We start from the raw sequence: 60,948 nt of genomic DNA, 5'->3' as shown, positions 1-60,948 counted from the left end.
TAACATATGATACTCGTAGGTCAAGAAATTTGTTTATTCCACATAAAATGAGCCTCACCAAGAGGTAGCTGATGGCCATCTTGTTGCAGGGGGTACCCCACAAAGAAAAACACTTGAAAAAAGCCTGATACAAACAATTAGAAGAAAAAAATGTGTGATCTGGTCTCAAGGAGTCTCCTTAGCGCACTGGTGTCAAACAGGCGGCCCGCGGGCCAGATCAGGCCCGCTAAGGGATTGAATCCGGCCCGCGAGACAACACTCAGAGAAGCACAAGAGAAAAACAAGCTGCATGTTAAAGTATGTCAACTTGATGTTGCCAAAGCCAGGTTCCTCTCACAAAGACACTGTACTTGTATTCATCTCTCTCTCTCTCTCTCTCTCTCTCTCTTTCCACCCCTTTTCTCCCACTCTCTGTCTCTTTCACTCTCTGTGTCTCTCTTTTTCTTTGTTGCTCTTTGTCTCTTTCTCTCTCTGTGTCTTTTAACCTCTTTTGCTCTTACTTCCTTTTTTCCTTTTCTCTCTTTTCTCTCTCTCTTCCCCCACTTTGTGCTTTCTTTTCTCCTTTCTCTCCTTCTGTCTTTCTATTTATCTTTGGATTTATTTTTTCCTCTCCCCTTCTTTCCCCCTCTCTCACAACTTGTCTTTTTATCTCTTTTGTTTTTCACGCTCTCTCCCTCTCTCTCTTTCTTTGTCCCACCCTCTCTCCTTTTCTCTCCCTCTTTCTCTTATTTCTTTATCTCTCTTTTTCTTTCTCTTTAATCTACTGGTCCGGCCCCCGACAGAATTTTTGTTCTATCGTGTGGCCCCCGAGTTCAAATGAGTTTGACACCCCTGCCTTAGCATGTATTCTTCCTTCGTTGTTGGTTTCAATATCGCACTTATGAGCAGATTTTTTCAAATATCGACATTATGGATACAAAGGAAGTACTTGGATTGGAACGATACTATTTCCCTGAAATCAATACTTCCCTACTCTGCCAATTTTCCACAACACTTGCTATTTTTTAAGATTGAAATCAAGTACAATAATCCTTATTTGTATAACCCTCAAACAAAAATTTCCCAAAGGACTGCACAGACCATAGAAGAACACCCTGGTCTAAAATAAGAGCAAGGAAAAAACTCAAAAACCTCAGAATGAAGAAAATGAAGAAAACTTGAGAACGGGGCTCACATGAGGCAATCCCCCCTTGTGGACGACCAGGATTCAATGGATATTGCAAGGTCATTAACAGACAGAATGTCCAGTTGACAGCTTCCTGATCTCGATGCTGGTTGTAGATCATGGGTCAGCAACCTTCTTGGTATGGAGTGCCACTCTAAAATTTTTGTGTAAATCAGTGTGCCACACCTAGATTAATGACTCGCACAACTTTTTATTATAACTAACAGAGCTGTAATTTTACACCAGTCCAAATATACTGTACAACATGAAAATACATTAAGGAAAGCACGGCGGATAAGTGGTCAGCGCATCCGCGACACAGTTCTGAGGTCATGAGATCGAAGCTTCCTGTGTGGAGTTTGCATGTTCTCCCCGTGCTTGCGTGGGTTTCCTCCTGGCTCTCCGGTTTCGTCCCACATTCTAAAAACATGCATGTCAGGTTAATTGGCCGGTCTAAATTGTACCTAGGTGTGAATGAGCGAGTGAGTTGTCTGTCTCTGTGTACCTTGCGACTGGCCGGCCACCAGTTCAGGGTGACCTCTGCCCACTGCCCGAAGATAGCTGGGATAGACTCCAGCGCCCCCGTGACCCTACTGACGATAAGCGGTGTAGATAACGAATGGATGGATGGATGAATATACATTGAAATCGTATAACTGAACAATTTATCTTTCACTATTCCTGTTCATCAATTAACTAAAAAAAATAATGTGAGCAACATGTGGAAAGGCCTGTAGATATCCATGGCTTCAACTTTTTACCACAAAAATGAACCAGAATCAACCATTCTTCATCAACAATGAATTATAGTCAGAAAAACATGTTATATGGATAGCTACCATACCATTCATCAATGAAATCTTATTGCGGAAAATATCAAAAATTGTAAATAACAGCAACAAGGCAGAAGGCTACTTGAAAATAAGTGCAACAGAAATAACCACTGAACAGCAGCATGCACGCACTCCCACACACACGTGCGCTTCTTTAATATATTCGCCATCAGTAAATGGTTTTCCGTGCTTTTCTATGTAGTGAGCAATGTGATAACTTGTGTTTTTAGCAATGAAAAAGGTTTTCAGGGTCCGTGTTTGTTTGCCGTACCTGGACACAGTGCGTTTTAACGTCTCCGCCTTGTCAGACTCATGCTTGAATTCATGTTTATGTTTCGTCCCGTAATGACGTTTAGCACTTGACGTGCAAGGTACAACGCTCTCGAGGCATAATGCACAAATATGGTCATTTATAGCAAAAAGCCCCAGTCATCCGTCCACGCTGGCTGGAAAGGCAGATTTTTTTTTTGCTGGAGGAGCTGTCATTCATTTATCGCACGCCGGTGTTTCTATGGCTGGGTTAAAACACAGATCTCTCCTCTGCGAGGCGCCGCGCAGACACACACGGAGCAGAAGAGGAAGGGCGCTAGAGTAAAGCCCCTAAACAACACGGAGCGCAACTAAAAATATCTAAAATTAAGGTAAAAATGTGCATTTTTTAAAAATAATATATTATTTTTAATTTTGCTGTGCGCTCGTGTGCCACTGGGTGACCCCTCGCATGCCAGCAGTGGCACGCGTGTCATAAGTTGCCGACCCCTGTTCTAGATGATGCCATACATCAGGTCCAAGTGCCAGTACAATGGCTCGAAATGCATGCACCATGCAGCAATCGGAATCAACCTTCCCCTCAAGGAAAAGAAGAAAAGCGTAAGAGGTCAACATGCATAGTAAGCTATCAAATATGGGGCTAGGTTCACACTGCAGAGGTTAATTCCGATTTTGGGAGGAAATCTGATGTTTTATTGAGATCCTTAACATTTCCAACTAAATGCGACTTGTGTGCGACTTGATCTTCCTGAGTGTATGCCACTTGTATCCCGCATGCACAGCAGAGGACATGTGACGTCCGATGTAATGCAGTCGTGTTTAAGGAAGTACTCATGGATGTAAACAGTGGAGCGTTGTCCCCCAAAATGTTAATCAAATCTAAAACCTTGCTTTACCGCATTAAATGCTGTCCCTGTGGTAGCGTTTGAATGTGAATATTGTTAACTAACACTTGAGTATACTATCGCTTTAAGAATGAACTCGATCGACATGTTGTGAATACAGTTGTATGTGATGCAATGTTGGCTGTTCCATGAGTTACAAAATAAACAAGTGTTCATCTTCAATGAATGTGTAAATTTATGACACTGTGTTTTCGTCCACCATGGTTGTTGATTGTTTGTACCTCCCCGCCTGGTTGAAGGCCAAATAGTGACTCCTGCCGCCCATTGATGACTTCCATGTCACATGAATGCGTTTCAACCGTACAAACCAAAAGATCAGATATGTTTTAGATTTAGGGGGCTAAGTCCTGTGTGAAAAAAACGGATATGTTCCATTTAGACGGACTTTAACAGATCGGATCCAGGTCGTGTCCATGCAAAAAAAGTCAGATTTTCCTTAAGTGTGAACCTAGCCTGTATGTTTTAAGTCTAGATTCTGCTAATTTCATCTTGGCTCTTGGAATCATCAGTGGGCCAGTCATGGTACAGGCTTCCTTTCTTAACACTACAAGAACAGGTGTACTTTTAGGTAATAGTACTAACACTCCTATGCAGGCTGACATGAAAAACTTCATTTGATTGATGTCTGTTGTAGGTTTCTTTAACGGGGCAGTATGTCGTATTTAGTGCCCCCTAGTGGCACAAAAATAAATTTGATTTAAAAAAAAAAATTGATATAAATAATAGAAAAAAATACATTAACCATCATACCAATGTAAATTTTTATAAATATTCGTAGGGCAAGAAACGTATTTCTTTTACATAGCAGAATCCATATCTATATACCATCTTTGGCAGGCATCTTGCTGCTACGCTTGTGTTCATTTTGCTCTGTTTTTCGTTCGTATTATACAATATAGTGCTATCTAGTGGTCAAATATTAGACAAAATGCCTTACATGTCCAAATTCTTGTTTCATTCAGACTACTTATATTTAAATATTGAGATTATTTACTTTGTTTTATTGAAAAAGAATCACCTTACAGTATCTAAAATGTAACATCTATTGATATAACGGTAGAACTGCTAATGAAGTTCCAGGTTAGTGTAACTACTACTTTATTGCGAGTGGTAAATTTGATTTAAAGGCGCTAAAATGGCGTCACTCAGTGGTAACAAAAAGTAGTGAACGTGTGCCTTTGGGCATTTTTTTCCCCGATATCTCGTACACTTACCCCTTGAATTTGTACCACTGTATAACAGAATCCATTATATTATAGTCGTAGGGACACAAATAAACATGAAAAAACAAATAAAGTAAAGAAAAATATAAGTAGATACAAGTTAGGCGCGCACAGGGTGCGGCAACGTAAGATGGCCGCCGATTGCCTCAAGGCTCACTCGGGATAGGGGAAACATAGTGAAGATTCATGTCGTAGATATGTAGAATACTTGATTTCCAAGAATATCAGATAAATTAATTCTTGCAGTAAAACTGGAATTTAAGAGATACAAATAAGAAGAATTTGATCTCTCGGGGTGTTCAACCAGCCCAGGAGCGAAAAAATCAAAGAGGCGGAACAAATGACTACCCCGGAAGTACTTTTTCCAGCCGGTTCTATTTTGGATCAAAACACTGCACGTTCTATTTCACACTTAGAAAAACAACAACTCGAATGCGATGGCGGTTCCTGGTGCGTAAAAGTGTATTATCTTTTTGTTTATGTGATTTAATTTTCTTTTTTTAAACACTTGGAGATGATCAGCCGTCATGGAAGTTGCTACGTTTTGCTAACATCAGTGACTAGTGCTGTAACAATGGTCTAGAAATATGCCTTCTTTTGGAGGACTAGTTTAACAATAATAACAATATATGATGTTTTTTGTGGCCACTGTTATCAAAAGTACAACTTTGTTCTCTAAAATGTGTTTTAATCCAACAGGCCCGAACAAGGATAATATAAGAGCTGGATGCAAGAAATGCGGATATCGTAAGTATACAATTTTCCAAAAGATCAGACCGACATAAGTGTAGCCTGTTTTTTTTCGAACCAAATCAACAAAAAGTAACCTAACGGCAAACTTTGCAAATAAGGTGTTATTTTTCTTTGTTGTTGTTTTTAGCAAGCATAAGTGATGGCAAAAGATCACTCTGCAAGTACTTAAAGGGTTTAGTCTGTTTTATATTTATAGGCACACAAAAAAATCTATTTGCAACCTTTCCTCAATGTTTATGTCATTAAACAATCACACTAAATTGTTGTGCTATTTAAATGTCCCTCTTGTAGTGGGTTGTACATAATTCACCCACGGAACTATTGTTTAGTTGGCGAGTTCCTAGGGGGACTCTTAATTCGACCGGTTCTAGCCACTCTCGTGTGTTTGTTTTGGTTATCGCAAGTTTACATGTTATTAAAGCAGCGTCCGTTGGCACCTTTGTTTGACACTCCGCCTACGACTCCCGTCTCTGCTCGCTACATTGGTGACCCCGACATTAGTCTCGTGGAAGTTTCCGAGGCTGTGCATACTACTGAGCATACCGTCATGGCATACGCGCCCGTTCTCAAGCTCCCCGAGTTCTGGGAGTCATCAGCGCTAACGTGGTTCGCACAAGCAGAGGCTCAATTCGCCCTGCACGGAATCACTAATGATGACTCTCGCTATTACCACGTGGTGTCTGCTCTGGGGAGCTCAACTGCAGCCAGAGCGGTGAGTTTCATCACATCCCCTCCTGAACTGGATAAATATAAGGGACTGAAGGCATATCTCCTCAGAATCTTTGAACTGTCGCGTTCTGAGCGTGCTCGACGCCTCCTTGCTATTCAGGGCTTAGGAGACAGTAAGCCATCGGATCACATGGAAATGATGTTAAACTTGCTTGGCACCGAAGAGCCAAATTTTCTTTTCATTGAACTTTTTCTGCGTCACATGCCGCCGCATGTCCAGACGGCGCTTGCGAATACAACCATTACAGATCCGCGTGCACTGGCAGAGGAAGCGGACCGGTTTTTCCTGGCCACACATAGATACACACATGAGGTGCTGGCCCCTACACGCACTTACAAACCATCAAGTGCGACGCCCCCAGCCAGCAAGGCACGCGCGGCCACCGACGATCAGAATGTGTCAGGTCTGTGTTACTACCATGCACGTTTTGGGCCCAGGGCCAAGAAGTGCCGTCCCCCTTGCACCTCCAACGCGACGGGAAACTTCAAGGCCTGCACTCTGTAGCGGCCGTGAGTGCAGGCGCAAGAAACCGGCTACTGTTCATCCGGGACGCCATCTCCGGCCAAAAGTTCTTGTGTGACACCGGCGCCCAGAGGATCGTCCTCCCTGCCACTGTGGACGATGTGGGGGGGGGAACACATGGACCTCCATTAACTTCTGCCAATGACACCCCCATCCGCACATATGGGACACGGACAGTGGACGTGTGTTTTGGGGGTCAGCAGTTTACATGGGACTTTGTCACTGCGGATATTGCTTTTCCTCTTCTTGGTGCAGATTTTCTGTGTGCCAATGGATTACTCGTCGATGTGAAAAATGGCCGCCTCGTTGACGCATTGAATTTCTCCTCTCTCGCGTGTGTCCGCGACAAAGGGATTTTTGAGGGTCTGTCCAGCTCTCTCTTGGACGGTGATATTTACCACCGGCTCCTCGCCGAGTTCCCCAGTCTGGCGAAGCCCACCTTCTCAGCCTCCACGACCAGACATGGGGTTGAGCACCACATTGAAACCAAGGGGCCCCCGGTTCATGCCAGGGCCCGACGACTCAATCCAGACAGACTGGCAGTTGCTAAATCCGAATTTGCTAACATGGAACGTCTCGGCATCATTCGCCGATCAGACAGCCCCTGGGCCTCTCCACTACACATGGTCCCGAAACCAGGCGGTGGCTGGCGCCCATGTGGGGACTATCGCCGCCTTAACGAGGCTACCACGCCCGACCGTTACCCAGTCCCGCACATTCAAGACTTCTCTGCACACCTGGCGGGCAAACTTCTCTTTTCCAAGGTGGACCTCGTGCGCGGATACCACCAACTGCCAGTGCATCCCTCAGATATACCTAAGACGGCCGTGATAACTCCATTTGGGTTGTTCGAATTTCTCAGGATGCCGTTCGGACTGAAAAATGCCGCTCAGTCCTTCCAAAGGCTGATGGATTCAGTGCTCAGGGACATGCCTTTTGTGTTCGTCTACCTGGACGACGTCCTGGTTGCCAGCTCCTCAGAAGAGGAACACTTGGAGCACCTCAGAGACCTCTTCACCAAGCTCAGTCAGCATGGCCTGATTATAAATCCCGCGAAATGTGTTTTTGGCGTACGCTCCATCCACTTCCTTGGGCATCTCATCACCAAGGATGGGGCTTCCCCCCTACCGTCTAAGGTAGAGGCCGTCTCCACCTTTCCTCAGCCGCCAACAGCACGGGGCCTCAGGGAGTTTCTCGGCATGGTGACATTCTACCATAGGTTTATTCGCCGAGCCGCTGATGTCATGCGCCCACTCTACGAAGCCCTCAAGGGCAGGTCACCCAATCAAGCTGTTGAATGGACCACTGAGAGGATCAAGGCATTCGAGGACACAAAAACCGCGCTGTGCCAGGCAGCCATGCTGGCTCACCCAGCCCCCGGAGCCCCAGTCGCACTGACTACAGACGCATCAGACCTTGCAGTGGGTGCCGTGTTCGAGCAGTGGGTTGACAATGCTTGGCAGCCACTCGCCTTTTTTAGTCGCCAGCTGGTCCCCAGAGAACGTAAATACAGTGCATTCGACAGAGAACTACTTGCCATCTGGTTGGCGATTCGCCACTTCCGTTTCATCTTGGAGGGCCGTGAGTTCATCGTCTTTGTTGATCATAAGCCTCTTACGTTCTCCATGTCCAAGACGTCCGAACCATGGTCTGCCCGCCAGCAGCGCCAGCTGTCATTCATATCGGAATACACGACTGACATCAGGCACATTGCTGGGAAGTCCAACGTGGTTGCGGATTGCCTGTCCAGAGCAACCATCAGCGCTGTGCAATTGGGGCTTGATTATTCCAGTATGAGTGTGGACCAGGCTTCTGATAACGGCATCCAAACGCTCAAGAGCTCAGACACTGGTTTGCGGCTGGAGGAGGTTGCGGTCGGAAACTCAGGGGCCAAGCTTTGTTGTGACGTCTCCATGGGTTGGCCTAGGCCGCTTGTCCCTGCTGGCTGGCGTCGGGCTGTTTTTGAGGCAATACATGGCCTGTCTCATCCTGGCAGGAAAGCATCCATTAAGCTAGTGGCCCAGAAGTTTGTGTGGAAAGGGATGAGAAAGGACGTCCGGGACTGGGTCGACTCATGCGTGGCATGTCAACGCGCCAAAGTGCACCGTCACATCAAGGCCCCATTGGTACCATTTGCCATCCCCGAACGGAAGTTTGACCACGTTAACATTGACCTGGTGGGCCCACTGCCCCCTTCACACGGTTTCACTTACCTCCTGACGATGGTGGACAGGACGACCCGTTGGCCTGAAGCAGTTCCGCTGACTTCCACCTCAGCTGTCGATGTTGCCCGGGCGTTCATCGGAACCTGGGTCGCCCGTTTTGGACCCCCTGCAGATCTCTCATCTGACAGGGGCGCACAGTTCACCTCCGAGATGTGGAACACGGTTGCCGAGAGCCTTGGAGTCAAACTTCACCGCACCACTGCCTACCACCCCCAGGCTAACGGGTTGTGCGAGCGGTTCCACCGCTCGATGAAAGCGGCCTTGCGCGCCAGCCTGACCGATGGGGACTGGGTCGATAAGCTACCCTGGGTCATGCTGGGACTGAGGACCGCTCCCAAAGAAGACCTTCAGTGCTCTTCAGCTGAGTTGGTTTACGGTCAAGTGCTGCGGGTGCCAGGTGATTTCATCCCAGACCCAACGACACCCTGGGCTGCATCCAGGGAGAAGTCCATCTTGCAGGGCACTGCGGGAGCGTTTGTGCCTATCCCCACATCGCGACACGGCAGGCCAGTTTCACGGGTTCCCTCCAACCTGCGCTCGGCTGGTTTTGTTTTCATTCGCCACGATGCCCACCGCGGACCATTGCGCCCTCCTTATGATGGACCGTTTAAGGTCCTGCAGCATGGCGACAAGACCATGGTCGTGGACATTGGTGGTAGGCCAGAGACTGTCTCCGTGGACAGGGTTAAGCCTGCCCACATGGATATGTCCAAGCCATTGGAACTGGCCCAAGCCCCACGGCGCGGCCGTCCTCCTGCGGCACGACCCTCCGGTCCCGTGGGTACCCACTCTGACCCTCCGCCCCCAGCAACTGTGGGCTTTCCAACTGAGTCCACAAGCTCTCACCCCCCCGCTGTTCCAACTCCTTGTACCCGCAGTGGCCGGGTCAGCGTCCCAACCAGGCACAGAGACTTTGACTATGGGTGAATTCTGGGGGGGCTTGTGTAGTGGGTTGTACATAATTCACCCACGGAACTATTGTTTAGTTGGCGAGTTCCTAGGGGGACTCTTAATTCGACCGGTTCTAGCCACTCTCGTGTGTTTGTTTTGGTTATCGCAAGTTTACATGTTATTAAAGCAGCGTCCGTTGGCACCTTTGTTTGACACTCCGCCTACGACTCCCGTCTCTGCTCGCTACACTCTAACAACTTTTTGCTGTCATTTTAGCTGGCCATTTGACATTCGAGTGCCGAAACTTTGTGAGAGTTGACCCCCAAAAAGACATTGTTCTGGATGTAAGCAGCACCAGCACGGAGGAAAGTGAAGAGGAAGTCCTGGATAGTAGTAGGCCAAGTCGGCGAGGTATGATACCATATTCGAAGCATGTCCTAACACCAAACACAAAATTGACCGCCTGATCTTGAATGTCTCAGGCCCTTCTGAAGAGGACCGAAAAAAAGACAAACACAAGCAGAAGAAGAACAAAGAAAGAAAATCAAGAAAGAGGTAAGTTATTTCTATCACGAGCAGGGTTCGTATTGAAAATGCTTGAATTTTAATGTTATATTTTCAAGAATTAAATAGTTCTGGTATTTTAAATTAAATGCTTGTAAATGTTTGAAATGGTTGTCATGTTTCTCATAAAACCTGCCTAAAAATAATGCTTTGCCATTGCGTTTCTTCTTCCCTCGTGATTATCGACTGCTGGCATTAGATGGCTTTGTCCTATGGAATGTCATTGCCCCCTATACGTTACGCCCAAGAGGACAGGTGCATGTTACACCTAAATAGAGCACTAGGAAATGTGTATTAGTGCAAGGATTATGTATCAATTACGAACATTTATTATGTATCTTGCAAAAGTAGCGTTTCCCAGTTATAACTTTCCCAGTTAACTTCCTGCAACTGAAAATGCAACCTACATATCACCATCAGTTTACAACATCCATATTAGGATAGATTTGTCTCAAGAATATCTACACAGGTATTGTTCATAGCAGCAAATATATTTGCAATTTACTTAATTTTTAAAAATCATATGTCTTCGGAAATGCACATACCAAATAAAAATTGCATATGTAAATCACAAATATGTTTGAGGCTCTGCAAATTTCACCGGATTTCTTTTAATGGTACCGGATAAATCAAAAAGCTGGCTGTAAAATGTGCGTGAATTTAGCCATGAAAAAGGTGTAAAAACCTTGTATAAGGCAAAAAATTGCCTAAAACTTTCATGCAACAATTTTTAGTTTGGGTTTGAAAAAACTCTGTTGGGGACTTAAAACGACTTGTGCTTAACTGCCCACCACTAAATTGGTGCGCTACGTTGGCGCACTGCTGACCGCTACCCTTTTATCAATTGTCGATTGTCTGAGTGTGCTTCTGGGTCACGCCGAAGATTTGAGCAGAGGATTTGTGCCATATATGACAATGAAATGACATGAAGACGCAGCACCGACCTATAATGGAAAAGGTACCCGGGGAGAGGCCGGCCGAGGCGAGGAAGGCCCGAACTGTGTAGTGGAAAGGGGGCTTAAGATATGCATGCATGTTTAACATAAGTATACCATGTTCTTCATCAGATTTTCATTTTAAATTGCCTTTCAAGATGACATGTATGTTTTTGGTCTTTGATTTAGTCTATTCATTTCCCCACAAAATGTGACTCATACATGTTTTTTTCCCTCTTAATTATGCATTTTTTGGCTGGTGCGACCTATACTCCAGAGAGACTTATAGTCCTGACAATACTGCAATTGTTTTAGTATAGTGTCAAAGCATTTTCGAAATTACTTTTCCAGCTTACTTGAACTTAAACCATTTATTATTTTTGGATTTCTTTGCTCTTTTATTGTAGAACAGTGTTGGTCTCATCATTTTCACTTGCTCCCTCCCTTAGACATTCTTCACCATCAAGTGACGAAGACGCTCCCAGGAAGAAAAAGAAACGGAGCAGGTCCATATCCGCGTCTGACGCTGAAGAGCGAAAAAAGAAAAAGAAAGTGAAGAGCCACAAGAAGAAGAGTAAAAAGAACAAACGGGAACACGGGAAGCATAAAAAGACGCACAGGAAGAAGAAACGGGAAAGCTCCTCTTCCTCCTCCAGCTCGAGTAACAGCGACTAAACAGAGTCCAGGGGTCCACTTTATTTTTTTTTATCTTTTCAATTCCGTGTATATTTCTTGAAATTTTTCAAAAAGTGACTTTTTAAAATGGACTGGTTAAAACGAGTGGGAGAGCAGTAGTGGGAAGTTTTTTTGGAGGGGGGGTCTTCTGAAAAGAGGAATGCTATGAAGCTCAATATTTTTTTAATCCCCAGAAAATTCCATTTGAGATAATTCCTTAAGTCAGGAATGCTTTGCTGTACATTATCTCAATAAACAAGGAATATTTTTACTAATTATTATCAACGCAAACAAATCCAAACTATTAACTGCAAAACTGTGCAAATATTTTCCAGTAGATGGCAGCAAAATGCAGGAAAGGCGACCTACCTTGAACACATCGCCAACTCATCAGAACTTCATGGAATATTTAATATTGTTTGCTTACAAAGGTAAATTATCTCACCGAAAAGTGGGTTTCCATTATCAGTTTTGGTACATAACAATGCTTTTTTTTCACTTTCATTTTTTTCACGTCCTTGACAAGAAATTAGAAATCAAGAAAATTGGGTTTCATATATTAACTTTTAGTCAAAAAAATGAAACATTTGAATGAGTAAGGTGTGGGGGCCCGATGACAAGTTGAGTACATCACTGCAAAAAAAGCATGTTAAAATGATTCAATGGCTGCCATTTTTGCTCATTTGGTGCAGGGTGATTCTCTTAGAATGAGGAGCCATCATCCACCCTTGCAAGCGGTCACAAATCAAGAAAAATAATCCACTTCTCAAATTAATTAAATGATCATATTGTGCCAATTAAACCAGAGATAGTAGACTGTGTTCACGTAAGATCATTTTTTTAAAAAGACCAGCAATTAAGCCAAAACAATGCCAAGTAATAATATCCGGGTTCTGACGAGTGTTTGAAATGGTCTTTAATTTTAATGTTATTTTGTAGGCCATGCTTGAATTTAGAGTGAGGTTTTTGAAAATGCTTGAAATTCTTGCCATGTTTCTGACTCGACAGACCACGCCTTAAAGTGAGAAAAATAAAGTAAAATCAAGTTGGCTTACAATGACGCCGACACGGAAGCTGCGACTGCAGTGCATTGTAAGGCGTGTAAAGTGTCATCGCCTCCTACAGGTGCATTGGGAAAGGTGCATCAAATAGGTCAATTACACCAAGATGCCAGGAGGTTGCAGTTTTGATAAAAGATGGTTCGAAAAAGAAAACTACAAACCACGTTTGAAAAGTGGGATAAATCCATGTTGCAAAATGTGCACAATGGGAGAGTCAGCGCTTTCCAGTCATATGAAAGGTAACTCACAAAGATGATTAGCATTACTATGATTTTTGTTGTTGTTAACTGTTCACTACACGCTTCACTACACACTATACCAGGTTGTTTTGTTTTTTTTGAGCTGTGACATTGTAGGCGTCAACTAAAATTTGCAGGACATTATCGTTATATACTGTTAAGAGTATAATTCGCCTTCAGTTTTTATTTTTCTTAGCATCAGAAAATAAGATATTTTGCCAATAGAATTAGTAATATGGGTGTTGATAGCAACAATCAGAAAAGTTTGATTTCTCTTAACTGATGTGAAGAATGCGCTGCACACCCTACTATTTTTGATGAGTTCCTCGGTCCAGTCTTTTCCACAACTCCTTTCTTTTTCTTTAATCGGAAGTGTCAACTGGGACTCTGGAACGTAATGTCACGATCAGAATTATGTTTTCTCTGATTCTGGCACACAACATGAAGACATTTGAACAATCAAAAATGAAATCTTGGGTTTCTTTGGTGTCTTGAACAGTATTATTTTGCTTTCAGCTTCGACTGCAATGCCACGCTCGTGACATAGGCTATGAAAGAGTCGAAACTATAAATCAAGCTTTCTAAACTGGTGGGCTGCGGCCCAAAAGTGGGTCAGGGACCTGTTTTCAGTGGGTCATGGGACTTTGCAAAACAATGTTAAGAAGAAAAAAGAACTACAGGTAACTAATACTCAACAGTTTCTAAAGATAATGTAAATTTGATGAGTGCCTTGGTCCAATATTTCAGCTTTTTTGCATCAACAACTCTCTTCTTTGTCTTTGATCAAGAGTGTCCGCTGGGATCCTGTAAAACTCAAATTTATAATCACTAACTTTTTTTTCTCCGATTCGGGCACACAAACACACAACATGACCAAATTTTACCTCCGAATTAGCAGAAAAAAATCTTGGTTTCTTCAGTGTTTTGACTAGCACAGAGACTTTCCTCCAGGCTAAGCCCCGCTAGGGTGGTCCTTATTTTTCGACTTTTAAAATTTCATGCTCTGACCCCTTGAATATGTTCCAATATATACAAAACGTAATTAGGCAAAGTTTCATCAAAATCAAAGGATATTTAGAGGTCGCTCAAGGCCTCTGAAATTTTGGTATGAAAAATAAGGATTTTTCGCACATTATATCAGACCTAGTGTACAAAGTTACTTGTAACTTTTCTTGTGTTACAATTATAAGCAATGGACTGAAATTGGATGTTCTAAAACGCCGTACACATAGGGTTAAGATTTCCGTTTTTTCTCGAAAATTGCCAAAATTTTACCATTTTGGGAAATTTCAAAGTCGTTGAGCTACCTCTAAATATTATCCAAATTGTTCAAAATTGCACACAGTGTGTTTTTATCGATATAAGAACATATGCGGGGGGTCAGAGCCCAATATTTCCCCAAAAAAAAATTCGACCCCCATTAAGGACCACCCTAAGCCCCGCCCACTGTATACATCACAAACTTTAAAAAACAATGAAAGGGTCTACTAAGTAATAGGTGTGATGGCGTTATGGCTAAATGGGTACATCACTGCAAAACATATATTACTGTTTTACTGGCTGCTATTTTTTCTTTCATTGGCATCTATTTTGGTTCATTTCGAGCATTTTATATTTCAATTAAAAAACAAGATGGGAAAAAGAGTAACATTTATTGTAATAACTGTATGATTCCAAAATTAGCCTGTGTCACAGATGGCAGGTTGTTTTTTTACTGTTTTATTTTTTCTTCTCATTTTAGTGTATTCTTTTTTGTAATTCTTTTTTTTTACATTAAATCAGTGACTGGCAGCCATGTCGGGCAAAAGCCATCCTTTGCGTTGCGTGGAGTCAAGTGGAAAAGAACCCTGACCAAAACGATCAACAATTAGCTCACTACTAGGGTATGCGCTGGTTTCATAGTGAGGTAACAATAACAATGTCACAAGTTTATCACAAAGTTATTGTCACATCATTAGCAGCCGCACATCCAATAAAAGGCAAGTGTGTATTCCGTTTGAGCAGTTCTTGGATCCCCGTGTAGCTAGCTTGTTTTTTTTTTTTTAAGAAATTGTCGGCCACTGTGGACTTTAATTAGTTTTATATATATATATATATATATACAGTGAAGAAAATAAATATTTGAACACCCTGCTATTTAGCCAATTCTCCCACTTAGAAATCATGAAGGGGTCTGAAATTGTCATCGTAGGTGCATGTCTACTGTGAGAGAGATGAACTAAAAAGAAAAATCCAGAAGAAGAAGAATTTATTTTTGTTGTCATTCTTGTGCCCATGCACACAGAGCAAAATGTCGATACATCTGACCCGCACAGTTAAACTGTAGCGAGCCGATGTAGCCACAGCCGAACAGGGTGCCGCCATTTTAGACCCAACTGCTGTGTTGGGAGTCATTAGGTGACCAAACCCCCCAATTCCAACCCTTAATGCCGAGCGCCAAGCAGGGAGGCAATGAGTACCAATGCTGTAAGTCTTAGGTATGACTCGGCCGAGGCTTGGACCAGCGACCTCCCAGTCTCGGAGCGGGCGCCCTACCCGCAATGCATGATGTCTTAACAATTGATTTGTGTGATACAGCTGCAAATAAGTATTTGAACACCTGTGTATCATCTAGAATTCTGACCCTGAAAACTCTGTTAGTCCTCCCATTAGAAGTCCACCTGCACTCATGTATCATCCTGAATCAGATGCACCTATTTGAGGTGGTTAGCTGCATAAAGACACATGCCCACCCAATACAATCAGTAAGACTTTACCTTGTAACATGGCGAAGACCAAAGACACCAGAGACAAAATTGTACACCTCCCCAAGGCTGGAAAGGGCTATGAAGCAGTTGCCAAGCAGTTTGGTGAAAAAAGGTCCACTGTTGGAGCAATCATTAGGAAATGGATTAAGCTAAACATGACAGTCAATCTCAATCGGAGTGAAGCACCATGCAAGAGATAACTTCGTGGGGTCTCAATGATTCTAAGAAAGGTGAGGAATCAGACCGAAACTACACGGGAGCAGTTGATAAATGCCCTAAAAAAAGCTGGGACCAACATTTCCAAGGTTAGTGTAGGTAATACACTAAATGACACACTCTGTCATATCCTTAACAGTGCTTAGTTGCATTGGTTTCGGTTGCACTATATAATACAAGCGTTATCTAGTAGTCAGATATTACACACTGTCCCTTTAGGTTATGCACCAAAACGTATTCTTATAGTTTGCTGTCAAATGTATCAATTCATCTTGGTTATGGGGTCCACAAAACAAGCAATTTAAAATATCCAATTATAAGGAAATTGACAGATTATGTTAACGCCTGCGCTATTCACTCAGCCATGGTCAGCTGTTTAAAAAAAACAACAACAAATGAGTCTGAGTTTGATGCAAACGTACAAAATATGTTTGCATTGAGGCACAGTGTCTGCGCAACTGCTGTTAAATTGTCTTCAAAGGGACTTTGAAAATCTCATTTTCATGCAAATGGCTCCATGGAGTCACATTTGCTCTCTGCTTTCTCGTGCAGCCTAAAAGGCTCAATAAAAGCCAATGAGCTGAAGGAAGCTAGCTGTTGTTGCACAAACAGCATATGTTTTGCAATTTTACTTTGCCTTCATTTTATGTTCTCCCACCATCTGGGCAATTACCAAGTTTCCGACTTGAAAGAGTTCATTTCATGAATATTTGAAACTTATTAAGGGTGCAAAACTACGACATTTTTTTTTAACCTCATTCCAATACTTTTTGTTTGAGATGTGTCACATTTTCAAATCAATGAATCTATGCTAATTTGTTATCCAGTAAACTGCTAATCATGAAATATTTTATACTACTTATCTTCACTTATCTTCACACATGTTGATTTGACTGGTTACCGTCTTTATTGGATTAAATTATTAAAGCAATATGTTTTTATCATTACCTTGATATTTGGTAACCTGCAAAATAAACACATTGCCACATTGATATTTTGACTACTATATGTTTGTGTTTTTTGTTATTTTGACCAATATGCACTCTTCATATCCATTCCGTTTTAAAAGGACAGGGGCGTTTGACTTTAGGGAACTTTTTTCTGTTTAACTTCCCAGAATAAAGTGCAATTGCACCTCCACTACTCTAGCAGGCAGTGGCGTTCTCAGTGTCAGTGTTTTGTTTGCATTTAGTATCCACGCAGTGTAAGCATTGAGTATGAATTGTAGAAGCTAGGTGTAGCAGGCCTGCAAGTGACCCCATGAAACAAATGTTTAACACAGATGTAAAGACAGGGGAGGAGAGACGGGGTAAGGATTCAAACAAAAGTTCCTCCCATACCACTTCACTGCAACATTGGACAGAGGCAAGACCGATGCTTGCTGTGCTAAAATTGTTGGCAGTGGACAGCACGAGGCCAAACAAATTAAGCTGTCACTCAAAGATATTACAACCAAATCATGCTTATATGACACTTGAGTTCTTCAGCGAAAATGTGTCGAAAGGTGTAGATTTGGCATGGATGGTGGTGACATGTGACCACTAATATAAAGCAATCCTTGTTTTGTCCCCACCAATGTTATGTGATCACTTAAATAATTTCTTCTTCTGAGGGGGGCGCTGGTGTGCTGCAACTGAAAACAAATGCAAAAAAGGAACAAGGAAGAAAACAAACAATCAAAGTGACATAACCACACCATTTTTATTTGATTTTTTTTCACAAGTTTTTTGTTCTTTGGGGGGTATCCATAGCAGCAAGATAGCCGACAATAATATCAGGTCCCTCGAGGTGAGGCGAAAGTAATGTGAAATAAAAGCAAATTTTTCGATCTACAAGTATGTTTATAAATGCACTTGTGTTTGACAGTTTATGTATTTTTCTCATTATTCAAATCAATCAGGTTTTTTTAATCTGAATCATTTTTTTACCACCAGGCGGCGCCCAAAAAAACGGCTGTCCATTTGAAACAGAGAAAAGGAAACGAATGACCTCTGGGACAAATGGACTGTAATCCATATGGCCAAAGTCATCGAAAAAAAGAGTCTGTGATAAATACTGCACCGTTACACAGGAAGTGTGTTCAACATACTCCCAAAACCCACAACTAAAGATAATAAGAGGCCAAACGGGGTGAATTTTCTTTTGAAAATGCTTTTTAAGGTTGCCAGAATTTTCTTCGTCGACCTATTTCCTGCAAGTTCTGGCGGCAGCTTGTTAAGCGTTAAATGATTCGCTCACATACTGATGCACAGAGAACAGGCAAAAAGGCAAATCCTTTAGTATTAGGATGAATGTGTACGTGTGTGTAGTACTGTGTTGTATTGCACATTAAGATAAGTTATTCAGTCACTTCCCTGAGCTATGCTTTTATTTTTTTTCATTGTGGACATCAATTCAATTAATGCTCTGCAAATTAACAGAGACATTTCCAGCTAATCGCCTTTTGCCTAAGGAATTAAAAACCTTGTTTCTCTTACAGACGGCAAGTGTTTAATGTTCATTCAGCTTCTGGGATTTAAATGAAATAGGTTACATGTTTAGTGAGGAACATCGTTGTACCCGTTATTTTTCAGGGAAGAAAAATACGCGTTTTAGTGAAGAATCTTTAGTTGGCATATTCAAAGTGACAATAAAATACTCATCTCATCTCATTAGCTGCACCGCTTATCCTCAGTAGGGTCGCGGGGGTGCTGGAGTCCATCCCAGCAATCATCGGGCAGTGGGCAGGGGACACCCTGAACTGGTTGCCAGCCAATCGCAGGGCACACAGGGACAGACAACTCGCTCGCTCATTCACACCTAGGGACAATTTGGACCAGCCAATCCACCTGAAATGCATGTCTTTAGAATGTGGGAGGAAACCGGAGTGCCTGAAAGAAACCCACGCAAGCACGGGGAGAACATACAAACTCCGCACAGGAAGTCCGGTAGCTGGATTTGAACCCACACAGGAGGTTCCCAAGACCTTAGAACTGTGCCGCATATGCGCCAGCCACTGCGCCGCCGTGCTGCCCCAATAGAATACTCATCTCATCTCATCAGCCGTACCGCTTATCCTCATTAGGGTCACGGGGGTGCTGGAGCCCATCCCAGCCATCTCCAGGCAGTGGGCAGGGGACACCCTGAACTGGTTGCCAGCCAATCGCAGGGCACACAGGGACAGACAACTCATTCGCTCATTCACACCTAGGGACAATTTGGACCGGCCAATTCACCTGAAATGCATGTTTTTGGAACGTGGGAGGAAACCGGAGTGCCCGGAGGAAACCCACGCAAGCACGGGGAGAACATACAAACTCCGCACAGGAAGTCCGGTAGCTGGATTTGAACCCACACAGGAGGTTCCCAAGACCTTAGAACTGTGCCGCACATGCGCCAACCACTGCGCCGCCGTGCTGCCCCAATAAAATACTGTCTCGGTTTATTTAGTATTAACAAAATCCTATTGTGTGATGTTTTACAGGTAGAAAGAAACTCACTAGAGTTCACGTAGAACAAGAGTTGGGAAACCTTTTGGCCCAAAGAGCCATATTTGCTAAATATTTTGATTTTCTTTGAGAGAGAGCCATACCATGTATTTTAAGACATATTTCAGCAAAACTGACAAACCCGCTCTCCAGACAAAATCTAATATTTCTGCGCATTTCATTTTACTGTGACGTTAGATGATTTGATAAAATGATAGAATAAGAATAATACCAGAACCTGTGCCCCATATCAACAAATATACCATTTTTAAACTTTTCTCCCTCCCAAAGTTACTTAAAAGCAGTGAGGGTCATTTTCACCCTCATTTTATTCTTAATGGTTTCAAAACAAGGTGCAAGCAGAGTTGTTTTGTAAAAATGTCACACAATACAGCACAGGAGGATACTGACGTATTTACCTTCGGTGCAGACAGCGCTGGGCCGGGAGAAGTGTGCTGTGTATATAGCTTCGCCCAACCCTACAGCTCACCCAAGCAAATTGCTCCATTTACATGGCCGGCGTTTCAGAATAATTACAGTTCAAATGTGGGTTTTCAACATAAAATGTCTCAACAGTTAACCTAAATTGTTTAACGAGCCTCCGTATAAAGTATTCTTTAGCAACGTACTTCTAAAACGGGGTCTGTTGGTGTAACACCTTGACTGTAAACTGCATTGAGGAGTATGCCTTTTATATACTGGACCGAACTTATCTACTTAGGCTCAACTCTGCGGCAATTAGAATTTATCTCTGAGCCATATCAAGTAAAGTCAAGTCATTATTTGTATAGCCCTTAATCACAAAAATGTCTCAAAGGACTGCACAGGATTACAATTACACCATCGCCTGATCTTAAACCAACATGCGGGCAAGTAAAAACTCAAAACCTCAGCGTGAGTAAAAAAGAAACCTTGAGAAGGGACCTCACAAGTGGTAATCCCCATTCCAGGATGAACAGCGTGGAATAGATTTAGCATTGAAATCATGAAAGCGCCACATCTGGCTCGCAAGTCACCAATGAATTATGTAAAATTGAGATCGATTAGGTCAGAGGTTGGAAACCCAAAATGTTGAAAAAGCCATATTGGACCAAAAAAAACTAAAAATATGTCCGGAGCCGCAAAAAATAAAAGCCTTGACGGAAGCCGGACAAGGAAGGAAACACATACTGTATCTGTCTATATTCACTGGAAAAGTTTAAGAATAATTGTGTAATGTTTTCCCTCCTACATTATAAAAAGGGTCAAAAAGAAGTGAGTCAATGTCATGATTTGCCCAAACTCCCTCACCTGTGCCCGCTCGTTTAGTCCCAGCTGCTTCTCGTTCCCTAATTGGTTCCCCTCCTATTTAAACACATCACTCTCATTCACTCCTTGTCAGTCTGTCAGCGAACCTTCGCACATGCAAGGCAAGCACTTTTTGACTCTGGCTCCCGTCTGTTCCGTCCTGTCCTGTTTCCTGCTTGTCGGCCTATGGCTTCCTGATCGTCTCTGATTATCTGACTTGATTCCCTCCTTCGACCACGCTCTGATCTCCCGTCCCAGGTGCCCGACTTGTTTCCATCCTCCGACCACACTCCGATGTCACCTCCTGGCTGCTCGACCACGCTCTGACCTCGAGGGCTTCCTGCTTCTCCTACCCACCGGATCGCTGTCGTTTGTTTCCCCGCGCTTGACTTCCCCGATTCCTCAATAAAGTTGTGGGAAACGTTACGCATTTGGTTCTACTGTCTGTTCTTGTTCTGACTGTCAATGCAGGAAAAGTAACCAAATCTGGACTAAATTGAATACGCGTACTATTTATTAATAGTTATTCAGATCCAAACTCACAGATATATCAGTTCTGCCACAGGTAAAAAGGCAAAAAAACAGATAAATCAATGGTTACATTTCGGGCACCGAAGGACTTTGTTTTTCTGCAAGGACACATTTTGTGCATTGAAAACTTGCAGATGTTATAATATTTAAATTTGTCAGAGCCTTTATTTAGTCATCCAACAAGCACTATCCTTATACAAGCTTTGCACAGCAACCTGCCACCCACCCCACATATCCTCACCATTTGCCACAATGCCTCCTAATCTATCCTGCCGTATGCTTTCTCCACAAATGCCCAATACATCTCTTTTTCTTTCACCATAAACCTTTCACACAACTGCCTCACTGCAAAAATCTGATCTTTTCACCCCCTTCCTCTTCTTAACTCACATTGTTCCTCCCCAAGTACTTCTTCTGTCTTATCCCGTATTCTTCCAATCAAAATCTTGCCATAAAGCTTTCCCACCGCTCTAAACAGACGTATACCTCTGTAATTACTACACACCAGCCTGTCCCCTTTCCCTTTGTACAAGGGAACCACACACCAGTCTTCTGGTACCACTCCAAGGACGAAACATATATTTAACAACCTTGCAAGCCACACTATCACAGGTTCACCACCTCTCCTTATATGTTCTTGCATGCATCCATCAAACCCAGCAGCCTTCCCTTCATTCATCGACCAGGCTGCTGCTTCCACCTCTTCGCTTACAATCTCCCCCTCATTCAGTTCCCCAAAAAAGGCATCTGTCCACCACCCACAGGCACAATATGTGCCACCCCCTCATCAGTCACATTCAAGAGGTTACTATAATATATTTTAGGCACTTCTTGTCCTTCTATCAACAGCCTGCCACTCTGATCTTTCACACTCTCCCAACCTGTCTTCCTTATCCTCTTCACTTCCTTCCATATATCCCTTTTTTCTCCTCAAAACTCTCAGTCAACTGCCTGCCCCGACTGTCATTGGCTGCCTTTTTCACATCTCTTACCTTTTGCTTTACACACTCGCTTTTTTTTTTTTTAGCAAAATAATGCTAAATTTAAAAAAAAGAAGTAACAGTCAATTACACTCCTTAATAGTAGATGGCGATAATGACCTGCTCAATCTCTAGTTCCGGTTCAGTCAATCAGCGAGTTAAAGAGGGACCACGTCTCATTTTATTGTGATATTTTGGTTTTCTTTCCCTTTTCTGCCCATGATAATGGGTCCCAAGAAAGTAAATGTTAAAGCGAAGGAAAAGTCAAAAACTGACAACGATTGAGTCGAAGAAGGAAACGATTGCGAAATATGAAAACGGTTTATGAATATTTGCCTTTGAAGCGCTGCTGAAAGGTACAGTAAATGGTTTAAAAATTTTGTGGTTTTAGCTTTTTACCAGTATATTCATCTTTATTGACTACATAAAAACCTAACTATTGATGTTTAGGTACACACTTTATTAATGTTTTGACTTTATCTTAGCATATGGTTATTATAAAGGAGTTTGAGAGGGTGTCACGGACCAGAAACGGAGACGGGACCCAATTGCATTCGTTTTACAGTTTTATTTAGGAGGAGGAAAGGACTTGCACCCACGATCCGGGGATCGGCGGTCACGGGTAGCAAGTAGCTGGAACGCGGAAGTGGCACTTCCGTGTCGAGCGAAGGTAGTCGTTGACAGCGAGGAAAAACAGGCCGATGGCCGGGACGGAGGAGCAAAAACATAAACGGGTCCAGAAAAAGGTCAGCAACGGGAATCAGACAGAACAACAGGGCAGGATGGAGTCAGGAGTCACAAAAGTTTGCCTAGCGTGTAGCGTAGGTTCACAAACGATCTGACGAGTGTTGTCAGGATGGCGTGGGTTTAAAAAAGAGGAAGCAGCCAATCAGCGTCCGTGGCTGTTGGCGCCAATGGAGCAGACTCAGGTGCCCTGCATCAGTAATCATGACTGAGGGTCGCATATATGCCATGCAGGCTAATAAACGAGTATATATGATACTTGAAGTCATTTTGATTTTGCTGGTGAATATACTATAATATTTCTGCCTTAAGCTGCACAACCTTTTCATTTGAGAAGTGGAAATTGTATTTTGATCTGGGTACGCTTAGCTTGTTATTAGGGGGGGGTGGTGGGTCCTGAAGTCAGACCAGTTGAGAACCAGTGTTCTACAACACAAAATAGTTTGATTATTTAAAAATCCTTGTTGAATTTAGCTTTATTGTAGTCTGCCCATTATGCGTAACTGCTGTTTTTTTCCTAAATTGTTGTCTTTTTTTTTAAAGAGGCCCCGACTGTTCCCATTAGCATTATGTGTGCGGTGGGTGCACAGAGCCAGTGTGGTCCCGGTGTTAGTGTTGAATGGCACTGATTGATCTGCGATGGAGATTGGTGGCGGTTCAATGGACCATTGGGAGTGATTTAATCAGTCAGAGATTTGAGTTATGCCTTCATTGGTATTGCTTTTCTCACCATGGGAAAGTCAGTAGTGCCAACTTTGCATTTGCAAATTGCTTGCACTCTTACACAATGCAAGTTCAACTAGTGAGAGCAGAAAATAGACCTTTTGGAGTTCAATTTGGCTGCATTTTTTTGTCTGTACATTTATATTGACACATCCTTGTAAGTGTTACTACTAGGGTTATTTGATCCCATATTTTTTCAGAATGGCACCCACATTTTGATATTGTTACTTCAAATGATGTACTATCACTGTATTATTTTTATGAATACGTTTGAATATATCATTTATTCACTCATTTATTTTTCTCATAAATGGTAATTTACCGGGAAGCACGGCAGCGCAGTGGTCAGCGCATGTGCGGCGCAGTTCTGAGGTCATGAGATCGTACCTTTCTGTGTGGAGTTTGCATGTTCTCCCCCTGCTTGCGTAAGTTTGCACCGGGCACTGCAGTTTCCTCCCACATTCCAAAACATGCCTGTCTGGTGAATTGGCTGGTCAAAGATAGCTGGGAGTAAGGCATACCGGTATATTTTTCATTCTTTGCGTCCTGGTACCTATCTGACCACTGTCCTATAGGATTTTTGAGGGAAGTTGGCCAGTGTTTGACAGCAGATTATTCTGTAAATTAACATGTGCCTCTAATTTGACACAAGTTGGTGGTTATCTTTTTGACTGAAGCACCCTTATTTCTAACTCAATTTGTATTTTGGTTACAGTCCCATGTATCATTTTCAGGGTTGCAGAGTGAATCATAATTGCCTTAACTGAACAACCACATAATAGGTGAGTTATGTTTTTCAGCTAGTGTTATTCTAAATTGATCAGTCAGGGGAGGCAGGTGAGTCTGATGAGTGGTTAGTGCGTCCGTGGCACAGTTCTGAGGTCATGAGATCGAACTTTCCTGTGTAATTTGCTCTCTTCTCTTTCTCTCATGCTTGCGTGAGGTCTAAATGAGCGAGTGAGTTGTCTGTCTCTGTGTGTCCTTCGACTGGCTGGCAACCAGTTTAGGGTGCTCCCCTGCCCGCGGTGAAGATAATGCATGGATGGATAATAAATAGTTGTAATGATTAAGTGTCAATGTTCTTTCTCAATTTTAAGATTTTCTTCAGAATTGCAAATGTTTTACTTTATATAATGAATATGTGTAACATTTTACTTTGCTTTGCATCTACAGAGTGGGCAATGCAGTCCACATACCTGATAGTGAGACAAGGAATTCAGATTTCTTTTTTTGCACACCTCAGTGATGGTATTCGCAAGATAACAGCAAGTCAGGTCATCCAGGATTTTTTGTGGTTTGTGTGGACTTTTTTTGTAACGGAGGATTTCCCATCTATTGAAGATTTTGTTCAAAATGAGCAGCGTATAGACTTAATTTCTAAATTGGAAAGACGATAAAGCCTTTTTGTTCTATCGCTTTCTCAATCTCCTAATCAAATGATGAGTAAGATGTAGTTTCATTTATTTGTAAATCTGTGCCTCACCCGACACAAACCTCACCACATGTCACTGCTTTCACTCTTTTGAGGAATCAAAGTAGTAATTAGAAACTGAAGCCGTCGACCTTGAGCATTTCTCTGCCTAATTCCCTTTTAGCAAAAATCTATTTCAGCAATTTCAGATTGATGATGTCACTATTTTGACTACGGCAACAGTTTGATCTGAAGGCGCCAGTGCCAAGTTAGACATGAAAAGAGCTTGAAGCTCAAAGTGAGTTGTTTAAATCAAAAGATTAAACCTATTAGTCTGGGAACACCACTTTTAAACACTGAGATATGTTTCAAAGCAGTCGGGCGAGAGAATTGTTTCTGTATGGTGAGTCAAACTGAAAGAAAGAAACAAAACGCTTTTTTTCTTTTTTTTATGTCTACTGTGGGAAAACTTACCAATGAGTGGAGCAAAAGTTGAGCTAAAGGCATTTTCCTTTACTTAGCTTTCCCTTATATAAACTCCAAAATGTATTTGTGCCGTGAAATCTTATACTACACACAATAATATTTTAGTGGAAGTAACGGAGCGAGATGCCTCAGGCTTTGAAAAGTTTGGCAGGCCACCGAGCCAATAATATGCTGATGTAAAGCCTGAAATCACTAATGACTTTTGTTTCTGGTTGTATCAGACAGTCAAAGGCTCCAAAAAGTGTTGCATTTGTGTTTTCTAACAATCCACACATTTCCGAAATACAAAGACCCCTCGCTACTTTTATTGCTGGTACTTTGCGTAAATTGAATGGAAACAAACCGTCTTTATTGTCATTGATATCAATGTATTGTGCATTGTGTTCTGAACAAACAGCACACATCAAATTCTATCACGCGGGCAGGTTAGGGAGGGCTTTATGTGTTGGGTGAGCGTGACTGTTTACACGATTGTGAAAGGTTGGTGTATGCTGTCAATTAAAGAGCGGGGCAGGCGCACAAGTGCATGTCTCCACCCAAAACCAACTGGGAAGCATGGCGACCGCTAGCTTTTAGCAGCTCGTTGCATTGAAAATGAATTCATCAATTAAATCAGACACTGAAAAAAAATCCAAAAGAGCGCAAATGAATGAATGAATGAATGTTGATCACTAGCGGATTCTCTGCATATTGTTATCGGCTCCTGGAAGCGACTGAGGCAGCATCGGGAGAGAAGGTAAGAGCAAGGCTGCAGGTCCGGCCAACTGCTATGGCTAAGCTAACAACTGTCTCAATCCACCCTCTGTGAACCTGTATCTCACCCAAAGCCAGATCCCGGAGCTACAACTCGCGAGAAACCGCTATATTTGGGACAGTTGTATTATAATTATCACAGAGACCTAGCTTAACCCAAGGTTACCAAACGCTAGCGTGCCACTCGCCAGGTGCTCTCTAAATCGCTTTCTTGCACTAAAATTGTATTGTACCTTTTGTATGATGACAATAAAGACGATTCTTTCTACTGCAATTCTGTGTTTTTATTTGTAGATCTATAGTTTCATGACGGTACCTCACTACTACTGAGATTTTCACTTTTCGCGGGGGATTACTGTACAGTATTTTTTTTAATCAAGAATCCACCCACCTTTTATATATTTTTATTGCTATGTATACTATTATTATTACACTGTCAGTTATTTTCAGGTAAGCTGAGCTAGAAGTAGGCTGTTTCCTGACTGCACATGGCTTTTGGTAATATAGAAATGTGTGCCTGTCAAACACTCACTCAAGCATTGACTCAGAGAGTTGCAGGGGACGCTGGGCAAGAGAGAGAAATTGGTGGAGAGGGGAAAGTCATGATCACAGGACGTAGTATCTATCCAATGGAAGTACTTGCTTAGTATTTAGGATAATGATATTGGATCGATCCGTCCACACCTACTTTATATTAGCATCTGAGAAATTAACTTTATTGCATATACCCAGGTGCTGAAGAACAGCTCCTTCCCTGTTCACATGACGACATAAAAAAACGTTTTGTGCTCATGTGAAAAGCTTCTTATTATGCAAAATGCATTATTTATTTCATTACACCCACAGGTCAAGTCAGAAATATAGTGGTCAACAAACTATATATCCCTGATGGAGAACTTTAGTTTGACTCTGGAGTATCACATTCCTAAATGTCTGGGCTTGGTTCCAAAGTTAAAAGTTCTCACACAATTCCACAATATTTCACCAACTAATTGAGCATGCTCAAAACATACGTATCTGCACTTGAAGGGGCCATGCATTCATTTTGGGTTGTCAAGCAATATGGTTTTATTTGGACCAACACCCCACCTACCTCCAAATAAGAAGACGTAACATGTCTGGAAAATCCCGACAGAGGGAAGTAAAACGATGATTACATTCGGAATTAACACATCACGGTAAGAGGTGAGCTTCCTGACCTCCGTGCCGATGCTATCGAACTCGGGTTCAATTGCTCACAAGACTCTTTGGTAACCACCCAGCTGTGGACTATCCAAACAGAAACGAACAGGAATTTCCATGTTGCTATGGAAATGACACTAAAGCCCTTTTGAAAGCCCCTTGTATAATCTGTGACATCATTCCTTAAGTCGTGTTGGATGTAGTAGTGTATATACGATCACCCTTGCTCAGATTCATTGTCAAATTAGAGTGATGTATAGGTTCCGCACTTAGCCGGAATTGATTGTATGCGTTAAAATGCTATCCTATTTTGAGCGCTTTTGAATTAATATCTTGCTCATAGTTCTGAATGAGAAGATAAATTACTTTTTAATACTGTATTTCTGCCCCTATGTCTGCATGCAATATGGGCCCATAATGCACATGGAATGTATGACTAGACAGATAATGATCTGAAATAAAAATGAAGAAAGGGAAATTATTCTTTTTAAAATTGGCTCCAAGTCCTTGCCCTCCGGACCCCTTTGTGTCGTACCCACAACCAGAAATGATAAACGCCCTGTCATTTGATTTATTTGAATTTTCAAGTCACTGGTGTCTATTTTTTTATTATCTTTGTTTATCTTAACTCAAACGTAGTTATATGAAGTATTTAATTGCTGTTAAAAGTGTCGATAAAAACTCATATTGTTGGGATATGGTATAATGAAATTGTGTGTTTAATTGCTGTTAAAAATGTCGAAAAAATTGTTAAAACGTCATATTGTCAGATATAACGAAATTGTGAATATGCTTAATTGCTGTTAAGATTGTCGAGAAAAAATGTTCAAACCTCACATTGTTTATTTGCTCTTAATAGTGTCAATAAATTTGTTCAAACCAAACCAAAAAGTTATATGTTTTCAGTAAAGTAGTCATTCAAAATGAGGAGAAAGAGACATCAATGAATTTTGAACATGTAATGAGAACAGGAGAAGACTGTACAACATTCCTCAAAATAACAACATTCCAATCTGCTCTAAAGGTCCTCTCCTGAACCCTTTCTTTTTATTATTTTCTGAGTGCTACTTTACTAATAAGCTACAAGGTCTACTAGTCTGAAATGCATTTCTCAAATAGAAAATTGCGTTAGTACTTTGTTACAATGTTATCATTATGTCATTCTCTCGGTTCTTGGATCCTTCAACCGTCTGTTCCTGTGGTGTGTCATGGGTAAGGTTAAAATTATTGGAATGAAAGTGACTAAAACATTATTTTTTAAAACAATAATCATGTTAAGGGATTTTTCATGCCAGTTACAAATGTAATTTCCTAGAAAAACCCTATCACCCATCCCTGGTGAGCTATTTTCAGAACCATTCTATGGGCTACTCACGTTATTCACGGCAGCTACCTGGCAGCGCCATGTTTGAGACCGCTGACCTAAAGGGTGTGACAATCAAAGAACAAAAACATTATTGACCCATAGTGACAATGATGTAAACAGTCCACAATGGTTAAAATAACAAAAAACTGTGAGAAATAATAGTCAAAATAACAAACTGACATCCTATGCAATCTGTATTAGAAAAAGAATAATCTTACAGTGTTGTGAAAATGTTTTTCCCCCTTCCTGATTTCTGTGCTTTTTGCAAATTTTTCACCAGGTTTTCAGATCATCAAATCAATTTTAATATCATACAGGGACAACCCAAGGAAATACAAACCGCAGTTTTGAATTGTTAATTCCATTTATTAAGGCACTAAACAAAATCAAAACCTATTTGGCCCTATGTGAAAAAGTAATTGCCCCCTGAACCTACATAGTTCAGCCACTCTTGGCAGCGATAACAGAAATCCAACTTTTACGATGATTGGTAATCAGTCTTTTGCAACACTGTGAAGACATTTTTGGCCACTCTTCTCTGCAAAATTGTTTTAAATATGCCATATTGGCCTTTTTCTATTATGAACTGCCAGTTTAAGGTCACACAACAGCATCTCAATTGGATTTAAATCCGGACATGACTTGGCCGCACAAGAACCTTTGTTTATTTTTTGTGCCATTCAGAGGTGGACTTGTTGGTCTGTTTCGGATTGTTGTCCTGCTGCATTATCCAAGAACGCTTGAGTTTGAGGGCACAAACTGATGGTTGGACGTTCTCCTTCAAGATCTTCTGGTAAAGACGAGAATTTATCATTCCTTCAACTACAACGAATTGTCCTGGTCCTGAGGCAGGAAAAGACTCCCAGACCATCGCTCTGCCTCCACCATGCTTTACTGTTGGCATCATGCTGTGCCATTTTTAAGTCGGATGTAACGGGCTGCACACCTTCCAAAAAGCGTCATTTTGACTCATCTGTCCACATAATGTTTCTCCAAAAATCTTGGGTATAATGACAATTTGGGGGGGCAAATGTGAATTGACGTCTTGTGTTGACAGCAGTGGTTTTCGCCTGGGAACTCTCCCATGGATGCCATTTTAGCCAGTGTCTTTCTTATAGTGGAGTCATTAACACAGACCTTAACTGAGGCCAGCGAGGTCTGCAGTTCCTTGGATGTTTTTCAAGGTCCCTTTCCACATAGGGCCAGATAGGTTTTGGGGTTTTGGGGGCCTTAATAAATGCAATCAACATTTTAAAACTGCATTTTGTATTTCCTTGGGTTGTTTGTGTGTGGTATTAAAATTGGTTTGATGATCTGAAACCTTGCTGAGTGACAAGCAAGAAAAACAGAAATCAGGAAGGGTCAAATACTTTTTTCGCCACTATATCAAATAGAATTTTTTTCTTAGAGATAGTAGGGCAAAATACTGGATATTGTGAAGGAGTGGAAAAGGTATTGCATTCCTCTTTATTGCATTATTTTAACAATTCTTGGCACAAAATAATTCCAAACATAAAGATAATGGATCACAGGACCAGACCAGGCAATGAGTACCCCCTCAGTCACAAACAGGGACAATGGTTGAATTCCCTTTCAGTAGCTATAAGTAATGTTCTGTTCATTAACTTAGCAGACAGAATGACTTGCTGAGTAGACAATGCAGTCCTGATGGCTTGACCGAGCCCTGACTTTCAATGTCGGCTTTATTTGCATGCCAAGCAGTCGGATGCTAACTAGAATTTAAAAAATGGGATTTGGTGCTCTCTGGCTTGAAATTTGACTTCAAATGTGTGGACTTCTAAAGATAAAGGGGCTACTACTTCTAAGCAAATAAATAAAATTCTGTAACCCGAGCAGAGAACATACATTATCATATCGATAGGATAATAACAAATAATATGTGCCGATATAATGGCTGTGAAGTTCCGATTCACAATCATTTATCTTTGTTTTCTGTTTGAAACTGCCAAAACATCAGCAGTACGATCCGCACGATTATTAGAATCATATCACTCACACAGGAAAACCCAAGTTGGAAATTCTGCTTTCTCGAAACTATGCAAAAAATCGCTTTCAATTAGAAAAAACAAAAATCAATGAAGTTTCAATCATAGATCATTTATATTCCAGCATATTCTCTACGTCAGTCGCTCATTAGGCATTAGCTTATTAGCCACTTCCCTGTGACTCAGGTTGCCAAAGAAATTAGCATGCCACCGTAAATCCTTTTAGTGTGAAATATTCCCCCGCAAGCACCCGGTATGATGTCACTGAAGAAGAAGCACACACACACCTTAAGTAGGTCCATATGACCTTTACGTCAATTTAAGGTTGAAAAGATGAATGTATGAGACAACTTGAAAATACAAAAAGTCGGGTTTTAGACTCCAGTCACTGTGATTACATTTTCATAGACTCTATACAGTGTATTTACATGCAAACTCGGATGTATTAGAGGCCAGTGAGCGGCAAATTGCGCTCATTAAAGTGGCTGAATCACCCCACTACAAACGGAAGCACACATCCTCTTCAGTGACTAAACTGATTTAAACAAATAAGAGGAAGTGAGAGGTGTTTCTTAACATATGTGCAAACAAGTATTTACTGTAAGTTACTGTAACCCTTGGCTGTAAGAGTCAAGTCATGTTTATTTGTATATCCCTTAATCACAAGAAGTCTCAAACGGCTGTACAGACAATACCACAAGCATTATTAGCATGAAATAAAGGTTATAACAGAATGTCTGGTTGATGGCTTGCTGAAGTAAACATCATTCATAAAATATTGAATATTAGTGTGTTTTAAGCCTAGATTTAAACACTTTCACTGAGGTTGCAGATCAAATCATGGAAGTTGAGCATTACATTTTTATTTGGCCTTCAGTTTATTTGAATTTGAGACCCCTGTCTAAGGTGATTTCAAGTTGTAAACAGTGAACTTTTTTTGAACTTGTAAGCTAGCAAGGCAATCACGTGAATGTTTTATCTTCCTGTTTGTTCAAGTTGTCCAACCGATCTAATTGGTCCATACATGGTCTAACATAAGGCCCCTTTACCAATGCATACAGTAGTAGTTTTTGCCACTCCAAGGCATAATGTTGGAAACTTTGATATAAAAGGTTATGGCATAGGCCTGTTTAGCATGCTATTGCATTTGCACCAATGGAATTTGGTGTTTTCTCGCCAAATAAAGGATACAAGGGTTTATTTATTAAAAAGTAATATCAAACCACATTTTTTTTCTATCGTTAGTCATGATCTTGTAAGGGAACGTCAAGACTGCAGAATAAACATGTTGTTTGTACTGTAATAGACACTCAAAATAATGAGAGAAGACATGAATGGATTTTGAACCAGAAGAGGACCCAAACCTCCAATAAGTATTTCCAAACTGTTCCAAAAGCCCTTCCCCGAGCCCTTTCATCTCCTTGAATCCCCTATGGTATAAAAGGGTGGGGTTTGGGTATCAAAGAACAGCAACATGATTGGCGGATAATAACAATGATGTACAGAATAGGCAAGACAAAAAAACAGTGAGGTATAGTAGTCAAAATAACAAACTGCCATCCTATGCAATCTCCTTTGCAGGTGGTCAATATCTGAAACGGAATAAAATGTTATTACAAAGTATTGGTTTGCTTAGTTTGAAGCCATTAGCAACTATTTGGAGACAATAACGCTTAAAAAATGGAAAACTGGTATTCAGAAAATACTTTAAAAAAAGGAGTAATCTAGCCTAATCCTGCAAATACTGGTGCTGCTAATGCTATCGGGGCCAGCCACGAGCATACTAGGGCTAATAAACAATTCCATGAAGACAGCTGTTGGACTTATTACTAAGCTCCTCCGAGTTGTTTAAATCTTCACTCATTAATAAAACATATTGATTTGAATAAAAGGCAAAAATAAATGAAGTGTCCTATAGTACTGCTTAGTATCGATTAAATCGCTATTTGGAACCATCCGAAAACCCCTAGTTTACTGTTATTTTGACTATTATTGTGCAAAGTTATCTTTTATTTTGGCTCGAGGTTGTTTGTTATCTTGACTATTATGTCATTTTTGAAATAGGCCCTAGCGGAGGACCTTAAGAACATTTTAGGAAGTATGCATCTTGGGGGTTGTTTCTTTTCTCTTTGCAAGTTCAAAAGGAATTGACATCTTCTCTCCTTACTTAAAATGTCTACTAAAGTATAAACTTATCACTTTTTTACATCCCAAACAAGCATCCAAGGTCGAAACATTTACAGGTTTTCGGATTTCCCTGAGACCACTGGGCCAACGGGTGCAAAACAGGGCGGTTCATTCAAAATGAATGCCAAAAGAAAAGGGAAAAGAGGGGGAAATGTAGCAAATGGGGGAAAATAGCGATTGACATATTGCACCGGTCTCAGAGAAAGTATCATTGTTTGGATCTCTTTTGTTTGCAACAGCAGGGGGAGGCTTCCTGCAAGGTCTAAGACATATCATGTGCTTCGCTTAAACCACTGAAAGAGTAAATAGAGGGCCAAAACTTGGCCCAGAGAACTGCAGAGGACTTTGAAGTCAAATAAAGACACCTCATCGATCACAGATTCAAAGGGCCCTTTTTCCCCTCCTCTTGTTTTGGACTCTCGCTTTTCACTCTCGGGAGCCTTTTGTTTATAATGAAGCTGTTATAAAAACCTATTCACATCCTCTAGGAAAAAAAATCCAAATACGAGTTGTAAGGTTAACTGGATGAAACAGCTTCTGACCATTTGCCGTATTTTCCGGATTATAAGGCGCTGGCGCAGCTAAAAAAAAAACAGTTTGGCCAGAAATTTTAAAAGTACTTATAATCAATCGGAAAACCACAGGTAACACTGAAGGGCACAGATATTATTTCACCATATTTAACACAGTGCATCCTATCTGAGAGGTAGGATCTGAACCATGAGAGGACGGTTCCTGAGAGACCAACCGGTCTAGTAAGATATTATGGTCCAAAGTAACAAAGGCAGCACTAAGATTCAGCAGCAAGAGTGATGAAGCGTCTGAATCCATTGCCAGTAGAAGATCATAGGTTACCTTAATCGGGTGTTAAACCTATCATAATGCACGTTTTAAATCAGCTTTTCTGGCAGTTTAAGTAAAATAGTGTGATAACGGGATAAATTCGAATAGCTTTTAGTATGTAATCTGTACCACTAGACTACCAGTGTTACAGATTACACATGTAAATTATTTTGGTCAGTGACACTTATTGACTGATCAAGCAATGCATTTACCAGTGCAATGATATTATAGTAATCATATAAAGAGTTATGCACAAATACACATGATAGATCTCTCAATTCCATGGGCCTTATAGTTTGGCATATCTCGTGTGTGAGAAATATATGTAAGACTCATTTTTGGGGTGCACTCTAGTGCGGAAAATACGGTACTAATCTTTTGGAAAGCAAGTGTATAAAACACCCTCAACTCTACTCTACGTTTTGACTACGTGGCAAAAAATATTGCGGGATCCCCCTATGTGAAGGTGACGGCAATTTGGGAACTTCCTCTAGATGGCATTATGTCAAAATAACTTTAAAAAACTGCGTGCTCATTTATGAGCGGAAACCTTTCCAAGACAATTTGGAAGTGCTTCCCCAAACCCAAAGACGAAGGTCAGATAATTGCGAGCCAATGCTGGACTTGCCAAACTGGCGTCCATTCTGAGAAGTTAAAAAGATTATTTTGATGACTCTGGATTCTTAATTTTTTGCAGACAGCAAGAGTTGCCCAACTACTAAGTATAGGGCCAATTTATAACTTGCTCGACAAAACTTTTCAAAACATTGTATAGATATCGAACCTTTACTGTGTATAATCATATATTTTTTAATATTTTATTCAGTTGGCACAAATATTTTCACGTTTTTTTTTTCATTGAAAACAATAGCTAAAACTGTGTACTAAATACTTAGTTTAATCTGATTTACTAATTCAGTGCCATAATGTATAATAATGTTTCAGAAGTATTGTCTCTGAGTGCCAAGTCTTATTTTTTTCGCAAATATTATAAAGGTTTTGGCACAGCTCATAGATAAGTATAAAGTCTCTGTGATTTCAGTATGGTAAATCATCATCAGATGGCAGGATTGGCTTTGTTCAAATCTTTGATCACACATCGAGGAAGCCCTCACTTCCTAGAAATGCTTCCTGTATCCAGTGATTGAGAGTCTGGGTCTACCATCTGTTTGGGTTCTGACAGTTATTTCCCAATTAAAGTGCCTGTTTATGGAAGGTATTGTTTGGATGTGGGAGGTATCACCAATGCAAACTAAAAACATTTTTAAAAAAGCACCGAAAGTTCTGCTTGTCCTCCCCCTGATAATCGCATTGAATACAGACGCACTTTTTAAGATAAATATTTTTGCATACTTTTGTTCAGGGCACTCCCTAACACACAAACCTGCCTCCTACTCCCTTATTTTTGCAATACGTGTGTTTTAAAAGAAACGGATAAATAAAATAATACTTGGACAAAAAAATCTTAGATCAGGATTTAGAGGTATTACTTGAAAACAAAAGATAAAAATGTCAGCCCATCTTTGCAGGGGGAAGGGAATTTTATGTACTTTAAGTGTAATGATATGTTATTGGCGTCGAAGACTACTATTGTGTGGCCTCTTCTCGAGGATTCGTATTTTCTTCATGCTGAGGCTCTTGAGTTTTTCCTTTCCTGCATGCCGGTTTTAGATCAGGGGATAATGTGAATGTGGCCTGTGCAGTCCTTTGAGACATATCGTGATCAAGGGCTATACAAATGAATGTGATTTGACTCAACATGGCTTAAGATTGGGGTATCAGTCTGAATGTATTTGGCATTGGACCTCCTTAATATATACTGTGCAAGGGATACACGTATATACATTATGTAAATGGTCGCTATAAAAATGAGCTGTTTGTTGGAGATAGAGAGGTTGTTTTATACCAATAAGTCATATGCTCACCAGACAGGCCCACTGCTGGACCAAAGCCCAATTTGACTCTCATTACAATGTCCTAGGGCAAACCATAAGCAACAGTGGGGAATGACTCATATTAAACACAAAAGTGTTTAGATGTAAATTTACATGCAGTGAACCTACTAGAAGCAAACGCAAAAATAACATATGGCCAAAGATGTTCAGGAAGCCAATTTAAGTCGGACACACAACCCTGCTTAATCTAAGCATTTATCAGTGCAGCTCATGGAGAGAAAATAACTAAACTCGAGGAAACGGTGGAGGAACGACGGGGATATACTTTTGAAGGATGATCTCATACTTTCCAGAGTCCCTCTCTGGGAACGCTCTCACGGAGCTGCTCCCAAACGTCGTACCATTTTTAGAAAGTCGGCAGTGGCACCTGAAATATGAAATCAGAGAATCGGATGCAGGGATTTGAAAACGATTTGCGGTCGCTGCTCCCCGGCCGTTTTCTTGCTAACCTTGTGTGGAAATGTACACTGTTAATCGCTTGTGTCATGTTTTGGTGGAATTTAAACGGTAATTGTCTTTGTGCCATCCCTACTGTCCTGTGTCCAGACGTCCCCTCCCCTGAACTCTTGCTCCCCCCCTCTGCACCCTTTCAGTCTTTGTGAGTGATCCCCGAGCCTCCCCCGTTTCCGCCCGGTGCAAAGTTGTGGGTGGGAGAGCTCAGCCAAGGGTCATTGGTGTACTCTTGCTTGCTCCATCCCTACGCACCTCTTTTATTTGCTTCATCTATCGCCACAATCGCCCTCAAAACAGGTTTTTCTAACTCTCCGTCACCCCGGAGTCAGCGAGGACACAGGCCCGGTGTAATTCTAGGACTAAGCAGCTCACAGGATGAAAATAAAACGGTCTTTTACTGACTTTCTTGACACCAGCTTTCCATCCATCCATTATCTGCACCGCTTATCCTCAGTAGGGTCGCGGGGGTGCTGGAGCCTATCCCAGCAATCTTCGGACAGTGGGCAGGGGACACCCTGAACTCGTTGCCAGCCAGTCGCAAGGCACACAGGGACAGACATGCATGAGTGCCCGGAGGAAACCCACACAAGCACAGGGAGAACATGCAAACTCCACAAAGGAAGGCTCAATCTCATGACCTCAGAACTGTGCTGCAGACACGCTAACCACTCAGCTGCCGTGCTGCCCGACACCAGCTTAGAAGTTTATGAATTTTCCTTAATATTTAAAAGAGTAGAAACGCGGCGCAGTGGTTAGCGCTTGTGCGGCACAGTTCATGTCTCGGGAACCTGTCGTGGGTTCAAATCCAGCTCCAGACTTCCTGTGCGGAGTTTGTATGTTCTCCCCGTGCTTGCGTGGGTTTCCTCCGGGCACTCCGGTTTCCTCCCACGTTCCAAAAACATGCATTTCAGGTGAATTGGCCGGTCTAAATTGTCCCTAGGTGTGAATGAGCGAATGAGCTGTCTGTCCCTGCGTGCCCTGCGACTGGCTGGCAACCAGTTGAGGGTGTCCCCTGCCCACTGCCCGGAGATGGCTGGGATGGGCTCCAGCCCCCCCCCGCGACCCTAATGAGGATAAGCGGTACGGCTAATGAGATGAGATGAGATGAGATGAGATGAGAAACAAAAATGTGTAGGACTATATATCATTGCCCCTACCACCTCACCCGTCATCATGGAAAAAAAAATATAGTAAATCGTAATTCAGTGTTTAAGTTCTTACTCGTTTAAAGTCACTGTTTTTAATCAAATTTTCACATTATTTAATGAATATTATTAATGCACTTTGTATGTAACATATTACGTGCTGAGCATCTGCAAATCCAGAGTGAGGCACGCAATTCTCTTGCCTCATGGTAGAGGATGATAGTGAGACCAAGAATTGTGATTTGGTGAACACTTTAGCTCCGAATAATATAATTTGCGATAATATTAGCTAGCTAAGTAAAGCCGTCTTGTAATTTGTCTCCGTTGCATGGAAGTCGTTTCATGGAGTATTACCTATCTATTGATGCTTTTGTTCCAAAGAAGATGTGCGTAGACTTCATGTATAATTTTCACAATGACAAGAAAACATTTTCTCCTATGTCATGTTATGTCATATTTATTTGTATAGCCCTTAACCACAAGGAATCTCAAAGGGCTGCACAGACCACAGATTATTGCAAACTACAGACTGTTATTACACGACCCCCTTATCTAAAACCTACATGAGGGCAAGGAAAAACTCAAAAACCTCAACATGAGGAAAAATTATTTTTTGCTCTGCCAATCAAATGATGGTTAAGATGTCGTTCATTAAGTTGTAAATGTACCTCACAAGACACTACCCTCATCACACATCACCTTTTTTAGCATAGATGGCTAACACATGCCTGAACACAAAGCAACTGCACTAATTAGCCAACCGCCACAGGTAAAATGTAAGGATGTATGAAATCTAACCAAGCTAAATTGAAAAAAAAGGCATTTACTGAGTAAACATTCTAGTGTTAAGACTCTTAAGTGGTGAAAAACAAGAAATTAAATCTAAATGACTGTGGGTTTTGGTATCTATATTTAAATCTTCTCAAATTCCAGGAATCAAATAATAATGTTCAGACCAATTATTCACCAGTTTTATTTACTTAGGTTGTTTTGTCTTTACATTTAGGCATCTGTAACAAGTCCAAATTTCTATTGCTGTTAGGACGAGAACAGAGACAGGACCAACTTGCATACGTTTCTCTCAGTTTTATTGGGAAGAAGGGAAAGGATTACACACACAATCCTGTGATCGTTAGTCGCGGGGAGCAGGTTGCTCTAAACGTGGAGGTGGTGTTTCCGTGGCGAGCGATGGCGGTGTCGGGAGCAGAAAAAACAGGTCAGAAGCTGGGACAGGGGAGCAAAAATCGTGGTCGATATCAGAAAATGGGTCGAAGCCAGGAAACACACCGGAGCCAAAACAGGAGTGAATCAGGGTTGAAAAGCTTGCCTGGCGTAAGCTGAGGTTCGTTGACGGACTGACAACAGATGACAGAAAGCCGAGGGTTTAAATAGTGACAGGGAGCCAATCAGAGTTCGAGTCAGTTGGCGCCAAATGAGCGGGCAGAGGTGCCCCGCATCAGTTATCATGACAATTGATGATTAATTATTAAGTATGTTTACATTTTTTTATGTCTCTATGCTTTTTCTCTGAAAAAATGAGAGCAGTTGTCACTTTTCACTTTTTGTACCTCAAAGTCAATTAATAAAAAATATACTAAGCAAGAATAAATGTGTTTGCTGGAGAGAAAAAAATCGGTTTCCTGTAGACTACACAGGGGTTGTCCCCATAACTTATCTCCATTGGATGTGTGTTTGTGTATGCGCGCACGTGTATGCTTGTTTGCGATAACCTTTACTGTAATAGCTTACATCTGTTTTGCCCTGACTTCAAAACCCGCAAAAAACATTCTACACTCATGTGAGCTACTGAATTTCTTTCAACGGCTTCAGAGAACCTGGCCAACTGCGGAGAACGCTGCCAATTCTGCTAGGCTTGCATTCTCCTTGACCGTGATTTCTGTAAAAATAATGCCTGTAATCGTTTCTTAACACTGCAACCGCAAGCTTAATGTTGTGTTTGATAAGATTCGAGTACGTGCCTTATCGCTCGTCTCGTCTGGCTGTATTGGTGTTTCTGAAAACATTTTGGATGATGAGTGTTGAAGGGATTAAGAAAAAAAATGCTCGTAAACACACGTAGCACAACATGATTTTAGATGGAGGGAAATGTGGCTAATAAACTACAAAACAATAGCAATACATTGATTATTATTGCCTTTTGGAAATTGAATTACTGTATATACTTGCTTTTGGGCCGACCATCTAATACTGCTTTAAAATAGGGATTTAATAAAAGAAAAATATTCCCTAAATATGAGTAAAACGGCTACCTAAACAATAATAACAATAATGTGCAGATAAAACAATCAAACAATTGACTGTGCCTTTAAGCAGACATTTAATGGCGGACACCCGCAAGCTATTTTCTTATTTCACAATAATTTCCTACTTTGATTCAATGGTTCTTGTCACTGTTTTCCACTTATAGTTCCACTTATTAATAACTTTCTGGGACTCATTATTAGCGGCAAAAAAGGCAATAGAACACATTAAATCATAATAAAATGAGATCTAATTCCACTAAGACACGATAGGGACGGCGCAGATTGACTGAACAGAAAGGAGAGATGGGCTGAGGGAGGAGCATGATGACTTTTCGATTATCAAAATGTGTTACTGAATTAGTAGTCATGATTGCGAGAGTTTTTCAGCAATATATTGTTTATCATTTGATCTTCACATCATGATTTAGATTATCACATAATGTATTTAGCTATAATGAGGTGCATTACCTTATGCTTATCACATATTTGAATTAATTATTTACTCCTTGTTGTATTTACCTGATGTATCAATGTGTCCATTTATTCAGTGGTTATACTTTCCTAACATTGTTCCAAGTGGTTTTCTGATTTACCTTTGAAAGGGAGACCTCAAGTCTGCCCTAATCTTATCATGACACCTGTTGTGAAACTTGGACTCTCTGACTTCGTCTGGAAAATTCCACTTCACTAAAGTTTCGTTCCTGTCAAGCCATGTCACTTTCTTATTAAAAAAAAATGATCATCCATTTTGTCGAGGCGTGTTTGGGAAGGACGTTTTTCTGTTGACAAGCCCAGAATATTCTGTTTATTTCTTATTTTGTTTAATTGTAATAAAAGTCAACAGAACTGCTCTCGTCAGCTTTTGTTGCTCCGTCCAGAAATCTCGTGGAACCCCGGATGATAATTTGAGCTTGCAGAGGGATATGAAGTGTCTACCGTCCAATGGCCAATGGGTGGCTATAGTCGTTACGTCTGTGTTACCCCCCTCTTGTGTTTATTTCAGTTCCTGCGCATTTAAGCCAACGCCCTGCTTTCAGTATTGTATCATATATTTCTAAATTGTGCTCATGTATAGTATTAGTTGTTGGCTGAAAATGATGTCAAGTCAGGTCATGTTTACTTGTATAGCCCTTAACCACAAGGAGTCTCAAAGGGCTGAACAGACCACAGATTATTGCAAACTACAGACTATTATTACACCATCCCATGATCTAAAACCTACATGTCAATCATTAATCATGGATCTGCTTTTGAAAACAGACGTACCCTGATTGTTGGGTTCCTTGGCCCTGAAATATATATCTGTATATCTGTGCATATAACCGACTTATAACCGGGTTTAGTTCCTAACAACTGGCCGTAAATCTAGTATCTGCTACTTGCTGCCGACATTACATTTGAAGGGATCCATTAAAGCAAAAACGATTTCTTCTTTTTTTTTACCATACGAAACGACAAAATTTAATTTGAATCAAATTTGAAATCTGTTCACTGTTCAGTGATAGTTTCGACAGTACACACTAAACAGCATAACACTGCTTTCCCAAAGTGATTCTCCAACATCACATAAGTAAAACAGGAAAATGTTTACCAACATTTTTGTTTTTCAGTTTTTTTTTTTCATCCAAAAGTGCAAAAAAATCCCCATTGTCTCACATTTAAATGTTTCTATTATTTCCTTTGGAAATGAAGCGAGTGGATAGTCGGAGCTGATTGCGGGTGCGGGTTTAACGCCTAGAAAACAATGATCCTGGTACACATTGACCCTTATCACAGAAAAACACACACTAGCGCGATTCTTGCATTCGTGGCAGCGCTCTCAGACGTCACTGTGACGGCATCCCACTGTCTTGTGTGTCATTGAAAGGCATTGTAGGAGTGATGTATGATCTCCGGATGCAACATTTTTCCTTCTTTTTTGTTTTGACAACTTTTTCTTTCAGGCTATTCAAGATGCGCAAAGCGAAGGGTTTTCTTGACCATTTTCTTGGACTGCTTTCTTCTGTCTTCTAGGAATAAAACTCACGTCTTTAAAGAACGTCATGGTGGACTTCTGTGGTGCTGAAATTAAAGATTTAATCAAAGCCGAAAACTACTCTTCCGCACCGAAAATGCAAATCGTTCTTGTATGCTAAAATTCATTTTCTTCAACACCAAAACTGTTATGGTATTCTTGGATGCAGAGTGTTGGTCAAACTTCCTTGTCTTAGTCGAAAGTGTTGCTGCAGCATTATGAGCCAGCTGCAAACTTCTGATGCAGCATAGGGAGACCAGAACGCAATACACATAGGTGTCAAACTCCCGACTCACGGGTCACATTCAGCCTGCGTACAATTATATCCAGCCCGTGAAATCATTTTATATACATCTACTACAGACGCGCCCCTAGTTCCGACCATTCGACTTATAAAAAACGGTAGATACGAACATTTTTTTCGGGATGTCGAAAAATCTCCGTACATTGCTGTAAGTTAGATTTTGTATTGTGTGCACCTTTTTCCGAGTACAGGACAGTACTGTAGTGCTTCTTCCCGCCTCTACCGGCATGTGGCGCTGTGAGAGGTAACCCAGCATCCATCCCGAAGAAGAATTCCGGCTTCTACTTCCTAGTTTGTGTGTAAACATTCTATACTGTCTATGTCTATACTACTATACAGCGCGCTAAGTAGAGTTAATGTATCCATATTTAAGGAAAATATCAGAGTAAGCTCAAAAACCTGAATGCAGAGCAGAAGATGCAGAACGTGTTGAAGAAGAATATGAGGACCCAGCTTTTTCCAAAGTAAAAAGCACATATTTAATTTGTATTTCCTTTTTTTTTTCAGATTTGGAACATGTTGTCATGATTACTAACTCAGATCACCTGGAGCAATCATGTGGTGCCTGGGTGGGCACCTTATGATTGGCTGGCACTCCTCTCTTAAGCGCCCTGCGCCCAGAGAGAAGTGTCAGAGCGTACATTCTTGTACCTCTGTGTGTTTCTACCGATATCCTGTTCGTTTAGAACTCTGCTTACCCGATTCTGTCTGCCTCCAATCCGACCTGTTTCCGTCCCACATTTTGATCTCTTCTCCAGCCCCGGTAAACACGACCTGCCTGATTTCCGCACTCCGATTGACCACTCGATCCGAAGTTATCTCCCCGGCGCCGCTGCTGACGTCTGACGGCCATCACGTCTCCAGCAAGCCCTAAACGCTTACTTAATAAAAAGACTAAAACGAATGCTCTGGGGTCCACTGGTCTGTTCTGGTTTCGTGATACATGTATGGTTTTGACAGGAGATATTTCTCTATGTTGTTAAAGTTATTTAATGTTTAAGTTTGTTTATTATGGAATAATATTTCTGTCAGTTTTTAATTCATATTTATGTTTTAGTGTATTCAATAAATATTTATCTTGTTCGGCCTGCGACCAAGTGTGGTTTAAGTTTTGGCACGCCTGCTTTACATAGAAACTAGTTAATTGCAACAAAAACAAAACACATTTGTCTTCTGCGTCTAAACTAGTGTCCAAAAACGTGTGTCTTTTGCTACACCAAAAACTAATGATTTTGTCAAAGAGACTAAAATTTATCCTTTTTACACCAAAAACGAATGCATTCTTCTACCTTTAAAAAATTATCCTGCAACACATTCAAAACTAAAATTAGTCTCCTCATACATCAAAAACAAGGGTCTCCCACATCAAAAACTATCAACTTCTACGATTTAATACGACAGTCTTTAGAAAAACATCTTCTTTTTTGATACGCTGAAATTAGATTTCGTTGAAGCCGAGAGGTAGTGTGTTCATCTACACTGAAAAGTAGCGTGTAACTGCCTTGTCTACACCATAAGCTAACGCTGTCTTCTGCGTTGAAATTAGTGTCCTTCTGTACAGAGAATGTGTAACATTTTCTTTAGCAAAAACTGATAAAATTGTCTTTTTCTAGTGCAAAAACTCACATCGATTCATTCAAAACTAAAATTAGTCTTCCTTCACACTGAAAACTGGGGTCTTGTACATTTAAGACTGTCATCTTCTATGTTAAAATCTTTTTGCATTGTATGCCAAACATGTCTTTTACTATACCAAAACTAGTATCAACTTATTCTTTAAAGGGGCCCTGTGTAATATTTGATCACTACATGTCGCTGTATTGTGTAGTGCAATCGAAAGCGAGTGCAATTAAGCACAAGAAAGAATTCAAAATAGGAAGACTCAAAGTTACCAAACAGCACCATTTTTCACAAGATTTGTTGTTTTTGAGGGTACACGAAGTAGCAAGATGGCTGGCAAGCCTGTCATCGCCCACTAAGTGAACCTCATATCATGTAAAATGAGTACATATTTTCTTGAGTATTTTGAAAAGAATGCACGACTATATGATGCATGTATTTTCTATTAATATTCAAATCTTGTGCTTGCGCACATAGATCTAGCATTGTTTTCTTTTAGCCCAAGTCTGGCAACGGCTCTTCTATGATGAAGCACAGTTTTTTATGTTCTAAATTAGTGCTTTCTTCCTCTATGCCTTTTTTCCTCTTTAAACACTGGAATTGTCTTTCTTTGTTCTGTAAACTAGCAGGTCCTCGGCCAATAGCTAGTGTAGTCCTTTTTGAGTCCATACAACAATCAAAAATACAAATAATAATTCAAAAATACTGCAGATTATTTAGTTGCTAGGTTGAATTTTATCCGATTTTTCTGTTTTTGGCCAAGGGGGAGCTCATTGTGCTCATCCAGGTTTTCTTGGGCTTGGGACTTCTTACCAGTCACACACAAAGCGATAAAAGAGAACGTCATCAATCACACTCAAATGTAAAGGGCTACTTCGTTTATTGAGTTAGCTCGAAAAGCACGTCTGGCAAAGTCTATGCCGGGAAGAAAGGGGGTCAGAGCTTAAAATTGGACCATAGTCACGGTTTTGTGAAGTCAGAAGCAGACATCTTGGGAATCTTGGAAGAATTTATGGTCGGCGTCAACAACCTTAAAGGGAAATAATGGTTTCCAATTTAAAGAATAAATAGAATTATTTGTCCTAATGTTATACATGGGATTTAATTGAAAAAGTGACGCCAGTGGCTCTAAATGGCTGCTATCTAAAATTAAAATGTGTCATTGCATATGCAGTGTTGCTCAAAATAATAGCGTGGCAATGTGACTAAGCAGAGTATCCCTGGATTTTAGTATATCTTTCAATGTTACATGCCATACAAGTTAGAATAGAATAGAATTGGATAGAATAGAATGGAATATACCTTTATTATCATTGTTACAAAATGACTTGAACAAATTGTGACAACAAAATTGGACGTGGCACTCCAGTTACACATTAAGACTGTAGTTACCAGTAGTTGCAGTAGAGTCTCAGAAAATAAACAAGACCCAGCATTCATAATAGGCACGCTCCAAAGGCTGTGCGATTTGGCAAATAGTTCAAAAGGAGTGTTCAAAAAAATAGCAGTGTGGCAACTCATCTCTGAGTTCATCAATTTTAGGGAAGAAATAAAAACAAAAACAGGTATCAATCAGGTGTGAATTGGATGGCACCAATTCAAGGTTGATGAAGCCAGCACAGGTTGAACATGCATTTGAGGAAAATGGGTCGTTCAAAACGGCGTACTATGATTCAAAAGTTGATCGGAGAGGGAAGAACCTACAGTATAGAGAAGTGCAAAAAATTGTTGGCTGTTCGGCTAAAATTATTTCCAATGCCTTAAATTGGGTAGAAAAACCAGAGACACGTCAAAGAAAAGGGAAGACAACTACTAAAATAGACCAGGGTAATAACAAGAATGGCAAAGGCTCAGCAAATGTTCAACTCCAGGACGGACAGAGTCTGCAGTTACCTGTAAATGCTGAGACAGAAGACGTGTGTGAAACAAATTTATTTTCAAAAATCCTAAGCAAAGTCCCTCTGTTTTAAAAAAGGCATGTGCAGAAGAGGTTACGATTCGCAAAAGAACACATCAACTGACCCAAAGAAAAATGGAGGAAAATTTTTTGAACTGATGAAAGTAAAATTGTCCTTTTTGGGTGCATGATCCACAGGCCGTATGTGAAAGACCCCCTAACTCTGACTTCAAACCCCAGTTGACATTGAAGACAGTAAAGCATGGTGGTGCAAATATCATTTACATATATATATATATATATGGCACAGTTTATGCCTGTCTGTGTGCACACTTTTAGCACCACTCCCTGCCTGGCATGCTGCTCCATCTCACCTACCAAGCAGGAGAGAGGGCCAAATGAATGCGCAGACCCTTATCAGAAGCTAAATATGACAGAGGCAAATGGCAAAAGCCACTTTTTTTTATGACAAAAAAGGACAATGCTAGCTGTCATTTGTATGGTAAAGTTATCTGCCTCTGTGGCAAAAATACATATGTGCAAAAAAAAAGACAACACGTTACAGTTCCTGAACAAAAAGCTCAAAATCCTTTGTCACTATTGCAACAAAGCCAAAAGGGCTTGTTAGTTACGTTGCTTTTTGGTTTGTGTCTCTAGTAGTAGAAGTATTTCATTTTCATACAGTTAAAAGTTATTAGATTGTATTAAATTTGCAGTTTCTGACATAATTTTCAAAATATTTTGCAATGGAGGGTTTAGTTGACATGTTGACACTGATATATTTGTATTTTCATATTTACTCCCTTGGCTTTTCTTCTTAAACAGTTGTAATAGAAATACTTAGATTAATTTCATATACTGTTAAAGTTTGAATTATATAATAAAATAATGAAACGTTTTCAGTGCCTAAAATCTTTGTGCTGTGTTTATAAATATAGACTAACTCAAGTGGGGAGGGTTCAATTATTCAATTCTCATGACATTTCTGAGTAAAAAAACATCTATAGAGGAACGGTACTGATCGAAACTACTTTGTATTTACTTGGACTTGATCAGTACTAAAAGTCCCAGTATCGCCCACACCTACCAAACAATTTCAGCTCACGTCATTGGCTAGGAAAGCGAGCTCTGTTGTAGGCAAAGAGCTGGACAGCCTAACAACAGTAGCTGAGAGACGAGCACTGAAAAAGCTGAGGTCAATCATGGACAATCCATCGCATCCACTACACAGCATTATCTCCAGACAGAAGAGCAGTTTCAGCGACAGACTGCTGTCACTGTCTTGTACTACGGACAGACTGAAGAGATCTTTTCTTCCTCATGCCATGAGGCTCTTTAACTCCACCCGGCAGAGTTAAGGCCAACATTAAACCACACCACCTACATTGGATATTACCAAATCTTACTGCAATATGTATTCTGTGTAGCACTATTTAGTTACTCTATATAACACGCTACAGTGGGCATTTGCACGTCACACTGGGTATTTGTATATTGTATTCTTTTAGCTTATTATTGTACTGTTCTCAGCTCAGGGATGCTGCTGGAAATGTGAATTTCCCTTCGGGGATGAATAAAGTATCTATCTATCTATCTATCTATCTATTCCCATTCTTCCCCCTGACATACTTCAAATAGTTTTGCTAGTTTGTAGCGCTCCCATCAGTGTCAATGTGTGAGTTAGCAACCTTTCATATTCCTTACTCACCACGCTCTCCGACACAGACTGCCCTTGCAGCCATTTACCTCAGCAGTCCCAAGGGAGGACCTCTGGACAGTCGTGCCTTGGATTTATACGGGAGGGCCCTATTATTCATAGGCACTCATTCCGGAGGAGCAGCCTTTCAAAGGTTAATTGCGCCAGCTAATTGCTCTACCTCCCTTTTGCTAATAAGGGTGCCCTCTTTGATGATGTCACCAAAATGCTTGGAGGACTACTTTGGTGATGGCTGCCTACTTCAGAAGGGCACAGCGAGGTAATCCTCTTTGGTAAAGAAAAATGGATTGTGTAAGCTTTAATGATAGACTAACAAGAATGTCTGCATGGAGGCTGATTGGCTAGCACACAAGTGTCAAACCAACAGTAGATTCAGCTATGCTATCAATATAAATCAGGGGTGGGCATACTACAGCCCGCACGCAGGATCAGGCCGGCCAAAGGATTTAATTGGTGTTCTGCGGAAACGTGCCACGGCTTCCTACCATTGGCTGCCTTGACAGCAGAATTCTGTTTTCTTTCTAAATAAGTAAAACCAGCAACACTGAAACTCAGAATTATTGCAAACAGAACTTTAATTGATGATATAAAATGGGGGTGGCATGCATACATTCACTGCGTGATTACCATAGTCCACAAAAACTATGCTAGAAAGCTACCCCCAAAAAATACACTTGGCTTAAAAACTATGTCAGAAAACATTATTTTGGGGCAGACTAAATAAAAACGAAAATCATAAGTATATTGTACCTCTACTCACGGATGTAATTCATACTGGGAGTCGCTTTGTAACCTGAAAACTTTGTAAGTAGAGGCGTATATTGAATGCAAATCCGCTAATCCGTTCCAAGCCCAAAAGTAAAATATAATATTATTTCAATAAATCATAAAAGAGCATTGGAACATAAAACAAATACATGTTAAAATTATATTACCACCCAAAAACAAGTGGTGCATAATGTTAAAAAATCAAATATAAAAGAAATAATAAAAATCTTCATTTACCTTTTTGCCTCACGTTTCTTGAAAAGCTGATCCAATGATGTCTGCTTTTAGCCAGCTTTTGACAAGCTGTCAGAAATGCGTGAGCCAGACGGAGAAATAGCGTGACTTGTAAACACTTTTTCAAGTAATTCCTTTCCACAGATTCCAAGATTCTTGCTGAAACCCCTACTCGTCTCATAACTCTGAACTGTGAAAGTGACTCAAAGAGCATGCTGGAATACATGCATGTGCATCGGACTGCCAGACAGTATTTAACGATAGCCAGTTTACTTACGTTGGAGAAACTCCGGGAGCGGCTAATAGCAGCATGTACAATAATGTATTTTTGACTGGCATAAAGTCAGTATTTCACTGAGTCACTTAGAAATTGTTTTTGTTTTGAATCCCTCCTGATGTCAAATCAGTTCTTGATCAAATTGTTGTCTGTTATTTATTTATTAATAGTATTTTTGATGGGTTCACTTTTATAATGACCTTAAAGAGACCATGTGTATTATATGATACCCCAACCTGGATCTACCCTCTGAAGAAATCAATTGGACTATCTGGTTTGGCATGTCTGCATTTCAGTTCAGGAGGTTAGGGGTTTAATTCCATTCTCTGACCTCCTTATGTGAGGTTTGCAAGAACGTGTCCCTGAGCAGGATTTGTCTGGACACACTAATGATCTCCCATAAAATTAAAAACTACACAGAGTCCTTCACTATCAAAGACGTTTGTAGATGTCAAAGTTCTGTTTTACATGTGCTTGCAGTGACTGGCTTCATTGACGAATTAGGATTGTTCAAAGGTGCAATTAATTTACTTTTTGTGCCCTTCAATTCCTAGATAACCAATTTAAAGGGGCAGTGTGTATTATCTGACTTCTAGATGTCACTCTATTGTGCAAGTGCAACCGAAAACAGGTGCTTAAAAGTACAAGCAAGAACAAGAATTACGGCGACTCAAATTCACCAAAACTGCACCACTTTTATTTTTTGTCCAGCCTTTCAGGGTACCGATAGCAGCAAGATGGCGTACAATTATGCCAGCTTCCTTTAGGTAAAGTAAATGCAAATGGGCGGATCAATACAAATATAAATATTATTGATACTAAGAACTGTGATTGGATCAATACTATTGTCCTGTGATCGATACATCGCTCCTCAACCAATTTCCTTAAGGCACCGCTTCTTCACATGTATAGCGCAGCCCTTCTCTCCCTCACCCAGCGCACTCGGCCTGGCAGGAGAGAGGGCCAATCTATGTGACCACCTCTCCTAGAAGCTAAAAAGGACCAAGACAAATGTGTTGTCTTTTTTCCCCAACTACTGAAACGGACAATGCCAGGTGTCCTTTGTGTAGTAAAGTGGTCTGCTACTATGGCAACGTCACACATTGAAACACCTTAAAAAAGCTCACCTTGTAGATAGCAAAAAGCTGCAACCAAAAATGCAAACATGTTACTGTTCCTGAAGAAAAACCAGAAAATCCATTGGTACTATAGAAACAGAGCCAGAGGGAGACAATTGATACTTTATTTGCACCACTGACTCTATATTTGAAATATTGTGCAATAGTATGCACTTCAGTTGTCATGTTGACATTTTTATATAGTGTTTGTATTTTCTTTACATTGCTGCTTTTAGGTTTTACTATTGGCTTTAGTTCTGAAACCATCCATCCATCCATCCATTACCTGTACCGCTTATGCTCAGTAGGGTCGCGCGGTTATCATCCCAGCTATCTTCGGGCAGTAGGCAGGGTCACTCTGAACTGGTTGCCAGCCAATCGCAGGGCACACAGAGACAGACAAGTCACTCACTCATTCACACCTAAGGACAATTTTGACCGGCCAATTAACCTGACATGAATTTTTTGGGGAATGTGGGAGTAAACCGGAGCGCCCGGAGGAAACCCACGCAAGCACGGGAAGAACATGCAAACTCCACACAGGAAGGTTTTGTTCTCACGACCTCAGAACTGTGCCACACACGCGCTAACAACTGCCCCGCCGTGCTGCCCGTTCTGAAACCATTGTTATATAAATATTTCTATTTATTTTTTTCATACTTTTTAAGTTTGCAAATTGGTTATTCAATAAACAATAAAGCATGTTTGTGCAAAAAACCTTATGTGGTGTTAATCGAAGATATAAACTAACTCACGGGGGAGGGTTCAATTATTCGATAATCATGACATATCTAAGCAAAATGCATCGGATCGGTATCGCTCGATGCTACCCTGTGTTTACTTGAATCGGTTACAGAAACTCCCACTATGGCCCAACCCAAATTCAAATGTCTCGACCTATGAGCATTTTACAAAAAGGCACGATTGTGTTATAGTTCATGTGATTTTTTTATTATTAGTTAAATGAGTGTTAGTTTGTTTTTATGAATCAATTCATTTTACCACTGTAAGAGTAGCTAAATTATACACACTGTCCCTTTAAGAAGCACTCCATCCATTGAGAATAATTGCCTGAAGGAATGGATGATAACTTGATACCGTATGATACATACAACATTATAATACAGCCATCATGATTGTTCAATGGAATTATTTTGCATAAACATTGAATAAACCTATTTTTAGATTTTGCTGGTTCACCAGAATGAAAGTGCTAAAAACACATAAACTCACTCAACAAAACTGTTCTTTGCCAGAACATGTGTGGCGCATGCACTTCAATTGAAATGAACCTTTTACGATGGTCATTAAACGTAAGGAATACTGATGAGCTTGACCACGTGAGGGCTTTACATTTGCTCCTTAGTGATGTCAATGAGTTCGTCAATGATGGACACCAGAAGACTCCGACGCTCTCTGACCTTCAACACTTGTTGCAGACTTGATCACAATGTGGCTAACATTTGAAGGGTGAAACTAAAACCAGCGTGAAGACGCAACATGGCTTGTAGAATCACAGAGAATACATCACAACAAATCAAAGTGACTGTCATCTAGACCCTTGGCGGTCTAGTGCAGTGCTTTTCAACCTATTTTGAGCTAAGGCACATTTCTTTATGTAAACAAATCCCATACCTGTCAAGTCAAGTCACATTTATTTATATAGCCCTTAATCACAAAAATGTCTCATAGGCCTGCACAGGACTACAAACACAATTACCTGATCTTAAACCAACATGCGGGCAAGGAACAACTCAAAACCTCAGCGTGAGGAATAAGAGAAACCTTGAGAAGGGACCTCACAAGTGGTAATCCCCCTTTCAGGATGACCAGGGTGAATTACATTTAGCATTACAATACACAAACATAATAAACACTAGGTAACATGTTGAAAATTTGACCAGAAAGTGCATGACAGCAACGACGCCCCCGGCCTGCAAACTAGTCCAGAAAGTCTATGACGGCCACAACGCAGCTTCCCATCTCTGCCAGCTGGTCCATGCAGGAGTTGACATGCTTCAGGTCAAACGCTGGTCCGCTGACTCAACTCAAATCGTCCTTCTCCTTCGTATCGCCACCAGGCAGGCAGTCGGAAAAAGACAGGACAATACAGAATATGAGGTGGGCATCAATCATAAGCTTTGGAATAGAAGTGTGTCTTAAGCCTTGATTTAAAAACTTCAACCTTCACGGCTCCCTGCCCCTACAAACTGTCGTATTTTCCCGTACAAAATACAAAATAGTCGTACACCATTTTTTTTTTTTTCGGAATGATGCATAATGGGAAATCCCCAGGCGGCAGACGCATGCGTTCGACAAATTTCTGTTTTTCCGTACAGATTTCCTTGTACGTCGTACTCATCTTAAAATGCATAAAAAAACGTACTTTCTACGGCAAAACCATACAGGTTGACAGGTATGATATCCCATGATACACAACCAGCTGAAAACGTGAAAAAAGGCTTGAATTAAAAATTCAAATGTCGTCCTGCCACCCACCTGTCAATGCATCTATGCGTCACTAATTTGGTTGTCGCCAAGCACAAGGCAGTTAGCTACCTGCAGCTGCTGCTGCTGCAGCCGCTTATAGTATGGAAAAGTACTACATGATTACCGAGCAAGGCACTAGACCGCACAGGCACATGTGCACAGGCACATGAAAATGATAGTCTCTCACGGCACACCTGACAATATCTAACAGCACACCAGTGTGCCATGGCACAGTGATTGATAAACACTGGTGTAGTGTTTACATAGTCGATTTGGGTTTATTCATTATTGCTATTACTAGTATCGTCATTATAATTATTGTTATTATTAAGTATTATTATTATTCATATAATTATTGTTATTATTACTAATGATGTTATTGGGCTGGGCTGTGAATATATAGGCAGACGTTATATGGTACAGAAAAGCTGTCCATTGGCTTAAAACAAGGACTAACTGGACAGTTTCTTCCCCAGGGCGATTACAACCCTAAACTAGCACGCGACTCTATGAAAAACCTTTCCAGTTGTGTTGTCAAATGAGTTTGCTATAAAATATTACTACATTACTTTTCATTACACTATAGATATAATGAACTATTTTTCTTTGCACTATCAATACAAAATAGATTGCACTTATGAATAAAGCCAGTCTCCAAACACTATCTTTAGATTTAACTTGACATTTTTTTTATCTAATCCTTCTCTTTTTGGTTTTTATTTTGTGTTTATCCTGGAATGCCATGTCTAATAATGTTTCAAACAATGTTCACGGATATGTTAGCAATGAGAACAAAGACCTTCGGCCCTAACCCGGGCCTGATTGTTAATCATTACATTACGTTTGGGCCGGGCTTCTCTCTCGCTGCCTTTTTATACTTTTAAATTGTCCACCTGACATGTGTAAGCTCAGGTAGTTGGGGCTTTATGTTTTAGGCCCGTTCTTAGCTCCAATTAAGACTATTCTGTTATGTTACACCGATCCAGGAAAAGCTCACATACAAATTCCGGTCTTTGGACGATACAGTATTTCCAAAGAAAATATTGCTGCTATATTTTAACCAGAGCTGCCAAAAATTGAAAAACATTTTTCAAAAAGGACAATGTTAATTTTCAAATTCAGAAATGGTTTTGTAGTAGCATGAAAGAGTATCATTTTTATGTTGAAGGTGGTCCTTAGACAATCTAAAACTGCACATCAAACCTGCTGTTTCTATAAGTGTCCAGACAATCGCACTAATGTACCCTAAATAACCAAGGAACAATAAACAGTGTCAGTACGAAAATGAGGATTGCTTGATGTTACTTTTGGTTGTTTTCATAGAAAACGAGTATTTTGTAATTTGCTACATTTGCCGTAGTCAACTAGGGGACATTTGTAGCCCTGTCTTGTCAAGTCAAGTCTAGTCATGTTTATTTGTATAGCTCATAATCACCAAGTGTCTCAAAGGGCTGCACAGACCACAGATTATTGCAAACCACAGACTATTACTACACCATTCCCTGATCTAAAACCTACATTAGGGCAAGGAAAAACTCAAAAACCTCAACATGAGGAAAATGAAGAAACCTTGAGAAGGAACTTCAAATGTCTTTTCTCCATCTCTTCTTAATTGATTTTATTGGTCATATAAGACCAAGTCTAAAGATGTCAATGTTAAATTGTCCTGCTTACAGTATGAAATGAAATGAAATGATCTGCATTTATATAGCGCTTTTCAAGTCAATGACTTCCCAAAGCGCTTTACATTGTGCTTCACATTTCCCAATAGCGGCCGTGATCTGTGCAGCCATGTAAGGCGCTAACCTGCTTATTGGGGGTATTGGGGGTTCAGTGTCTTACCCAAGGACACTTCGACATGTAACACGGACAAGCCGGGATTCGAACTGGGATCCCTTAATCCTAAAACGATCGCTCTACCTCCTGAGCTACTGCCGCCAGTATGTAAGTATTTTATTCAACCTTGCATATTTCAGTCGTGCATACCATTAGCACACATGTGTAAGCAACTTCAGGGCCACGTTTAATTTTAAAAAACAGAATAGATGAACAAGGTCATTCTTGGGTAAACAATGTTCATATCTGGATGGAACACCAATGACATAAATGTCCAAATTGCCAAACGGTTTAAAAGTTTGTCAAATTTGAAACTACTGCGATAGTCTACAGCATAGGTGTCAAACTCACGGCCTGCGTGCCACATCTGGCCCAGCATATAATTATATCAGGCCTGTGAAATCATTTAATATGCATCTACAATAATGGCCCGGCAGATAACTAAGTGTTCTGGAATAATATTCCTGTCCTTTTTTAATTCAAATTTATGTTAAAGAAAAAATACGTTTTAGTTTATTCAATAATTATTTATCCTGTTCAACCCGCGACCAAAGGTGTGGTTTGAGTTTTGGCCCTCTGAGCAATTGAGTGTGACAGCGTTGGTCTACAGTATTACCCTGGTTACTGCGGGCAAAACCCCCTGCGAAATGTGAAAATCCAGGAAGCAGCTATGCCCTCTCATAAAAGCCACTGAGGGTCCAACTTACCTCAGGATGACGTCCTTACCAACTAAGAGAGAGAGACATTCATGTTATAACAAAATTTAAAAAAAATGTAACTGACCTTTTACAGTTCTCCTAAGCTTGATTTTAATATGGAGATAAAATGACCTGTGCAGTACCATAAGATGAAGATAATGATGAATGACTGCACAGGTTCACGAAGAGCTTTACTGCTCCTCGGATGACGCGCAGATGATTTAGGTGAAGCTGCAGGAGGCGGAATGCCGTAGTGGCTGCTCCAGCCTTACGTCGGATCACATTTATATCCAGGCTAATATTATTTTGCCTGCAACTTCGGTTCAAGACAAAAAGTCCTTTTTCCATTCTGACAATGCTCCCATTTTGTGTATTAACGACCCTTTAGGTATGATTTGTGAATGATTTTGAGGAAATTTTACAGATGTTATCGCTTCATTCTTGACGTAGCAAACAGTAGATACATTTCCAATTTTTGAGCTTTGTTGGCAAAGCTAATTCCTGCTTTCAACATGTCCAACAGAGTTCACTTTTTCATTAATTTAATGAAGTTTTTGCTTTTTTCTTTGGTTTGATAGATGCAACAAAGGATATAGAGTGTGTAGGCGGCATGAGGAAAGGCTTCACAAACTTTTGAACTTGAAATACACCCGCGAGACAAAAACTCTTCTCACTGCGATCTGTGTGATATGGCTGATATGAATTGGCCAATCTGTATCCAAGATCTAAAGGGGTGCTGGCCATTCTGCTTGAATTTGGATTTCTTTAACGTTCTTTGGTGGTGTGGGAAGCTATCATTGGATTTTTTTAAAGTAATTAATAGTTTTTGAAATGTGTTTTGACTCACAAAGCAGTGAACTATTGGTAACCAAAGTAGTCCCAAAATCGTCCCGAGTTTACAGAAATAAAGTGTGAAAGAATGTGTAAAACTCTGCGACTAGGGCAAGCTGACAATGTATTCATCTGCATTTTCTGATTCTCATTACATGACACACTGTGACTCCTGATATCTACTGAATGTGATAGTGGTATTATTATTATACTAGCAGATATGGTGTTTTATCATTGGACCCACCCTGTAACAGCAACATGATCAAACAGACTTAAGACATGTTCCAAAACATTGTTCGTACCAGTTTGCTGCTATTTCAAAAAATCTCCAAGATTAGATTGGGCAGGTAACACCAAAGAAACACATGATTAGGTTTAGGATCTGCAAGGTTAGGAAAAGGTAACAGTGCAACTGAAACCCAGATGTGACCAAATGTTAAAACTTGAGCGGTTTTTCCCAAGGACTGCACTGAGCCAACAGGATGGGAATGGCAAAGATGGCCTATTATTGCTACAAATCCCCACAAACACGGCGTAGGAAATGATTTATGTGCATAAATCCGCCGAGTGGGGAAAGGGGTTGGATCAAATGACTGTTTCTGTAGTTGTGCGTTGAGGATCTGGGGTGGTGCGTAACAGATCCTACAGTACACATTAATGGTGTTGGCAGAGATATCTCTCGTATCATCGGATCATTTGTCTTACATATACAGTGATTACTGGAATAAGAGCAAGTTTGCATAAAAGGATACAATTTATTGATGTAACCTTTACTGTGTCTTCCAATCATATCACATACCAAACAGGTATGTCCGAAGGAAGAAGATCGGGGCAGTTATATAACGGATTAATCAACTTGACTGCATACTCGAGAGTCCTACTTTGACTGTAGCGAGCCATACACCAACGTGTAACAGTGTTAAGGTTTGCTTGCAGTCCCGGTGATTAGATTGCCTTCCTTAAAAATATACATCATACCTTTTAAATCAGATCCAATTGTGTGAATTTGCACTCCTGATTTTATATAAAAAATATTGTGCAATAGAAGGCATTTTAGTTGTCTTGTTGACATTGTTGTACAATATATAGATTACCGTTTAAATTATTTTTCTATAGTGTTAAATGTGTTTTACATTGTATTTTTTAACACTATTTGCCCTTTCTGGCCTTGTTATCAAATTATTTTGCAATGAAATGCATTCTTGTTATATTTGTATTTTAGTTACATTGTGTTTTTTTGTGTTTGAGTATCTTGACTTTTGTTCTGAAACATTTGTAGTATGAGTATTTTATTTTTTACACAGTTCAAGTTAACATTGTGGGTATTTATTAAAATACAGTAAAAGATCAATATTTGTGCTTTGTGCTATTGTGTATTCTGAATATAATAAACCATAAGAAATGTGGGAAGGTCAATTATTCAATGATTATGACGCAGAAGGTATGAATATAAATGTGGGACGATACTAAAATGTGTTTATTTGGTACGGGATTGATACCAAAATCCCCGGTATCGCCCACCTCTATTCTTTAGGCAATACGGGCTTTGCTAAACCAGATACACTAAGGCAACGTCCAGTAATCCAACCAGTATTACAAGACGACGCAGTAGCTAAGTTTAGACACTCACAAAATAACATCTTGAAAAGGTTTCCATGCAATGTTGCTTCTGAAAATATGTCTGTACCCTTTTGCTGATGGTTGTGATTTCATAAAGTACTCAAAAAGGACAAAAGCTGGTGGTCTTGGACAACTTCTTGTCCGCTCAATATACAGTCAATACCCTTGGTGTTCAAAATGGGAGAACTAGTATTATTTATAAGGCCTGCGCTTGTCTTCTGATTGAAGAAAATTTAAGGGAATTGTGAAGACTTTGGTTCACCATGAGCAGCCATGTATAGCTATTTCGTTGCGCTTTAATGTGCAAAGTTTAAGGCAAAGTGGTGATGTGATATTCCATAGAACTAAATGAGACTAAGGGCTAAAGCGCCTGTCTCAAAAGCTTACGAATGGCACACGAAAACTATTTTCCTGGAAATAAAACTAGATTTTTCAGTAATTACTTTCCATTAGGAGAAGCTGTGCCTTACCTGTCATCGTGAGAATATGAAAATAAAAATATAATACATTGTTCTATTTATTCAGTGTTTAAGGTCTTTCTCATTTAACTTACCGTTTTTGGATTTTCAAACTAGCTGAGTTTTATTTTGTGAATATTATTAATACAATTAGTGTAATACAGTGCTGAGGGTCTGCAGATGCAGAGTGGGGCATGTAATTCCCTTGCCTCGTGGAAGAGGGAGATAGTGAGACCAAGGATTCTAATTTGGTGCACACCTCAGCCCCGGAAAAAAGATTTATTTGTATAGAGTTAGTGAGAGTATAAGCAAGCTAACAGCAATTTAAGCCATCCCAGGTCCCAGATAGCCCCGGATACCACAACAATATTGATTTAAAGTGGCCTATGACTCACCCACAGGGTTTCTGTAAAATAGATTGTGTATTAAAATGAGGCTGGGTGTACCACTCTGCTTGAATCCCTCCACTAATGTGATTTGGGCAAAAGTGTCTCTCGCCATAAAGCACACCGGTTAACAGATACCGCACAAAGGTTCCTACCCCCATAACAACACACTGCAGCAATATTGTAAATTCTCCTTGGTTTTCCACCATGTAGATAAATAGATGAAACCATATAAATTGTGTTTACTTTGACTTTTCAAAGTAAAATTTCTCACACTCATTTATGAGGGTATCACATATGGACTTTTCATCACAAACTTGGGCATTTCGGTCCTTGAGGGCCGCATATCCTGAATGATTCTGGAGGTTTCCGTTACTTAATTCGGGTGATACAACTCATTAGCAAGCTGTATTATAGCAAAGAAACCTCAAAAACCAGGAGGGATATTTGTCTAGGTCTGTTCTATCACAATGTAGGATTACCAATCCATTAATGCTTTTATTCAACAGGAGCATCACATACTGTAGACTTGATTTATATATTAAAACAAAATAGTTTATATATTGCTTTTTGTTGCTGTGTCATCAAATGATAATTAGGATGGGGGGTAATTTATTCGTGAACCTGACTGTGCCCCACCAGCGAGAACTTCCCGGTTGTCAAGACATAGAAAATTAACAAATTGTCTTTATTTGCATGGCTGCATGGCCGCTATTGGTGTGTGAGTGTGTGTGTGAATGGGTAAGTGTGAAGCACATTGTAAAGCGCTTTGGGAGGTCTTCACTGACTTGAAAAGAGCTATATAAATGCAGACCATTTACCATTTATTGCCATTGATAACAATGTAGTAAACATTGTTTACAATGAGATTCGGGAATAGACACATGATAAAGATTTCAAAGAGAAAAAAACGATAAAACGAATGTTAGGATTAAAAGGGAAACATATTTACAAGGTAGTGATTGGGGGTTAAAGAGCTGCGTTTTTGGTGAAGACCCCAGCTGAATGAGCCACATTTCCTTCAGCATCTGTCCAAAGATTCCATCAGTGCTAGCTTTTCTCTTCTAATTTTACCTTTTTGTGATGATTATCCCTGTAGGTGCTCTTAAACTACAAGAGTATTGCTGCTGTGAAATGGTAACTGCATTGAAGTAAAGCTGGTGAAGGAATGGTTTGCTATTTAGTCAAGATCCTCATCTGCTGAAAGGCTACTACTTTGAAGTTTGTTTGCTGTTGGACCCCTAACCATAACAGCTTGAAATTGGTCCTCATTCCTCTTTTTACATGAATCTTTGGCTTTTTTCATTACTCTCTTGTGGTTGATTCTATCAAGGTAGGGTCTCTCTTTGCCACCAGACTTGAAAACCAGTAGTCAGAGACAAGAACTCTGACAAACAATGGTCATACATCCGAACTTCATTTATTCAAAGGCTTTACTTTGACAACATACCAAACATTATTCGGTTTTCATTCATACAGCAGTTAGGGTCAATTCATGTGTAAGAACATTTAAAAAATATATTTTTCTAACTTCATTGAGCTTTACAGTCGAGCTGAAACTCTATCTAAGCTTGAAAGGATGTGTCAGCGTGATGGACTTCAAAGCGCAAAAGCAAATGAAAAGGAAATGAAGAGATTTTTCGGGGCCATTCTCTCAGCTCAAGTTACATGAGAGAACGCAACAGGCTCGTCTGATCTCAGGTTGTCTATTATTTAATTGTATTACATCAGATTAATTCTGATTGAGTCAGTAAGTTACCAAAACAAATCGCAAAGGTTGTTTAAATTGTTTATTTTGTACATCTGTAAGCCAAAATGTGTTCTAAAGCCACACTGAAAGCCACAGCTAAAATTGTGGAATATGAGAGTAAAAGTTAAATGCTATTTCAAGAAGAAAAAAACATGTTTAAAGATTGTTTTTCATGTCTAGTTTTAAAAGTATTGGACTATACTCTGACAGTGTTGTCAATGTTAATTATTCCAATGTTAAGACTTAATTTACTTTTATTTTGTTATTTAATGTATATAGAAAAATAATTCCAAAGTTTTGAATAAAATAATAAAAAATAACCCTTAAAAATGGCAAAATTATTATTTTTAACAGAGGGCAGACATATATATGTATATATATATATATATATATATATATATATATATATATATATATATATATATATATATATATATATATACATATATATGGGATTTTGTTCTCATTTTAATTATTTAAATAAGTATTACTGAAATAAGTGAATACATTTGAAAAACACATTTCAAATTGATTTGAAAAACATATTTTCAAGCAATATTTTTATTTTTTGTGTACAGGTAATTTCCCCGTTTTCGTACAAATGTATTCATCAGTACATTTTATTTCACAATTTATTTATTTATCTATTTATTTTTTTGTTTTTGCAGCTTCACACTGAAAAAAGTCCAGTTAAAAATTGGGACACAGGACCCAATAGCGCTCGTTTTCTCAGTTTTTATTAATTCAAGAGGGAGAGCAGGGCTCGCTTCCACGATCCGATGGCTGACGGACAAGAGTGGCGGGTGATGCGGAAGTGGCACTTCCGTGTCTAGCGAGGAGGATCGAAGACAGGCGGGAATTACAAGTCGCTGGCCGGGACTGGAGAGCAAAGGCGGTTTCAAGTTCGGAAATGAGGTCGGCAACAGGAGGCAGGCAGGTAACGGGGCAAAACAGATCGGATAACAGGCAGGCAGAACGGGGCAAAGTCAGGTGCGCAAACAGGTTGGCAATGAAGATCAGGGAGAGAAAGGCAGGACAGGAACAGAGTCGGACGTAAGGGCTTACTGAGCTGGTGGCAACAGTTCGCATAACGATCTGACAGCTTCCTCTTGGAAGCCGGGGGTTTAAAAAGAGTGCATCAGCCATGCAGCTGTCCAGGCTGTTGGGGCCAATTAAGCAGTCGCAGGTGCTCT

At 40.5% G+C, this 60,948-nt stretch overlaps 1 protein-coding gene across 1 annotated transcript; it reads left to right on the top strand.

The window, feature by feature from the left end:
- The first annotated feature begins 4,720 nt into the window (after nucleotides 1-4,720).
- On the top strand, nucleotides 4,721-11,966 carry srek1ip1 (SREK1-interacting protein 1). Its single transcript, XM_088349527.1, has 5 exons — nucleotides 4,721-4,846; nucleotides 5,096-5,143; nucleotides 9,794-9,928; nucleotides 10,000-10,072; nucleotides 11,466-11,966. Exons 1-5 carry the CDS (start codon nucleotides 4,834-4,836, stop codon nucleotides 11,689-11,691), a joined length of 495 nt encoding a protein of 164 aa, XP_088205653.1. The 5' UTR covers nucleotides 4,721-4,833; the 3' UTR covers nucleotides 11,692-11,966.
- Nucleotides 11,967-60,948: the final 48,982 nt, after the last annotated feature.

The sequence above is a fragment of the Urocampus carinirostris genome, chromosome 12, assembly GCF_059441175.1.
Source record: "Urocampus carinirostris isolate Australia breed hairy pipefish chromosome 12, RoL_Ucar_1.0, whole genome shotgun sequence".
In the NCBI taxonomy this organism is placed as follows: domain Eukaryota; kingdom Metazoa; phylum Chordata; class Actinopteri; order Syngnathiformes; family Syngnathidae; genus Urocampus; species Urocampus carinirostris.
The sequence above is the reverse complement of the archived record's forward strand: the minus strand, read 5'-3'. Positions and strand labels throughout refer to the sequence as shown.

Coding starts and splice junctions, on each gene's coding strand:
- srek1ip1 (XM_088349527.1), top strand. Junction 5,144..9,793: donor ATGCAAGAAATGCGGATATC/GTAAGTATACAA, acceptor CTGTCATTTTAG/CTGGCCATTTGACATTCGAG. Junction 10,073..11,465: donor GAAAGAAAATCAAGAAAGAG/GTAAGTTATTTC, acceptor TCCCTCCCTTAG/ACATTCTTCACCATCAAGTG.